At 39.2% G+C, this 72,089-nt stretch overlaps 1 protein-coding gene across 2 annotated transcripts; it reads left to right on the top strand.

The window, feature by feature from the left end:
- The first annotated feature begins 611 nt into the window (after positions 1–611).
- Positions 612–60,093, top strand: TENT4A (terminal nucleotidyltransferase 4A). 2 transcript variants are annotated; one of them, XM_071553659.1, is made up of 12 exons: positions 612–1,695; positions 15,063–15,186; positions 16,670–16,716; positions 18,342–18,462; positions 19,956–20,063; positions 20,760–20,888; positions 21,912–22,125; positions 28,036–28,162; positions 36,096–36,196; positions 36,448–36,620; positions 48,018–48,176; positions 57,846–60,093. In XM_071553659.1, the coding sequence occupies exons 1-12, from the start codon at positions 887–889 to the stop codon at positions 58,023–58,025; spliced, it is 2,292 nt and encodes a 763-aa protein (XP_071409760.1). In that variant the 5' UTR covers positions 612–886; the 3' UTR covers positions 58,026–60,093. The 2 variants fall into 2 exon arrangements, with proteins under 2 accessions (XP_071409760.1, XP_071409761.1); XM_071553660.1 differs by lacking the exon at positions 48,018–48,176.
- The last annotated feature ends 11,996 nt before the right edge of the window (positions 60,094–72,089 follow it).

Consider the following 72,089-nt stretch of genomic DNA (forward strand, 5'->3'; position numbering starts at 1 on the left):
ACGAAGGGGGACAGACAACGCAGTGTTTGTGAGATGAGGAGCACGACTGAGAGGGCACCTCAGCGATGTCTGTAAGGATCTGCAGGGAGGGTGGCAAGAGGGTGGCCAGACTCTCCTCGGTGATGCCAACCAATTGAACAAGAGGCAACGGGCAGCAACTGATGCTCACCGAGTTCCACCTCAATATGAGGAGGAACTTCTTTTACTGTGCGGGTCACCCTGCAAGGGAACACACTGCCCAGGGAGGCTGCGGAGTCTTCCCTACTGGAGATATTCAAGAACCGTCTGGACGCGATCCTGTGCCATGTGCTCTAGGACGAGTCTGCTTGAGCGGTGAGGTCGGACCAGACGACCCACTGGCCCCTTCCAACCCGGCCAGTTCTGTGAGACGCGGAGGGATGCCGAGCCCCGGAAGGATGCCGGTAGGACGCCGAGCCCCGGTGGATGCCGGAGGGATGCCTACTCCCGGGGGATGCCGAGCCGGGGCCGTGCCCAGCGCCCTCCCCAGCACCGCCCCCCCCGCCTGCCGCGCATGTGCGGTTGCCAGGGCGGCCGTCTCCGGTGAAGGTTTAAAATCTGCGGGGCATGCGCAGTGCTGTTCTGGCCCTGGCGAGGGGGACACGCCACATTGGAAGGCGCGGGGAGCGCTCCGGGCAGCGCCGGGGACAGTGCGCGCCGCCTCCGCTTCTTCCTCCGCGCCGCGCCCGCCTCGCACGGCGCTGCCTCCGGCCCCGCTTCCTCCCTCCCTCCTCCTCCCCGCGACACATGCGGGCGCTGCCGGCCCGCGCCTAGCGCCGCTGCCGGGCCGAGCGGGCGGCGGGGAGCGGGCGGGGAGCGGCGCTCTGGCCGGGCGGTGAGGGGCGGCGGCGGCAGCGGGCGGGCGTGGATGGATCCCCGCGTGGCCTGGATCCAGCCCGAGCAGAAAGGACCCGCGAATGCACTGTGGATGCAGATCTGGGAGACCTCGCAGGGCGTGGGGGGCCGGGGCGGCGCCAGCTTCCCGCACTACCTCTGCCTCAACTCCCCGGCGCTGGACTCCGCCGCCTCTCCTCCCCGCGGGCACGGCTGCGTCCGGCTCGGGGCGCCCGCCGACTGCTGCTCGTCGTCCTCGCCGCCTTCGCCTTCGCCGTCCCCGCCGGCCCTGCTGACCGGACTGGTGCCCGCCGCCCCCGCCGGGCCCGCGGCGGTGAACGGCGGCGGCGAGGGAGGGCGGCGGCTGCAGAAGTCTCCTTCCGTGTCTTCCTCGTCCTCCTGCTCGTCGGTGGAGTCCGGTACCGAGAGCCCCGGCTTCTCCTCTTCGGGATCGGGCGGCGGCGGCGGCTCCTCCTCTTCCTCCTGCGGCCCCCGGGCGGTGGCGGTGGCTCCTCCCGGGCTGCTGGGCAGCGGCGCCGGACCCGGGGAGTTTTTTAACTTCCACGAGAACAAAGTGAGCGCTGTGAACGGGCACCACCCGCCGCCGCACCCGGCGCGCAGCCCCCACCCGCCGCCGGCGTCTCCCCAGCAGCACCAGTACCACCCGGGCCGCAGGAAACGGGAGAATAAAGCCAGCACCTATGGGATGAATTACCTGCTCTCCGGCAGCCGCGGCGTGGCCGTCAACACCTCCCCCCACCAGCAGCGGCAGCCGCCTCAGCCAGCGCTGCAGAGCCCCGGCACTCCTTGGAAGACCAGGAAATACAGCCCGGGCGTGCAGGGGTGAGCAGCCGGGGCCCCTGGGGCTGCTGCAGCCCCGGAGGAAAGGGGGGCCTCGGCCGCTTCTCCTGCGGCCCCTCCGAGCCACGGGGTCGCTGGGTTGGGGTCACGCGAACTCCTCTGGAGGCGGGCGCGGCAGCCAGGCCGGTGGTAGCGAGCGGCGGGGCACAAACCAGTGCTCTTGTGTAAATAACCTTGGTCTGTGCCGGCTGGGTGGCTCCTGGGCGAAGCAGCGATTCAGGCAGGGCCAGGGGAGCCGTCGATACAGGTCGTTAGGCCTTGCCTTGTAGTAGGTTAGGAGGTGAAGTTGTCAGGCCAGTATCAGAGGTCACCTACAGGGTGACTGAAACAGGGATGGGTGGCGATTGCTTGCCAGAGTTTCCAGTGGTCAATTCAGATTGTAAAGGGAAAGTGGAAAGCTTCAGTTCAGAGGAACTGAAAGAAACCCCTTTTGCTCGTTTTTTAAATGCCTCTGCTTAGGCTATAGCAAGCTGGTTAGCTTGAGGAGTGTTAGGAACATCACTTGAACGGTGGGTTGCTGAGTTCTGTCTGAAATAAATAAACATGAGAGTCAGTGTGGTCTTAAAACATTTCTCTCAAGTGTGCTCTAGCTCTGGGATACACTGAGACAGCCAATATCTGAACTGAATTTTGTCTTTTGGAAGAGAACACTTTTATGACGCTTACCGTATCCTTTCTCATATAAATGTCATGTCTTTCTCATATAAATGGATACTCAGTAAGGCTGAGTATTCATTTTGATCTGATTGTCAAGAAGAACAGACTAAACTTGAACAAAGCACCTCTGGGATGCTCAGTGAGATTGCTGTATTTCACCTGTCAAATCTCATTCAGTCAAGGGGAAGTGTTGCTTTCTAACATTAAGGTTATTTTATTCTTGGAAGAAGTGCTAGCTGTGTTAACTGACCATAGCAGATTTCTGATGTCATTTCAAAGATAGTTTTCAAAAATAGTTTCTTGGAACTCCTAAAGTCCAGGAGACCCTTGGATGCCTGTGGAGTAAAGGCACTGCATATTTGTAGAGGGGAAATAGCTAAAGATAACGGGGTGCCCTTTCAGAGCGGTGGATTTTTAAGAAAGATTTAACTTAAGGACAGTGTCTTCCTTTTCTCTTTTGCGTGGTACTGTCAGGTGTTGAGTACACAAAAGTTATTCAGAAGAATTAAAAGATATTTCTAAAGTTGTTTTTTTTGCAAACCATAACATCTCCTGGAGGGCAGGACTTGTGATGACTGCTTTTGAATTCCAGACTGACACTTTAAAATTCAACTTGTTTACAGGAATCTAGAATTTGAACCTTTAAGAGGTGTCTTACACTGGGAGCTTTGGGCCCTGTACTAATAAGATGTATGTCTAAAATTCCAATAGTATCTCAAAAATAGCGTGGTTTTGTTTGTGTTATTTCCAGAGAGATGCAGTAGAGCACTGAGTAACTTTTTAATTTATCTATGTAAGACAAGTCAGTGTCAGTGAGACAGATCTCCAGGCAGGCAGAGGAGGGGACTGCCCGAGGTCACTGAACCCCATCTATGGGAAACCTGGAAATCAAATCCAGGCATTGCTGGTTCTGCCCTCTAGTTGTTAGGCAGCACCACCTATGACAATCACTTAAGGTTTATCTTTCATCTTTTGCTTTTTTTTTTCTTTCCTTTAATAGTGGTAATGCCACTCTTCAAGTATGTTGATAGAGAATCCGTACACAAGAAGATTGTATAGCTGAGATTCAGTTGCACTGTTCAGTTCTGTAATACAGGTAGTTCTTTTGCTGATTTGTGAATGACAAGATTTTTGCTAAATATCTTTGGAAGTGGAAGCTGTTTCCTGATCTTCTGTCAAGCGTCTGTATTACTACAGTGGGCTCTGGTTCTAGGAATGAGATACCAGTGGCTACAGCATGTGTGCTCCTGTAGTTCCAGAGCTTTCCTTAAAGTAGCGGGGAGCTAGTGCTGAAGGAGAGCATGAATGTTGAGACCATAGACCTAAATATGAGAAAGAGTTTAAGGCAGAAGCTTTGAATTTGGTTATCTGAGGTGAATCTTGGACAAATGTGAATTCTGAAACAATTTTCTGTTTGGTGCTAGTAATTTTTTATGAAGTACTTGCATGATTGAAATCAGAATACTGTCACTGATGGAGTAGATTTAGGTATGTATCTTCTGCAGTAGTTCCTCACTACTGGTGAGTTTAACTTCATTTTTCTGAAGCCTGGCTGGTGGAGGTGATGCAAATAAAAATTGTAGTGAGAAGGCTGAGGTGGGAACAGATCCATGCAGGACTTTCTTGTGGATCCTTTATGTTCCTCTTTAGTTGCATGCTGTTCCTTGGATCTGTCAGTGTCTTGGGTTGAGCTGGCAAAATGCCAACTGCCCAAAGAACAGAGTTAACCTCTGGCTGAGAAAAGGGGTAATTTGAGGCCCAGCTAAAACCACTACAGTCAGCATCACTTTGTAACTCTTTTGACAGAGCATCTCCAGTTGTTCCAGACTGGTGTTCTCAACTGTCGAAAAATGTGATCCTTTAAATCTTCAGTTGCAGTCTGGTTTGGGCATAGATTATAGGAAGAAGGACTTATCATAGATGCTTTTATGCTCCTGAATGGTGGAGTTTATTCTCCTGGAAATACTGCTCTCGAAAAAATGTTTTTCTGCAACATGCTGAAATTTCCAAGTAATACACAGTAGCTCATAGTGTTGCTGTATTGTCTTGTGGTAACAGACTAAGAAGGGTAATCTGTTTGCCCTCTCCTAGGCTGCAGCAGTACCTTTGATGAATTGCCTGCGTGCTTCGAAACAGAGCTGTGCTCTCTGCTTTCGCATTCAGAGCTGGAGATAGTCTGTAGCAGTGCAAGTCATCCTCGTTTTTTTTCAAACTGCTCATAGTCAGTGGCTTTGTGATGGTAGGTGTGGTGGTGTTTAGGAACTCTGTATGTTACAAAGACTCTGTTTTGCTCTGTTTTTATACAGCATTCCTTTTTTTCCAGTGGACTCATGCTTTCACCACTTTTTGACAGCAGCATGACAATCTCTGTAAAGGAAATTTTCTTGTAAAACATAAGTGTGAGTAGCAGTGCTTGATTAGATTTCATCCTAAGGCTATGCTTTTGGATGCCCTAGTTTGTCCTGTGCCATCTTTTTACGGAGTTTTGGAAGGTAAATAGTGAGGAAATTAAAGCACTGGAATAAGTACAGCTTCAACAGAGTGATTAATATAGCAACAGTGTGAATTCCTATATGCCTGGGTTTAGTTTAGGACTACAGATGACAAAATGATTGGTTTCAGATGCAAGGTAGAAGAGTATTCTGTAATATTATGAGTTTAGTTCATACTGTTGTGAGTGATGTTCAGAACTACGTGTTTCTCGGTACTGTGAAGTATTCTCTTGTGTGGTTTAGAACTATGCTTAGCATCTTAGGGTCTGCATTCTTTGTTCAGCAAATACCTCTGTTTCTGTAAAGTCAGTATCTTAAATATACCTAAGTGGCTTAAGCATGCAGAGAGTTTACAGATGCTCAATTGTTACTTCAAAATATGGCATCAGGCTATTCTAAACTTTACTAAGTACTCTACCGATGTTGCTCGGATAAGGAGCTAATAAAGTGCTCTCTGTTAAGGTGAATAGCTTATGAATAGTATAAAATCATACCAGATTTAATTATTTTGCTTCTTAATATGAAATTAATGAATTAAGTAAAGAATTACAGTTTTTTTGGCAGTATGAGCCCATTCTGCTTAATACTTTCCACTAAGTGTGCAGACTAATTGTAGATGTTCAGTGAGATTAGGACTGAAATACCTGGCATATCTACTTGGCACATTATAGTGCTGTGCAGAAACAACAGAACTGTCTTGTTGAGGATTAGTTTAGATACCAGAACTGTTATGGTACATTGGAATGGTGCTCTGCCTGGACTAATTAATGTTGCATAGTGTCTGATGACTTACTGTATTCATTTTTTCCCCTTACATAGCAGTTGTCTTTGGTTGTCTCTTGATAATGACACAGAAGTTCTGCTGTAGAGCACAAGAGTGCAAACACCTGCATTTCAGGCCAGCATTCACTGATGGCCACATCAGGTATCTGGGCAGATCTCATAAGCAAGGTAAACTTATGACAGTGCTTCTCCAGAAGACTTGGTTCAGTTGTTCACCAGTTTGCAGCTGAATGATGCTGTGTGCTAGAAATGATACCCAGAGGTGTGGTGGTGCTACTGTATGCTAAGTCTGTATTAGGTTATCTTTATTTCTTCACCTGTAGGGAATGTTTCTAATTTCAGTCTTACAGGGTTTTTTGCTTTTTTAAGACATTGCTGAACTTTGACCAGGATAAATTAAATCATGCATTTGTGCAATGCACTATTAAAAATGCATTGCATTCAGGACCTTACATAGCTCCAGTTCCATGTTTGTCAACCATTGCTTCTTATTAGGCCAGTGTCAGGGCTGTCAGATATAAATTAATGTGTAGGGATGCCACACTGTAAGCCTCTTTTGCAAATCTTGTTTTCTCATACTTTGAGCTGGAATAATGTAGACTTTGGAAATGGTGAAGCCTTTACTGACTGCATAGAGCATCCAGCTCTTGTAAGGACCTTAAAAGTTTCCCAAGGGTGTTGGTTCTTAACTTGTCCCTGTACTTAGCAGTGCTGTCTTGCTCCACCACCTTGTAATAAAGAAGCAACACAGCAGGCTGTGCTTCATCCATGCTGCTGTTAAATCCTTGGTGTCTGCTGTCTCCAGTGTTAGGTGGATGCTTGTTGTTGTGAAGGCCTTAATGTAGGAGGCAGGTAGTGCTGGTACACTCAATTCTTGTTTTGTTTGACTACAGGATCAGGGCAGAACTAACTAGGCAGTATATACTGTAGTATGCAAGGTGGAGCGTGGGAGTAGTTGCCTGTTAGTCACAGTAAATTTCTGGAAAGAGCACTGGGGTGTAGTTGAATGGATTGTTTTCATGCCTTAAGGCTGCTATGCAGCCAAGTTCAAGGGTAGCTGCTGGATAAATTGTCAAAAGAACAGAACATTGTTTTTTTCTGTGGTCAAGTAAGTTAACTAGAGCTCAAAGTTTCCTTGCAAAGTGGATGAAGTGTACAGTTAGAGACTGATGCTTTTGGCAGTGGAATGAAAGGAATATTTTGGCAGCAGTAGACTTTGAGAGTTGGTAGATGTACTAGAGGTCAGAAAGCCTGAGCTACAGTGGTAAAACTGAGAAGGCTTTGCATGACAAGTGCTTGCATCTGTGTGTGAAGGAGAATGGGACATGTTTGGAGTAGTTTCATCCTGGCATCAGCCTCATGATGTTTTTGCCAGTTGTTAGGCTTTGGCAGTAGAGATAATTGGCACTAAGAACATCAACAGCTGTACAGGGTGAGACCATTAGAGGCCAATGCCAAATATTGGCAGAGGAATCTATCAACATGAGCCTGTGGTGATACTTCCTGGAAGCATCTCTCAGCTGTAAATGATCTGTGGTTCTTGGACTCCTGGGGCTACAGGCAGTGCATTGTTACACTTACGGTGGATTTTGTGTATGAGTGTCTTGTCTTCAGCTTGTGTGATCTGGGATCAGCAGTGACTGTTGCAAGATGTTCCTAGATGTTCCTCAGTTAGGCTATGCATTATATAAAGATCCCTTTTTTTTTCTGAGGCTGTCACTAGGGTTGGTTGCTGCTGGTCACATCTCTGTACCACTGAGGTACTCCATGAGTGCTTTTTGCAGCTGACTTAAAAAGGGAGTGGAAAAAGTTGAATCACCTGATAGTTGTCTGTTTTCTAGTCTGCTTAATCATTCCTTCTGTTGAAACCACTTTCTGCCTCTAGATGTTTGTCTCCTCTGTATGCTTTGCACTTGTGTTGTATCTTTCAGAGTTGCATGAACCAGACCTGTGTGTGAGAGTCATAGTATTCCTGCATCTTGGGCTATCTCGTTCTATCTTGTTCTGGCTATCTCGTTCTATCTTGTTCTGGCTATCTCGTTCTATCTTGTTCTGGCTATCTCGTTCTATCTTGTTCTGGCTATCTCGTTCTATCTTGTTCTGGCTATCTCGTTCTATCTTGTTCTGGCTATCTCGTTCTATCTTGTTCTGGCTATCTCGTTCTATCTTGTTCTGGCTATCTCGTTCTATCTTGTTCTGGCTATCTCGTTCTATCTTGTTCTGGCTATCTCGTTCTATCTTGTTCTGGCTATCTCGTTCTATCTTGTACTTTGTTTCCTGATTATTAACATTGGACTTGCCTGTTTTTGTGCTTTGAGGCTTCACTAGTGATCTTTCTTTAATATGGAAACTAAGAGTTCTAGCTGCTTGTTTTCTGTTTAAAACAATTTTTATCAAGTCTTCCCCATCATCCCGTATTGGCTTAGTTTCTTCATAAACCTGCTTAATGACATGAGAGGCCATTGTCAAATGCCATTTGGAAATCCAAATAGATAAGTAATTTTCCTTTGTGGTTCACTGATTCATCCAACTAGCTCTTAATGGGTTTTTTTAAGACACTACTTCCATTTATGATAGCTGTGTTAGCATCTTGATACAGTCACAACTATTCATGTGTTGAATTGATTCTACTTTTAGCTACTTTGACTATTTTGAATGTTGAAACTAATGCTTTTAAACTAAGAAAGATTAACTACTTAACGTGGTTCTGACACAAATGCAGTAACAAGTGAGTGTGACTTCTGGTGAATAGCAAATTATCAGATTTTGTTGTAGAGTATTTTCCACTAAAAAGTTTGTTTGGTAAAAGTTGTCCCTGGGTAGCTATGGATCAGGGAAACCTCTGAGGAATGAAAAAAGTGCTAGTTTATCTACATGTAATACATTGGGGTAACTTCACTCTCTGTACGGATCACTTAATTCACTTAGCAGAAGCAGGGTTTTGGGCTCTTGAACTAGTTTAGCCTTTCTCAAGCATAGCTTGCAGCTTATTAAGTTGTTCCTCATAATCGTTTTTGATATCCTTAATCCTGCAATCCTCTTTGCCTGCTTTGTACATGACTTCAGGTTTCTGAAGACATCTTCTGATGGAATCCTGTGGCAAGGTAGTAGCAGGTCTTTTTTCCCCCCCTAAAACCTGATTAGTGTTGCACACTTTTGTTAAACAACTAGTGTGATATCTTTAATAGTCATGAAACACCTTATTTCTTTTGGTTATGATGCTTAACTTAAGGAGCTTCCTCTTTTATGTGATAAACTGCAGCAGTACTTAAGTCCAGAGAAGGCTTTTCTAGCTTTTATTGCCTTGCAGAGATGCTGACTTTGAATGTGCAGAGTTTATTGGTAGTGGAGCTTTGATGGATGCATTTTGAATTAGATTCTGCTCCTTGGGATTATTTTAAGAGTTGCTTCTTTTAAATGTTGCAGTGGCTGACCTGGTGTAACACATCCCTGATCAACATGGGCATTAGTCTCTCATCACTAACATGTTTCTGCTGTTGCAGCCTGACTTGTCTGGGATGTAAATCGCTTGCTATCTTTGGGCATTTGGAAAAGAATGGTATTAAGACAGGAATTTTGGGGTTTAGCAATTCTATTTATTGGCATAGTGAGCTTGCTGATTTAATTCCAAGGTTTAACATATGGTATTCTCCTTCAGTGGTGCAACAAAATAATTATGTGAAGTTTTCTTGGTGGTGTGGTGAAGTCCAGCAATCCAAGTCAGGAGTAATGTACTTCAGAAACTTGTGTAGTGGATCTGTTTTGCCATATACTAAATTGGAGATGTACATCTGCTTTAAATTATTCATAATACAGATTTTTCAGAGTACATTCAGCCATTAATAAGGTAATTGGTTGAGTTTCATTGGTTTGACATATTTTTGTGAAAATACATTACTTTTTCATTCTTTTTCAAAATACAGACAAATTCTGTTACTTAAGTGTGGAAACTTGCAGTGTAAATCAGTCCAACAAGCTTAGTTTGTTGAGCACATCAACTATTGAAGTGTTCCTAAGAAGTAAAATCTAATTGACAAGAAACTTGGTGTAAAATTAGGATGGGCTCTGACTTGCAGGACTGTGATGCTAAGGGAAAGCTTAGAGAGGAAATAAGTATTATCTCTTGTGGAATAGGTACAGTATAAACTACTCTCTGTGCTGTGGATGGGAACAAAAGTACTTTTTTCTTCCGTTCTCTCCTTAGTAGCTAACTTGCAAAGTGAGTTTCATTCTTACTTGAGTTTGGTATTTGGAGTACCTGTGCATAAAACATTTCACAGCTCTGATGTGTAAGTTCTATATAGTTGAGATTTTTTTTTATTCTGCGAGTCTTTGTAGTTTGCTGCCTTCCATAAAATTTCAGTGTCAAAGATAACTGCTGCCTGATTTATGTAGTGATACGAGTGATTTGGTGCAGCAGTACAGTCTGAATGTAACAGTGTTTTCATAGTTTCAGCAGATTTCCAAAATATGTGCAGTAACTGCTGTGCTTTTCACCATTTAACCTCAAGATGCTGAAGTCCTTTAACATGTCTCTAAGTTTGTGCTCCATTGAAGGAATGTATTCCATAACTTTGCAACATTTTGTTTCAACAAAGATTCTGTTGAAATACTGCCTATACCTCTCATTTCTTTATCTCCCTTTCCTACACACCTGTAGAGTTCCACTCACATGCTTTAACTGTGGCATCTGTTTTTATATGGATTCTTGGATAATGTGTTAGACTCTTTGGTTAGAAAAATATTCATTCTAGTAAGTAAAGAATATGTTTTTACAAATAATTGTTTGTTCCACGTAAAGGATGTAGTCATTCTCCTGTCTGTTCTTTTAGAATAAATGAATGTGCTTGGTAGAACACATTGAAGAGAAGCAGGCTCCTCACTTGAGGGAACAGTCTCTGTAGCTTTTCATTCACCTTCTAGATTGCTGATGCTGTTTGAGAATTTCATTTTGGTGCATGGAAATTAGCCCTTAGAGTAATAATTCAATCTTACATATAATAGTAGTTGCAGATACAGTAAATGAATGAAGTACATGAACTCTTTTTTTTTGAAACCTGCCTTTACAAAAAACTGCCATTACAAAAGTCTGAGAATGTCACCTGAGTGTTACTTTAACCTGGAGACTAGAAGTGTGTCTGCTAAAACAGTAAAAGGGATAATTTTTTGATAAATGCAAGGTGTTAACTCTGCTGCGTAGTTCAGCCTGTAAGCAGCAGGTGCTTGCTGTGCTTAGCAGTGATAGCATCAGTGAATGGCAGGTTCCTCTAGGCTGTTAAAATGAGCAAGCTGAGTAGTGCAGCAAGTAGAAGTAGCTTCTCTTCTTCTTTTCCATCCTGCATTAAGAGTACTGTTACAGCTCATCAAGTTTCTTTCCTAGTGTTTCTATCAATATAGTAAAACTGCTTTGGGAAAAAGTTGATTAAAAAGCCTGCATTTGCTAGAAAAATAACACAATAAGCATCTTTAAATGTTATAGAAGATAGGTGCTGGGATGCTGCTGGGAGCCCGGATTCTTTAAGAAGCCAGAAGAAAATTGACAAGCTATATGTTGAAGGAAGCTCTATTTAAAAAAAGTTAGGATGCTATTTATATCTGCATTTACATCACATGCTGCAAATGGAAATTGTGTACCTAATGATGAAAATATTGTCATAGTCCTGACTTGAGGTGCTTATGAAAATTGTAGAGGCTACATGGACAAAATACTTAAGTAAAAACTATCCCTGTATTGGCTGGCTGAATGTCCCTTTGTTACCTGTTTTTTCAGACACCACATTATTCCTTCAGCTGGTAGAAAAGGTACTCTGGGATTAGCCCTGAGCAGCGTACAGGATCTTGTTTTATGTATATCAGCTGGTTTTTTGTGACTTCGGAGCAAAGATGTTTAGAAAAACGTAAAATCTCAGTTTTTAGAAGCTTCTTCTGGTGGAAACTAAAAGGGTAAAATGCTAAAGTGGTTGTGTTGTCATATACTGACTGTGAGGATAGCATTGATTCTTATCCAGAAGTACATAGACAAGTAAGATGTTCTCTAAGAAGCAGAAACTGTTGAATTCAGGAAGACTGGAAAGACCAAACAAAATACAAGTCTGTTAAGTTAGAGGGTTTGAGAGCTGGTTTGCTAAGTGCATTAAAACCTGAAAACTTTGCACATCAAAAGCAAGAAACTTTGCCAAAGTCACTAGGGCTCATAGAGAGATGTGAAAGGGCACCTGGGAGAAGTCAAGTGAACTAATTGTATTGCTTTCTGTCAGAGAAGGACGTAAGAGACTTCTCATGAGAACTTGCTTTGACTCCAGGCAACTGTCATTTTACATTTCAGTAAGAGTGTTTAAATCCAATCAGCAGAATGATACCAGTTATACAGACATGTCTTGTGGTATATGCCAAAGAATTTCAGAGGAATTAGCCATGGTTATGGTTTGAACTCTAAATGATTTTTGGTTATCTGACCCTTTACTGTTGTTCTGTGCAAACTGAAGGATTAAACAAAGTACTGTCTTGCCAGTGCAAAGTCAAGAATGTGAAGCTGACTCCATATTAAAAAGTAGATCAGGGAAGGAAATGTAGACTATTGATGGGTGATCTTCTGAGTCTTTCATGATATGACTAAGAATTGTGACTGTGTTGATCTTCTGAACAGAAGCTCAGTGAGGCATCAAAGTGAAGGGGCTTGTGTTGGCTTATTTTTCTGAGCTTGCTGACACACTAATGGCTGATTCTGAAAGGCTGTGCTGTGTATGGTAGAAGTTGCAGTGCATGGGGGAACTGAGACTCCTTTTATTCTCATTCCCTAATACAGGACAGCTACTGTAAATGAGTTTTTTTCCAGGAATGTCTGGATCTCCTATAGTGGTTGGATGGGGCAGATACTGTAAGAAAACAGAATTTACTTGCATGACCAAACATAAAGCAGTACATGTTTTTATAAAGGTAGTTGTGTCTCACAGGTCTCTTTCTTGAAGGATTCATTGTTAATCCATATTTCTGTGTTCAGTCTGATAACACAGAACTGCTGGATTTTTCTTTCAGAAGAATGTTTCTGAGGTTGTTTTTTGAAATGTTTGTAAAAACTGAGCAGTTACAAGTGTCCTGGGTTTGTGGGTTAGCTGCTTAGAAATAACCAAAGGAAAGAATAAAATATTTACTTTTAAATAACGGAAGTTTACCAGTAGAATTACTCAGGATGCTTTTGCTTGATATCTTCACAAGTACTTGGAGGGAATAAATGAATGAGAAAAGGATAGAAAGGGTAATATAAAGCTAGAACTGACTGCAGACTGTCACAGTGGGAGTTCTTTGTTGATTAGATTATAAATTTGCTGGTGAAGTTGAATTCTAGTAAGTACAGAATCATCACTGAAGAAAAGTAATTCAGGCTGAATATACCCAGTGGGTGGGCTTTATGTTGGTGGTTTTGTTCAGAAAACACCTTAAAGCTCTTTCATAATAGTTTCTTCTGAAGAGCAGCTGTGTACTCAGATATCCTCAAGTAACAGCAGCAATCTTTGCAAGTGTAGGGATAATAAAATGAAAGCATGTGTGTCATGGACTGGCTGGCAAAATTTTACGTTGAGTCTGTGTGTGTGTTTTTGCCCACCTGTCAGAAAATGTGCAAACTGAAAACAAGCTGAAGAAGATTAGCAGTGCTCCAACTTTGGACTTCTCTTGTTTAAGGAATGAGAAGCCAGTGAGAATCGGTAGCTTGGAAAACTGCTGATGGTTAGAGACAAATGGACATGAATTGAGAGCTTGAGAAGTGTTATATTTTTGAGATGAACTGCCAGTAATAACTTTTTTGACTGAAGAAAAAGAGCATCAGATAAAATCATCACCAGGCAGCACTTTAAAGTAAAGCACATTATTCTAATGCACACTTAAATTCTCACAGAACGCCATGTATGACAAAAGCATAAATGGACTAAGAGACCTGGAAAAATCAATGGAAGAAAAGTCCTTTGAGCTAATAGGCATCATGGATGGGATCCACCCCGAAAGTATGCCAAATGAAGTTACTAGGGCCTTGGAAGAATGGCTGTCCCTTTACTGCCTCTCCTTGCTTTCACTCTGTGTCGACTTAGTGCAGGTTTTTATAGGCAGGAGAATAGGAAGTCTTCTGTTTGGCCCCACTGCTGTTGGGTGTATTTGAGTATTTTATTCTTTGGCTTTGTTGTCTTGCAAAGGATAAAAATAGCACACTTTCTATAAACAAAATAAAACAGGGGTCATGTTAGTTTGCATTTTCTATCTTGCTCGAAAGTTTTGGAGCCAGGTAGATTCATCAACAGTTTGAAATGTTAGTTAAGTCTGCAGTGGACTTAAATGTTCAATTATGGATCCAGGCTCAGTTTAAGATGAGAGAAAGGGTAAATGGTACTTCTAAATATGTAGGTGTTTTGGAAATACCTTTGTGCTTTGCTGCTGAAGTCTCTGTGTATTAAAAGGAATCCTGACACTTAAAAATCAGGTGTATCTGTTTGAGGGAGAATTAGCTATGAAAATGAGTTGCAGGAGTCTCAGGTGAAGAGTTCTACTAGAGATGTATTAAATTTTACTTTTGAAAGGCTAAATATATAAACTATAGTTAGATTTTTGGTTTTAGGATGGTATTTGAATTTCACTGTTGTTGACTAGATAAGTTTCTTGTGTTAGAAATCTCAGAAATATGTCAACATCAAAAGATGTCTTTGTAAAATGTCACAGCAGTAGTTATTTGCATCTTTTTGTTTGGCATAGCTTGATGCTTTTCCACTGAAAGCAACATGGCATCCACCTGAAAACTCAAATTTGGCAGCAAGTGTTCTATAGTATTGAGAGATGGGAAACTAAAGGGCTTAATAGGTGTGTAAGGTTCCAGTGTCAGAACTCTTCATGTAATACTGGTATTAAGGTACTTTACACTTGAGAATAGATGTAACACTTCTCGCTCTGAGTTCAGCTGAAAGGTCGATTCCTGTATGAATTAATGGCTAATGAAGGGCTTAAGTGTCAAAGGAATCTCCATTTGTCACATCAAGAAATACTCCAATGTCCTTTTATTGCCCTCCACAAGAACTTATCAATGCCAGTGGTCTGTTTGCAAGTCTGTGTAAGCTACCACATGGACAGAAGTAAGAACTGCTGGAATATTAAACCTACTTGAAGATTTTTGTTGTTTTAGTGTGACTTCACATTTGCATCATTATGTAGTTTTTAAGACTTTGTTTTTTTAAAGAAAATAATTATTAAGAATCGGGAATTGAATTTGATGTCCACTTTTGCACCAGTAAGAAATTTAGTAAATATCTACTGGAGTCAGCACTCTGAGTCTTTTGGTTAAAGGGTAATATTAAATAAAGCCTATGGCCTGTTTCTAGTAAAATTTATTGTATTAGTTAAATTGTCATTATAACTGATCCTACTTTCCTCCATTAGGCTACATGAAGAAATAATTGACTTCTATGACTTCATGTCCCCTCGTCCTGAAGAAGCAGCTATGAGAAGAGAAGTAGTAAAAAGAATAGAAACAGTCATCAAAGATCTTTGGCCTACAGCTGATGTGAGTGTAATTTAGGTTGTGATTTGCTTCTGTAATAAACTGTAGAGCTTGGTTCACTTAACCTTGCTGTTATCTTTCTCTGGTTTAGAAACGAACAGATAACACTTCAAACTTTAAACAATTGACTTGATATCGCAGGTTTTCCAGTATTTGCAGTTCATTTTAAAAAGTGGGGAAAATTTCAAACCTAGACTTTTGGTTGATGAATGCTACTGATTATTTTTTCATTTTGAGAACTGGGAATAGGAAGAGCTGTCCAATTTAAGTAGTGCATTTCTTAAAGTAAAAGCTTATTAAATATATTGTCTTATAACTGAATTTTGAATGTTAAAGCGATACTGACTACCTGTGTGTCCATTTCTGCAAGGAGTCTGACTCTGTGGATATTTGTAAATAAAAATATTTTACAAAAGAGCAGTTAAACACAGTTTTGGGTTTTTTTTTGTTTGTTCTTCGAGTCTGACATTCAGGGGGATTACTTCAGCCCTGCTTTAGTGGGAAAATTGCACTGCCTGAGATACCTTGCAACCAAAGTTGGTGTAATTTCAAATACTTTGTTACCCAGTGAGTAGGTTTGCTCATTCAAAAAGAATGTGTTGCAGACTGTATCTCTAGCATCCCCTTTTTGATTACCAGATGGTAGCTTTGTCATTTATAAGCAGAAAAATGTATCACAGCACTGTGATTTTCTAGCCTTCCATGTCCGAGAGTGAGGCCTCTGAGCTGCCAGCACTGAGCTAAAGATACTGTAAAGCTCATCTACTTCATCCTCGTCTGTGTTTTCCTGTATAGTCCTCGCCCGAGTTTTTCCTTCATAGTAAGATTTGTCTGCCTAGTGGAAATGGATATAAACACTGAAATGGCCCAGTGTTACCCAGCCTTTTCATAGGAAGAAAGAAGTGAACTTGTAAATTGTGATCTGCTCTATCAGAGGGTGAAGAAGGTCTCAATTCTTTAGACTGGAAGCACACTAAAAGTATTGGATGTGGACTGTGGATCTATGTATCTTCAGCATCCCTTCTTTTCCACACACAGACACCTGCTGTTACTTCATAGACATCCTTAACAGTAAAATCTGGAGTAATTATCTGAATTATTTGTTTAGATATATTTGATGTTTTTTAAACTTAAAAATTTGGAAAAATTATTCCCTTAAACTCTTTCAATTTCAGTAGAGCTGTCCTGTGAGGAAAGGGAGCAGGAAGGAAGGAAATTGATAAAAGTTTGTATGTCTGTCAAACTGGAAATAAACAATGAAAAGGACATGTTTAAATTTGTGCTCTGCTAGCAGGATTGGTATTCATTTCATGTTAGAAAAAGCGCATCTGTAAGAAAGTGTATTTATACAAGCTTAACAGAGTATATAGGACTTTTTGATTGGGCTATTTCCTTAACAAGTTCCGAAAAATATTAAGTCGTCTTAAGTAAAATTAAGTGATCATTCATAATTACAAAATATTTCCGTGGCATGTTTTTTTTTTAGGTCCAGATATTTGGCAGCTTTAGTACAGGGCTTTATCTTCCAACTAGGTAAGTAATAGTTTACTTCTATGTAAAAGTTTTTCTTCTTTTAGAGAAATGGTAAATTTCAAAGAGGAGTAACCTGCCAAACTATCAGTAAAACGTTTGCCTACAATTTCATGTGACAAAGGGAAGAGATAAGGCCAAGTGCCAGGTCCTGCACTTTGGCCCCAATAACCCCCTGCAGCGCTACAGGCTGGGCACAGAGTGGCTGGAGAGCAGCCAGGCAGAAAGGGACCTGGGGGTACTAATTGACAGGAAGCTCGACATGAGCCAACAGTGTGCCCAGGTGGCCAAGAAGGCCAATGGGATCCTGTCTTGTATCAAAAATAGCGTGGCCAGCAGGACCAGGGAAGTGACCCTTCCCCTGTACTCTGGATTGGTGAGGCCACACCTTGGGTATTGTGTTCAGTTCCGGGCCCCTCATTTCAGGAAAGATACTGAGGTGCTGGAGCGGGTCCAGAGAAGAGCAACAAGGCTGGTGAAGGGACTGGAGCACAAGCCCTATGGGGAGAGGCTGAGAGAGCTGGGGTTGTTTAGTCTGGAGAAGAGGAGGCTCAGAGGTGACCTCATCACTGTCTAGAACTACCTGAAAGGAAGTTCTAGCCAGGTGGAGGTTGGTCTCTTCTCCCAGGCACTCAGCAATAGGACAAGGGGACAAGCTCTGCTAGGGAAAATTTAAGTTGGAGATCAGGAAAAAATTCTTTGCAGAGAGAGTAATCAGGCATTGGAATGGCCTGCCCAGAGAGGTGGTGGATTCACCATCGCTGGAAGTTTTTAAACTGAGATTGGACGTGGGACTGAGTGCCATGATCTAGTAAATGGACTGGAGTTGGACCAAGGGTTGGACTTGATGATCTCGAGGGTCTTTTCCAACCCAATTGATTCTATGATTTTGAACTTCAAGATTTGCCATAAATATTTGATTTATCATCATGTTGCTCTATTAACTTATTGACCCTTTTAAACATACAATGAAATCGAATGTTCAGTATTTCCTGTGTAAAGATTGTGTTTTGTTAAATAAGATTAATTACTAAGAGTGTATGACTTACCACAGAGTTACTGTGTAAAGTCGAGCCATCACCATGGTGTATTCCTGTTGTTTTGGAGAGCAAAATGTCTTATTTCATTTGGTGTTTATATTGTGTAGTGGTTCAATTTCTGGATGTGGAAAACCTGTGTAGCTCTGTCTTAAAGACTATGTTGTCTTGACGCTGATTAAATTTTCAGTAGTAAAGCACTGGGAATGTCATTTCTATGAATAGCAATCAGTGATAAAAATTGTTGGGGACTATTGGCGTGCTTGTCAATGTAGGTATATAGATGAGAGATAAAATTGGACTGTGGAAGTCATAGGAGAGGGAAGAAGAAAGGTAAAAGGGAGAGGAGCTCAAAGAACTCAACAGGGAACTGGAAGCAAGAAACTAGGATGCTGCTTTTGGGTCCTAAAGCACAAGTAGAGTCTCTTGCTTAATGTTCCTAAAAGAAGCTTATCGAGAATCTAGATTGCAAGTTGCAAAATGATCACCCTGTAGGACTTGTAATATGTAGAACACCAATTTTACTGTATTTTTTGTTGGTGTATTATGCATTAGACTTAATGGATTTCATTCTATGTTCTTTTTGTCTAGTGATATTGATCTGGTTGTTTTTGGGAAATGGGAAAGGCCTCCTTTACAGCTGCTGGAGCAGGCACTAAGGAAACACAATGTGGCTGAACCGTATTCCATTAAAGTACTTGATAAAGCTACAGTAAGTAATAGTCTTTGGAATGCTGAACTAAAAACTTGCAGACCCCTTAAGATATTGGTGATGGTGTACTTAATTCATGAAGCAAATTATATTGTCTTAAGCTCTCTGTGCAAGATTTCAGTAGAATGTGTATGTGCTTAGCAACAGTGTGTAGTCTTTTACATGGACAGTTGTATTCTGTGTGCTGTGTTTGCTGGAAGGCTGTAACTTACACTTGTGTTGTCAATAATCATCTGAAAGTCAGTATTTACAAAATATCCAGTAAAATAAATTGACTGTTAGCATAACATTTTTCCACTGGCCTTTGATGGGAATTTGTTTAACCAGGGGCCACTGAATAGAGCAGTCTATCCTGCAACATGATTTTCAGCTTGTCTTGTTTCAGGTGGCTTAGTGAAGTTTGCTAAGGTTTGGTTTTCCCTTCCAAAATATGTTGCTTGAGAACTTTATTTATGAAACTGATGCATATTATCTCTTGCATCTATCTTGTAAGCCTAACAAATTGCATTGAATATGTTAAAAACCCAATGTATGAAAATTTTGTGAATATTCTGAATATCCCAAACTTCTGTTAGCAAGCTGCTATGTTTTGTGGTCTCCAAAACTGGGTAACTCTTAGGTCCAGAATATTCTTGTGGCTTCCCTTGGAGTAGTAGTTCATAACAGTAGCTCTGGTAGTCTGTGGTTTACTTGAGAACAAATGGGATTTTTGGAGTCTTGTTACCAGTTAGTGATGGAAAATGGCACTAGGCTAGGTTTGCAATTCTTACTTTATTCCTTCTGCTTTTGGGATAAAATGATTCTATACTTCTGCTCTTTATAATTTTCCATTTCATATTAAAAATACAAGAAGTTGAATTTAAAATAACCCAAACTGCAGCTGATAATGTTTATGATTTAAGGTGGTTTTGTAAGGTACTGCCTTCCAGGTGGTGATATGAGGCTGAACTACATATTCAGTCATTCTATAATAATTTATTGCTGCCATATTGCTACTCCTACTTCGCTTTATCTCTTCTGGCTTTCATTTGATTCTACAGTGAACCAATCCAGGTTGATAAACCATCAGACATTGCTTTCTGCTAGGTTAGTCTTCTGTCAGTTTAGCAAATGAACTGTGCAGTGCTGGTTCAGAGGAGTTCATTTCCCACAGGTTGAGTTTGGGACATCTATTAACAGGGGCAAGTTGTTAAATTAAGTAAATTTAGTTGTCTTACCAAACACTTGACACTGCAGCTATGAAGGCTGCAGTAATAGATGGGAGAGTGTAACAGTGATTCTAAGTTAATGTGATTGTAGTTGCACGTGTTTTCAATCATCAAACTAAAAGGTGCTCGCTTGTCACTCGAATTAAAGTATTGTTGCTTCTTCTCAGAAAGACAGACTTGATCGTTGGGTTGATTTGGACTGGTAATATCTGTGTGTCTTGAGTAAGCTAAAGAGCACCAGCGTTGTATTTCTCTGGATTCATAATGTTGTTTTAATCTTTTCAGGTGCCAATAATAAAACTTACTGACCAGGAGACAGAAGTGAAAGTTGACATCAGTTTTAATGTTGAAACTGGTGTGAAGGCAGCTCGATTTATCAAGGAATACATGAAGGTATCAGCCATATAGTGCATGTTATACTACTTACCAGGGATGTACTAGATGCGTAGCTTATGGGTTTTGATATGGCTTGAGAATATATTGCTGAGGACTATTTTCATTAATATTAATTAAACGTGGATATTTTAATTTAATTTCTGTTGGTATCTATTCACTGTTCCCTTCACGTGCTATGTGTTTGCATGAATAAACCTGTACACTGAAAGGACTTCTACAGTCATGTTTAGATCTGCTGATGGGTACTTAACTTTGCTGCTAAAGCAAATCTGATTTCAAGGTTTGCTTACCTGGAATTTGTGATCCTTGATTGTGAATACTGACTTGCTAAACTTTCAAAAAACAAGCTACATACTTAAATTTCCTTTTATGCTTTGTAGTTAAAGTATGAGTCAGATTGAAAGCTTTGCCTATAATAAGTGACACTGGCATTCAAAGAAGGATATAAAAATCTTATATTTGGGTAGGAAATAAATTTGATACCTAAGCTCTTCGATCAAATAAGAGTTGAAGTCTATTCATCAGCTTCTCGAATAAACCCCCCCATGTTTCAGTTCTTCCTGTGGAAACACTTTAGAGCACACCACTGAAAATAGTTTTTTATTAGATGACTCTGTGTGTTGAGATTGTGTAGTTATTTATTTGTGTGGGAATGTTGACATTGTCATTGCTAAGACTTATTTTGCTTTGCAGAAATACTCTTTGCTGCCTTACCTGATTTTAGTGTTAAAACAGTTCCTCCTTCAGAGGGATTTGAATGAAGTTTTTACTGGAGGAATTAGCTCTTACAGCCTAATTTTAATGGCAATTAGTTTCCTGCAGGTAAGTCTGTTAGTTATTTTCTCCTATGTTTTTTAAAATATTTTGGTTTTTTTATCTATGCTCTTTTAATTGTACTGTTTCTTCTGACCTCCTCCCCCCTGCATTATTGTTACGACTCTAAGTGTTTGACTGCTGACATCTCCTATAGACTGCCTCTCAGATATGTGAGAACTTCTATTCCCTGTGTGAAGTGAAACAGCAGCAGGAGCCTTATGAAAATCTTGGGGACTGTACATTGCTTTCTATATGGGGTCTGTACCTGAATCATCCTGATGGTGTTACGTGAATCTGCCAGGGTGTAGTTTGTTGCTTCATGGACTCCTGGTTCTGAATGTGCAGAGTAGTTACTTTCAGTGTTTATTAAAATGATGAAATCCAACAGTCAGGTTGTTTTTTAATTATATATTGTTTAGGTTTTGACATGCTTAAGACTGGCCGGTGCTGTACATAACTGATGAAATAACTGAGTTACAATGTTAGAAATGAGTTCCAATGTCTTCTAATACATTTTTGTGATAGTAAACTTTCTACAGGTGTGAAAAATACAGAGTTAGTGTCTTTCAGCAGCTGTGATAATGGAAAAAACCTATATATTTTCTGCAGATGATGATGATTGAAATATTACCATGGATTTTATGTACCAAATATATAGAAATAGAGACAAGAACTGTATTTCAGTCCGGGCAGATAGATTTCCTGCTCTTTCTGAAAACTGAAGAATAGATTTTCAGTGGAAAATCAGATATTACTTTGTTACGAACTAAGCTGTAATTTAGTTACAGTAACTTCTTTATTACTTTTGACTTAGGGAAAATAATTCCCTAATCCTCAAAAAACTGCAAGAGTAAGGTTGAGAGAATTCTTTGGCTTCTAGATACTGCTGAAGTGCTGCCCCCTCTCGGTTATGTGAGAGTAGTTTAAGTACATGAAGAATGAATGTTCAGACTTAGAGCTTTTTTGTTGCCCTGTGTTATGGTCTGAAAAACTGTATTTTTAATAATAAAAAACTGTTTTTTGTCACAGCTACATCCAAGAATTGATGCCAGAAGAGCTGATGAAAACCTTGGAATGCTTCTAATAGAATTTTTTGAACTCTATGGGAGGAATTTTAACTACTTGAAAACTGGTATTAGAATAAAAAATGGAGGTGCCTATATTGCCAAAGAAGAAATCATGAAAGTCATGACTAATGGATACAGACCATCTATGCTATGTATTGAAGATCCTCTCCTGCCTGGTAAGATTGTACACTTCTTGCAGTATTCAAGGACTCTGGCTCAACTTGTGCTCTCACAGCTTGTTAGTCTGTCATAATTTAAGAAGCTGCACTGAGAAGGAACTGTTGCTGGTGTAGAGGTGCAGTTATGGAGAAGGGCTAAGCAATATGGACCTGAAGTCTCCCAAGATTCATAGCATGAGTAAATTGGATTGCACACAAACAGTGCAGTTGCATAATGCATTGGAAATTCAGAACTCTGTTGAGTATATGATAAACTTCTTTGACAGCACTGAGAGGCAGTGAAAGGAAGAAGTCTAGGAAATCCTGGGAGCAGGAGTTGTTAGTAGGAACAGTTCTCCATTGTTCATTATGAAAACTAGAATGGAAGGTGTAGCTTTTCCTGCCACAGTTTGTGGTGCCATACTTCAGATTAATTATACCTTGTGGGAAAGAAATGCCCCAGATGAGATATTTGTCCTGCAGGGTGGTGGCACAGAGACTGCATAGGAATATGGGTGTCTGTCTGTATGTGTACAGCAGAGGATGAGCTGACTACAGTGCAGACGTGGAGAGTGGTTTGCATAAATGGCTTCTGTGCTGCACAGGGACCTGTAGAGAATGGCAGTTACAGTTGCATGCACTTTTGAAAGTAACATAAAATTATTTTTTTTAAAGTTTTGGTTTTGGTTGAGTAACCGCTGAAATAATCAAGATTGATTTTGGCTGAGAGCCTCAAAAACATTTCCAGCTTTAAAATACTCAGCTTGTGTTCTATTTAGGTGTCTCAAGTAGTTAAAATTCCGAAACAGCTTTTTACCAAAGTCAATTTTCAGTTCATTTGGACTTCAGCATTAGTATTTCTAAAATGTAGTTGACACTCAGACTCCATACTGTCACATCTTGTGCATAGGCTGCTTTTATGGACAGCACTTTTAAAGCAAATACCATGGATCAGGGGCTGAAGTCTGACATATTTCTAAATACTCAATATGCTGAATGTTCATAGTTCTTTAGAACAGGTTGCAGTCTATGATACTTGTCTAACATGTTTGTAGCTCTGAGTTTGTGTCCACTGTGATTCTTATGCTTGGCCAGGCATAGGTGGGATTTTGTAGAACTGCCATTATGTCATTGAGATTCCCTTCAGGAGCCCTGTACTTACTCGCCTAAGGACCCATCTGAATAGCAGCAATTGTTTAGAGTCAAAAACATCTACTTCCCTTCAGTTCTGTTTTTTCCTATCTGCTGGGGACTGAAGGAAAATGAATTATGTATGCTACACAATGTTTAATCACTGCTAATGGTGCTTTGGAGAAAAAAAATTCAAGTCCAATATGGGTTCTGAACTGTTCCTCCTACCATAAATCTTGCAGCAGCAAAGAACTGTAGTTTAGAAGAAAGATAACTAGTTGAATGCTATCGAAGAGTTGATAAGAATTAAATTCTAGATGAGTTTATATGGGATGAGATAATGTAATTCTTACAGAAGATAGTGTTTTGACAATGGAAATGAATCTGACAATAGCTTGACGTTATCTGACCACTGTGTCCCATAGGGTATTTTCTGGCAACTACCATAGACATGCCTGATGGAGCTAGGAGGAAAATTACATAGAACGTACAGGATGGCTCTTTGAATCTGATCTCATGAGTACAGCATCTTTAGATAAAGACTTAATCACATGTTCCTGCAGTATCTAAAATTACCTGTCAAGTGTATGTAGATAGTGTCTAGAATTCTGTTGATCAGTTTAGTTCTGTTCCTACTTCTGTCTTAGTACTAAAAGCTTTTCCAAGGGTCCAGGACCTTGCCCAGTTGACAAGTCATTGTCTCTGATTAGTTTGTGTTTAGATCCACTCAGTGTCTAACTCCTTGAGGGTTGGTGGCAGTGCTGTGAAGGAGATGGGAACAAGTATTTTGGCAGAGTGGACATTGATATCCCTTGACTTAACTCTGTAGCAACTTATGTGAATCTTTGCCATGGCAAACCTGTGCTTGCCCTGTATGCACAAGTCTTAAATATTTTTTTTCAATCCTTTTTTTAAGCCTGATCACAACTATCTCTAAATTTCAGGTAAGCCTTGGAAGGAGACATCAAAACTTAATCCAAAAATGAGACAAAAAATATAGGGATAAATAAAAAGCCTTGTAATTTCTCAGATTATCAAAGTAGTGTAAAAGTCCCTCTTGTGAGTTTATGCACTAGTCCAGCAGTGTTATACTGAAGAGTATAACTCATAAGAATAGCTTTGAGCAGTCTTGTAGAGGACAGGAATACATTTAGTGGGATTAGTTCCTTTAAGTTGGAGGAACTGTGGTTTTTTTCAGTGTGAAATAGTGATATCTGGCTAACAGATGGAAGGTGTCATCAGAAGGGTATGATACTTTAGTTCTACCTGCTCAGTACCTTCTGTCAGTTCCTGAATTTAGTAGGAACAGGCATCAAAATATTATGTTGTTGTTTTGGTTGTAATGGGTTTTGTTTAGATTCTCCTGGGTGCCAAGGGTTTCCTCTGAGATTCTCAAAGACTGATTATTGTGTGCTGGAGAATTATAACCTCTGTTATTTGAGAACCAAGATTCCAACAAAAATGTCAAGAATCCACACTTAAAATGGGAAGTGTGTTGAAATATAGACTTGAGTTGTCAGACTAATCTGCTGGTGATGCATTTTGAAGTAGCTGTTTATACTTGATCTTTGTATATAGTCCGATGTTTCATCTTGAGTTAGTGTGCTAGGACAGAGTAGTGAGAGGAAAATTATTCCCTTAGCATCATCCAAAGGAAGGAATTTCTGTAAACATCTTGTAGCTGCACCATTGCAGTTTCTCAAAGCAGTTGTCCTTTTTTTGATGTGTAAAAACTGGAAGCACTTATTTCGGGGAACTGCAAAGCCAGGCACTCAGAATTCTATTCACAGGAATATGTTGGAACAGAGCGAATGATACCATCTTAGAAAAAGTTTGTGTGGAGTTGTTCTAGCAGTATCCTGACTTGGAGGACATAACTTTGGTTGCAGGTGACAAATTTTTAATCTGTGGTTGTAAAACAAGCTTGGCACTTGAGCAGCAGACTGTTAGGGAGACTTCCTATGTTATGCCTTTGGGAATCGGGTGATTATCAGGGTCCTCCAGTCATTTCTGATGCTCAGAACAGGAATGATTTTGATCTTGTTTCATAATGACAGTGGTGAGAGTAGTTAAAATTGTCACTCTAACACAGTTTAAAACTTGGAGTTCCACCTTTACTGCTCCCTTTCCTCCCATTCCATGTTCTGTATTCTGAATTGCTGTGGGCACTAATGAAAGTTCTAAACCTTAAATTCAATGCGTTTTCTTCAAAGAGTGACTCTAACTTGGAGGACTTAAGTTTCATGTTGCTTACTTCTGCATCTTGATAGATCACAAGTACAGGAAGTAATTAGCTTGGCGACAACTGTTGGAATTGTCTCTTGTGTTAATGGCTGCCCAAAATTATTGATTGCAGCTTGTCAATATCTGCTGTTTGTCATTAGAACCTGCAAATAAATATATGTGTGTATAAAACATATGTTTCTAAACAATAATATTGAAGCTAGCATCTGAAAGAACCTCTTTAATGCTGAATCTTGCAAAAAGGTTAATAGCTTAACATAAATGGATCTGCTTCAGCGCTAGATCATGGTCTTACCTTTACCTGTGTTCTTAAAACTGCTTTAGATAAAGGAAGGCTACCTGGTAGAGTTGTAATACTGATAGTGAATAATGAAAACTTTGGGCACGTGCCTTTAGGGATGAAGGTGTTGTTAGAAAGAATAAGGATTGAATTATACATGAAATCACACACCATTATCTGCTAATGTACATCTGAGGAGTAAAGTATGTCTTTTTTTTTTTAAGGAGCACATATGGGTTACATGCTTTAGGTGATTAGTTTAGATTGTGACAAAAGAAGGATGCTCAGTTGTGTAAGACATAACTCTAGGGAGAGTGACCTTGCAGAAGAAAATGTAAATATACAATCTTTTGACTTCAATAATATGATGCTTTCTTGATTGGGTACAGCCATCTCTGCACTGACTTGGCTGGTGCAATTCACGGCACCTCCAGCTGCAGTGCAAGTCAGAAGCTCTCTAGACTATATAATTGATTAAGACTTGTTTATTTGGACACTTCTATGAATAAAATACAGGTGCAGAGTGAGGCAGTCCAGGAAACTACCCATGAGCTCTTCTGCCTTTGTTCTCAAATCTGCTTCAATAGAGAGAATGGCAACTGCTGCTGAACACAAATGTTCTGCCTCTGAAAAACCTATACTGAATTAATCATTACTTTTCTAGTAGAATTAACATTTTTTTGTTCTGATTTGACCACTGAAATACCTTTGTCGCTTTTCACCTGCCTTTGGACTAAGTCCTTTGTGAAGTCTTCTGTGAAGAATACTCCTCTAGTTTCACTGTCCTAAGCCCACACTGATCTCTGCTTCTACTTCAGAAGGGAGTCCAATAGTAAATAAACCATTCGGAGAGGTTGCTGTAATTCTGAGCCTGGTAGCTGCTGGATACTCCAGCGGTGCATTCAGAGCAAGATACTCAGTTACTTCAGTAAACAGGAAGTGTTTCTTGATCAGTTTTATTTGACTGTGTAAATTACTGGAAAAGTTCTGTTTTCCCAAAATGCTTTTATGTTCTCAATTCGTTGTCATTGATTGTGCTTTTCTGTTACAGTGGCATAATGTTGGAGGATCTTGAAGGGTTAAAATGTGTTGTCAAATAGTAAAGTCAAGACTGTTTTTTTTTCTCCCTGGATGATAGATCTCAACATGTTTGTCTGTAATGGCTTGCTGGACGAAAGAGTTAGGAGAGTGAAGAGTTTCTCCAAAGTCAAATTCAGCCTCATTTTATTCAGTCCTCCTCTGTCCTTTATCCATGAATTTTCAAAGCAGATTTTTCATTAATTTCTTTTAATCATGGGCCTTAATCTGATTTTCAAGCTTAAAAGATTCATGTTCAGTGGTTCATCCCTCTCCAGTGTTCTCACAGCATTTCACACATCTTTCTGAAGGAGGGAACCTTTCACTGTAAGCAGTTTTCTACCCACTCAAGATCTAGTCTGTATTTTATTCAATTTGAAGGAAGTTTTATTTGTATTTCTTAAATTGAATGCTGACAGTGAACTTTTGGTGTCTGCTGCCAAATATTTCAACAAAATACCCCAAGTGTTTCATGCTAGTAAAAGCAAAATCTTTCTAGGTATTTAATTGGAGACCAATTCTTGTACGTTTTCACTGATACAGAGACTATACCGTGTCCTTAACTTCTCCAGTTCCTCACATGGCACTGGATTTGGAAGGAATTCTGGTTTAAATGTCACTCATGTCTAAAGAAGAGCAGCTGAGTGCACCACTAACTTGATCAAAAAACAGTGCTGTACAAACTTCTGGAATCGCCTGTGGTAGATTTTGTCAAACTGGTTTAGCCTGTGGAGATAAATAGTCTGTATGAGCTGGTTTATTAATCTCTAATTTTGATAAGTTTAAGTGGTGGTTGATGTGCATATATCTGACCCAATGAAGATAATGTGGTTGTACAAGTGTCATTTTAAGCCTGCAGAAACTCTGCTGGTGAGATGTGATGCTTTAAGCTTGGTAGGTTCACTCTTGAAAGGCAGCTATAAGAGCTTTAAGCTGATCTCTGTGCTCTGTTTCTTTCAGGTGCTGGTACATGACTGTTTTCAAAGTGGTAAATTGAATGCATAATGTTAAGTGTCATTCCTAAGGTTAAATTTTTGAGATAGGTACACTTAGTTGTTCCTGATGTGAGTAGGATGCAATAACCAGCCTGAACAGAGTTAAAGCTGTATTGTTAAAGCTTCTGAGTCCTCAGTGTGAATAATTTTATGTTTACTGATATTAAAAAAGATGATCTGATGACTGTCCCATTATTTCAGGAAACGATGTTGGCAGAAGTTCTTACGGTGCCATGCAAGTGAAACAAGTTTTTGATTACGCCTACATTGTTCTTAGCCATGCAGTATCACCACTTGCAAGATCATATCCAAACAGAGATTCTGAGAGGTAATTAGTCCACTTTTTAAATATCCATTTGTCTGTGTAATCAGTTAAGAATGTTTGGGTCTAGATCAATATAAGGGAATATTTTCTTTGTGCTTTAAATGTAGTTGTGCTGAAGTCTGTACAGAAACTTAAGCTGCCCAGGGATATGAGAGTGCAATGCCTCCATGTGCAGCACTGAAATTAAGAGAGTATGATAAAACCCAAGATGAATCCAATGTGAGATTCTCTTATTGTGAAAGGGAACCAGTAGATAATTGATCTTTCCTCAAACATTTCTGCTTAAAGTATTTCAAAGGAAGACTTTGCTGGTTTCATGTTTGGTACGATGTATGTCTGTAATATGGTGGAAAGAAATGTGTGTAATCAAATTCCTTGTTTAGACAGAAAACTAGACAATAAGGCTAAGAATTTCTCTAGTTCTTTAAGACATGACCCCAAAAGCTGTTTTAAAAGACCTGATATTTATTTAAAAATTAAAAGAGGAGTTAAAAGTATTATATATAAAAAAATATTAAAAGAATCAGTTTGGTTTCATTGTAATGTCAGGACTGCCATTAGAAGGAGCATATTTGTAGACATGCTATTTTTAGTGTAGTGCTCAGTGTTTTTCATAGAAACACTGTACAACTGGTACTTTCTCAGCTCTCACCTTTGCAACTTCTCTGTTTTTTGTAAGGGGAAGAAGGGAAAACATGAAAATGATCTTGATACAACTAAAAACTAGTAATGATGTAAACTTCCAGCATTAATGTCATGGGAAGGTGAAATAGTTTTCCTGTAGTAAGTTTACATCAAAGTAGATGGTGGATTTAAAACTGTCAGTACTTTATTAGTGCCCATGAATCCTCTAGGTTTTCAGTGGTTAAATTTATGAAAGTTGAGACTGCCCTGTGGTGGAGCTATGGGGGAAGTGGTGCAAAGCATTACTGACATTTGAGATAGATTAAGGGTCTGTCTGTTAAATGTGTATTGACTGGCAATTGTTGGTGCTGAATGATACTTTGTTCTTACCTAAGTATACAATAATTTAGGGATTCCTGAGGTTTTGCTTGTATGTTGGATCCTGGCCTCCATTAACTTCTCTGTTTCTCTGAAGGATATAGTAATGTTCTTATGAAATATCTGTATTTATTAAAGACATTAAAAGTATATTTGTAATGCATTTAATGGAAGCCTCAGGTGTTACCAATATATGCACTTCACATGTACTTGCACTTCTTACTAAATCTGGGCAAATGTTTGAATTTTGTCACAACTTCAAACCTGTGGAGCAGTCCCAAGCAGCATGTTCAGGTGTCCTGGTATGACCTGTCTGCAAGTTCTGCACTGTCTCTGCCAGTGATGTCTAAATTTCAGAACCTGTCCTGGCAGTGGCTTGCCATTCTGTCAGGAATGTCACAACAGGAACAAAGCCCTGTATGCAAATAGTTGCTTCAGCACCAGTTTTTTCAGTGCCAAAGGACCTGTAGGTGGAGGATGAGCTGTTTAGTAACAAGTTTGTGGCAGGACCTCAACAGTCCATGTTTGGAACTGAGGTTCTTGGTTAAACCTGATGTGCTTGAGTAATCTATGTGTGTTTGATCCCTCTTCCACCTGTAAGGCAGAATGGTCTATGCTCTGTATAAAGACTTTTCTGGTGGCCTGACCTAAAGCCTAACCTTCTAGGAGCCCTTGGTCCTGATCCATTTTTTTCCCTTTTCTAAACTTGATAGTGGTAAGTTGAATTGTAGCATAACTGTAAACAATGGGCTGCCTTTAAAACCAATAACATGATATTCTGCTACAGGATTGAGACTAAATGAGGAGTACTTGAAAGGATAAAAGTTGGACAAGGCTGAACTCCCCAGACTCACTTGAGTTTATTCACTTTTGTCCTAATTGGGGGTAACTTTTCTCTAGTTGGAATGGTTTGTTCTTGAACTGTCTGATGGGTTTGAATTCATATCATCTCTTCCCAGGGAAGGTTTCTGTGTACAGAGTTCAATTGTATAGATGTCAATGTCAGTAGATTTAAAATCTTTCTTGATGATTGTTACTGCTCTTTTCCTGGGTCTGTCCAACTCAAATTACCAACTATCTGAATTAATTTAAGGCTTTGTAGCCAGCTGCTCCTTCTGGTTTTCTCTGTGGGAGAAAAACATCAGCTTTTAGTCCTTTGGCACAGGCCTTTTCCCTCTCAGTGTTCTGTAGTAACAAGTCCCACAGAATGATAGAGGGTCCACTGAAATCACTCTTACCACAATCTTCATTCAAACTTCCAAATACAGCATATTAGGTGTAGTGGAGGTTGAAAGCTACCTTCTGACATGGAAAAGTTTTCTTCTGAGTGGGAACTGTTCAACTGAGTCCTGAAGATAATCCTTATAGCTACAGAAATTACCTTAACACTTACTTGTCCCCAGTCAGTCTCACCCATCCCATTTCAAGAACAGCTCAGGGGAGTTTGATAGACAGTTTGGTTGATTGTGTGAGAGCAAACAGCTTCCTGTCATCTTGGAAGAAGGAGTTTCCTGAGGAAAATGAGGAGACATTTTGAATCGGTACAACTTGTACTCAAGGTAAAGTTTGGTGTTCTGGTATCAGCCGAGATGATTGAAAATCATGATTGATTTCCTAATATTTAGGGCCACAGAGGCACGAGTCTAGCTTTAAAATACAGTTATGGACAGGATAGCTCCTTTTTAAAGATTAGTGTTGCTAAAGCTGTTCCAAGCACATACTATGGTCTTTGCCCAGGCTGTCTCTAGGCAAGAATAGCATGTCATCTTAAGCGTGCTAACTTCTTTTGTCTGCGGAGTGATATTGTCATAGAATCATTTAGATTGGAGAAGACCTCTGAGATCATTGGGTTCAGCCATTAACTCAACCACCACTGTGTTCATCACTAAACCATATCCTTCAGTGCCACATTTACGTGGCTAAGTCTCCCCTGGTGCAGCTTGAGACCATTTCCTCTTGTCCTTTCATTTGTTACCTGGGAGAAGGGACTGCCCCTCACCTGGTTTCAACCCCTTTCCAGGTAGTTATAGAAAGTAGTAAGATCTACCCTGAGCTGCCCTTTCTCCAGGCTAAACAGTCCCAGTTCTCTCAGCCACTCCTTGTAAGACTTTTGCTCCAGCCCCTTCATCAGCTTTGTTTCTCTTCTTTGAACAGACAGTTTCGAGTCTGACCATTTTTCCAGTTTTATTCTGTTTCTTGATAAACCACAGGAAACCTTAGCAGATATTTGGCACCGAGCTTTTGCTTATTAATTTGTTTTCTTTGAAACAGTGGTCTATCTGCTACCATCACATCCATGGCCTCTGTATTAAGGTGTAATCTCACATTATACCTTGTCTAGCCTAACTACCTGTGGACTGTCTCCTGTCAGCTGTGCTTTTCCTTCCTTCAGTCTGAATCTTACCTTGGATCAGATCTAGCAATCCTGTAGTCAGAGGGTCAGTCAGATGGACTCTGGTCTGACTGAAAACAATCTCAACACTTCTGTCATGTCAAGAGGTTGATCCAGTGTGTGACTGATGGGCAGATCAGAAGCAAGAGAAGCAGGAGTAGTTCATATTTGGGTCAAGAGTGAGAGAGTGGTATTGTACCATTACACAGCTGTAAGTTATGGTAATCTATGTGTGACAAAGGTGCATCCTTAGGTTAATATGTATGTTCTGCAGATCAGGATGTTGTCTGACATGCTGGTCTGTTGCATAGTTCAGAGATGAATGTATGCTCAGACTGACTCCCTAAAGAGCTGTGTAGTCATGTTTGGAAAGCAGAGGAGGTCATATGAAATGAGAATGAAAGGCTTGGTTCTGCTGTCATGTGCCCTTATATAAGTAGGACTTTGGAAGCTTTCTGTATTAATGCCAGACATGTGCAGGTGGATGAAGGAAAGGGACTGTTATGCCAGCAGGTCAGAGTTTGAGAAAGCCTTGGCAGGGTGTGCTACTGCATGTTTATAGTTATCATTTACAGATGATAGTCTTCAAAACAACTATAGTCTGAGCCATATATAAAGTTATCTTTCCATCTCTCCGCTTGGAAAGTTGTTTGGTCACTTCTTAGCCTACAGTTCAACTGATCTAACTGCTGACAAGGCTGTGTTAGGTTTAAGTTGCCACTGGTTGGCCAAAATAGTCCAGGGAACTCGGGGAGCTGTCAAAAGGAATGTTAAATTTGCCTGCTGGATCTGCTGACACAGAGAGGAGAAATGTGCTATCTGAAACAGGCCTTCTTTTGCTTCACATCTTGAATGGTGGTGGCTGTCACTAGAATGCAAACTTTCTCTTAAAAGATATCAGCCATGCTGGCTTTTCTTATGCAGGATGTTTGTCAGGGTAAAGGTTTAAGGGTGTACTTTTTAATCCTCATGCTCAAACAGATCCTTCTCAGGTGCTCCTTATTGTGCTTTTAGATTATATTACACTTTTAATACCTGGGGATATTTCAGTTACTTTGACTGTTCTTTCACAGACTTGGTGTTTTTTCGTGCACTGCTACTCACTTGTTCACGTGGAGCTTGACTGGAGCTTTACTATTTGATTTTACCGAATCTGATGTTATCAATCTGAACCTTTTAAGAGTGATCTTAAGGTTGATTTGCACAGTATTTTTGCTATAATGACAGCTAAAAAGTGTCCCTGTGAACCAAGGTCTTGCAGTGTGTAAAAAGAAGTTCTGAGTTCTTATAAAATAAACCAGTTATGTAACTAGCTTATTCCTGGTTTTCCTATATGGTAATATGGTGTTACAGTTTGAGTTGGCAAGATGCCAACTGCCTAGTACCCAGTCAAAAAGTCCACTCCCAGAGAAGAAGAGTGAGGGAAAACAGCAGAAACGAGGCTTTGAACACGGTGAGGTTTTTATATTTATACAGAAAAGAGGAAAACTTAACACAGAATATGAAATAACACATAGTGAAAGGAAACAACAGACTCACCAAGGTTGCCCCAGCTAACAAGCGAAATTTCAAACGAACCAAACCTCTTCCCCAAAGGGAACCTCCCAGCAAGAGGGAAAGAGGAATTAACAGGAATATGGTCACTTCCCTGGGTAAACAGCCACGCGGACCGGCAGCAGGGCCTAATCTCAGCAGTCAGGGAGTAGGAACCCTCCTGGTCAGAAGCATGGACCGAAAGAGACCAAAACTCCTCCCTCCTTGCTTGTTATACTCCCCGACACTTCCGGATGATGTCAGATGACATGAAATACCTCTTTGGCTGCTTAAGTCAGATGATATCTGTCCCCTCTAATCTACATCACATCCTTTGGGGCCTGCTAAAAACTGAGGCCTAAATGGGGGCCCCTGTGCTGACTAAAGCCAAAACTAGCACATATGGGTAAAAAAATCTTAGAGGCATCTTTCACAAGAGAGCAGCCTAATTTTATTAACCAGTTTTCCCATGTCTTCCAGACAAGAATCTTTGAAGAGTTGTGTCTTACACATCTGAAGAAATTCTGGCCTCAGTCAAATAAAAAGTGCTAAAAGTGATGTTTCCTCAGAATAAAGGCAGGGTAGATTAACAGGGTTTTTGTTCCTGAGCATTTTCAGTGTTGAAAACAGATCTGAGGATAAGTTTTAAATGCTTACTTTAAGAAATAATTATTTGAACCCATGGATATGGTTGAGTCCCATACATAGGAAATAGTATTCTTTGAGATCGGTATGTCATTTGATCACACTTGCTTCCTCGTTCTTTGCTTCTGCCTTAAGTATATGGCAATATAGCCACAGTCGCTTCAGTTTCTGATGTCTCATAATGAATGTTTTTAATTTTGCTGTACAAGCAAATTTGACCTTATAACTTAGTGAATTTCCTTTTTTTCTACCAAAAATGAGAGTTTAGGTACTCGATCTCTGCTTTTTGAAAGGAGCCTGGTGAGAGGACATATTCCTTGGTTCTGTATGTGCTATTCTGCCACAATTGTTGGTGTGGCAGTAGTTTCTCCCATTATAGCTATTTGATAGCAGGCATTTTTGGTGTTTCAGTCACTGGGTCTGATGAAAATTCCAGCCTGTACACCTGAAAACATCATTTTCCCTCCTGCTATATGGAATCACGACTCTTGATTTTTCCTTCTGGGAAAATACTCCAAGATGCTTCAGGCTTTGATTTGTTTCTGGGAAAGTACTCCAAGAAGCTTCAGACTTGATAAACTCCTTACCATAAGAGCTTGTGTTATTCAGTCTGTGTTCATTTTCTGGCTCAACTCTTTCTGAAGGCATTCACAGATGCAACTTTTTAACTGCAGATTTCCTTCCCTATCCTGGTGCTGAAGAGATGCAGCAGGTGCATGTTGAGTCCCATACTGACATTGGTTTCTTGGGAACTGCAGCTTTAGGACCAAAGCTGATTCTGTATAGTTTGGGTCATCCCTTGTCTTCATTCTGTTTGCTCTTGCTCAGCTTCTTTTTTGAGACTGAGGAACCAGAACTGCATTGAGTATTTCAAATGCTGTTACGGTATGGGAATATACATTAACAAAATGTAATCCTCTGGTTTATTTGTTCTTTTCTTAGTGTGCTCTACTTAGATATTGAACTGTGATTCCCAAAGAATTACCTGTTATAACGTAGATCTTTAATTGTAATCACACCTTTAATTCCTCATGTGAAATTCAAGATTTTATTTACATCATGCATCATTTTATCTACATTACATAAGTAGAAGGTGGATGACATGCATTCTGTCCTGGTGGCTCATCTGCAGCTGTCGGACTTGTAACTTAAATGATACTATTAGGTTCAATGTTTGCTTAAAATGCTGGACTGGCTTTTTTAGTAAACAGTGATCTGTCTTTAAAATTGGAAGACCAACATGGAGTGTGTGGTTTTTAGTCTTGCATGAAGTAATAATACTTATGACAGTAGGAGAATTAGTGACACTTTTCTAAGTGTTACTGTGAATAGTTAATAAAGGTAGTCTAAGGATTTGGATGTTCTACCTTTCCCATTATATTCTCAAATCAAAAGAAAATTCCAGTACAGGTGCAATGTATCTTTATGGTGTAAAATACAAAATAAACTTTAGTGTAACTATTGAAGAATCTCAAAACTAAAATAACATTACCTGCTCCAAGGTGGTAACTTTTCACAGTATGTTTTTGTACAACAGTAATTTCTTTATGCATCTTGAGCGTGGAGTTTATAGTCAGTGTTTCAGCCATTAGACTCTAATGAAAGGAAAGCTTGAAAATTCAGCTTTTAAACAAGAAGACAATTCCTACTCAAGAAGTACAATTCAAATAAGTGAATGTTCAGAAGCCATGTTGGAAAAACACTACTTTGATAACTGGTCACTCTTCACCAGGACCACATAAGCATTTTCTCTGAGCCTTTTACTGTTACAAATTGTTTAAAATTCTAACTTGCTCCAGTTTTGGAGCCAATCTGTTTCTTGTTTCCACTATCTCATGTTCCATGGTACTTCTGTTATAATTGTCAGGGTCTTAACACCTTTCGAGTAGTCTTGTAAGTCTGTAAGCAAGGATTATTGAAGGTATCTGTCTCCAGACAGTCTGTTGCAGTGTTGGGATATTTGTGTCTTCTGTGCATCCCATACCTGTTGTAGTCCAGATTCTGTGGAATAACTTTTTGTATGGAGAAATGCAAGAACTATAAGTTGTGTTTATTGAGTACACTGGTATCAGCATGTACATTTTTGATAATTAAGATGCATTCCATTTAGAAATACAGAGTACAAGTCTTACCTATGTGTCAGTGCTTGCATGTTGGAATGGTAGAAGAAAAATAATATACTAATATAAAAACTGTGGTGCTTCTGTGGATTAAATGGTGCACTAAAAACATGAAAGTTCAAAAGGATTCTTTGGTTAGGGGTGTCTTAAACTGACTTTTAGCATAATTTGGTTGCTTGTTAAAATGCTTGCAAATATGTAACCAACAGTCTTTGTTTAATACTTAATTGAAAAATTTTTTTAGCACATTAGGTAGAATCATCAAAGTGACCCAAGAAGTGATTGACTACAGGGCCTGGATTAAAAAGAAGTGGGGGAGCAAAATTAATTTATCACCTGAACTTGGTAGGTATAGCAGGAAACCGACTTAAATTTTTTTTTCTTGAATTTGATGTAATCAAAATACTCTTGCCTTGAAATTAATCATTCAGATATATAGGAAAAAATAAAAGGAACTCGTAACTTTCTAACCCAAGACTAGTTTTCTCTGAGCCTGTTTTTCAATTAGCTTGTTAAACTGCAGCTCCTCTTAGACCTCAAGGCCCATATGTTTGTATTCTGTGCTCTTAAATGATACTTATGTTTTCTCTTAACAGATAATAGGTTGAAAATAAGAGACCAGATAGCTCTCTGCAATGGAGAACAGCAACAGAACAGGGACTCTGAACCATCTTACAATCAACACCTGGCTTTGTCATTGGGCAGCACACAACAATTATCCTCTGGCTCATCTGCATCTTCTGTATCATCACTCTCCGGCAGTGACATTGTAAGCTTTTTCTTTTAATAGGTTAAAGTAATAAGAAGCAGAGTTTATCAGATGCTTCAAAGCCTCAACTGATACAACAGCACTTCGTGTGATACTATCCATAGGCTGCAGCAGCAAGTCAATAATGTCCCCTACTCAGAAAAATTATTGAAATCAAAATTTTTTTTCATTAAATTAAATAGGTCTTATTCCGTCCTAAATCTTTGCTACCCTTTGTGGTAGTAGTTAGATGTAATGAAATGTAACAACCCAATTTAACAGTAGCTCATTAAGTAGAAGAGTAGAAGTATGTTTTCATAAATCCTCCTATTAACCAAAATCTTCCACTGTCAAATTCTGATCCTTGTTTTCCACACCCAAAATTGAACATGAACGTCATATTGAGCTGTGAAGATGAATAACATTCCTTACTATTTTCAGCCAAGCAGTCAGTTCCTGTTTTAATGGTAACAGAGCACTCATGTAAAGTCTTGTTGTCAGCTTCCTTATTTGAAAGTAATTGCTGGGCTTTATTGTAACTTCCTAGAAGAGAAGGCTCCAGTCTCTTGAGGTATGTTCCCAGACTCTTAAGATTGTGTAAGGTGAGTTTTTTTCTGTCTGAAGTTAAATCATTGCAGAATTAGGTAGTGCAGATTCTAAAGCACAGCATGGCAAGGTGTGAGGTGCTCATTGTAAATCAACAGAAACATTCTGTCATAGTTAGAGACATTGATGGAACTAAATGTAGTATGCAGTCAGCTACAATAGTGAATAACTGGATGATGCTAAGAGAGGTCCAAATACCTATTTCTTGACTGCTTTAAAAAACTAGTCAAATGCAAAATTAAAAGTTGGAAATTGTATTCAATAACATTTTAATAACTTTTGAGGGACAGGCACCGCCTTTATATGTTCCAGTTACTTTCTGTAATTATTTTATACTACTGACTTCCTTTGTGTTGAACTGTCTCTTCACACCACCTTCAGTAAATATGGCAGATACTTTAGTTGCACATCTGGCTAATGGAAAAAGAACAGTGTAATGTTTGCCAGTGATACTATTAGCCATGCTTCTGGTTTAAGTGTATCAGGAGGCAAGATTTTGCTGTAATGAATTCTATGAAAAAATGCAAATATTGGCTTAATATCGTGCACTCCCAACATAATGGATGGTGAGTGGTTATGAACTCCCCTTAGTCCTATTTTGCTTAAGTGAAGATGAAACTTCATTGTCTGATGCCACATAAATTAACAAAAAGGGAAAAGGAAGTGCTCAGTAAGACAGACCTGAACTCTGCTTGAGGACTGACAAAATAAAACAAAATGCTACCTTTTTTAGCAAAATAAAAAACATGTCCATGACCTTGTGGCAGTCTCTAGTTTAAGGCCTGGTCATATGTCCTTAATAGAACATTATCTTAATTTGGAATGGAATGGTAGATTTCTGGCAAATAACTGATGAGTTCTTCTTACTTGGGCATTTGAGAAGGAGCAAGTTCTGGTTGAGCTGTCCTGGGCTGCACATGACTGAGGAAAAGAAGCCTGTTCTGCTCTAGTCAGGTGATTCATGCCATGATCTGGCATAATTCTGTGCCCAGGTTGCAGGAGAGGAACCTCTGCCATGTGTGACAACTTGTTATTCCTGCCAAAACTTCTGACGCAGTACAAATAGGTATGATGTGGTGAGCTTTGCTATCAGCTTCAGAAGGAGGGCATATAAATATGGTCCATCTTATCACTTCAGAGTTGTATGTAGTGTTTCCTCTGATCTTGTAGGAGGGTTGTTCTTCAGGAAGGATTCTATATTTATTTAAAGTTAATTCACCTGAACTTCTCTGACACTGCAAGACTGAAAGCAAGGTACAGATTATAAAGGAAATGCAGGAGACAAGGAGACTCCACAGTGACAATTTGCTCATCGCTTCCCCATAATTAAGATTTTATTTTAATAGTAAGATACCCATCTCTCTGCTATTGTTATCCTTAAGCACAAAGTCTACATTAAGACACTGTTTCTGGAGGTGTATTCTCCATGACTGCAGAGTATCTTTTGGTATTTATCAGCTGCAAGATCCTAGCTGTTAAATTAGAGGGACTAAATAGTGTATTTGCTTTTCCATTTACTGCTAAAGTCCCACTGGTAATAGAGATCAACTGCATCTGGACCTTTCTGAGGAAATAGGCTTGGTTACTTGTGACATTAGTTGGTCATGTTGCCCATCTCTAAGCCATCCGTTGTGGCCCAGAAGGAGGTGTATTCTGAACTCATTGCATCACTGTACAGCAGCAATGAGTCTGGAGGCCTTGCATGTATTTGTCAACATGTCCAGGAAACAGTATTGCCAGTATATATTGAGTGTGCAGTATTGTGCATAGGGATCCTGGAGTTATTATGAAGCCCTCTAGTTCAGTAGTTGCTTGTAATACAGCATGCTGTGTGGTTTTAAAGAGATTTGCTTCCTGAAGTTCTGGCACTATTACTGGTTTTACCTTATAATCCATAAATATTACTTACCAGCTGAATAGACAAGGCTTCTGGTGTCTTGGACCTAAGAGCCTTTAAGCTATAACAGTGGTTATAGATATATTCCAGCAGCAGGAGAACAGGTCTCAGAATGGAACAATAACAAGGAGCAGGTTTTTCTGGGGACTGGATTGGCATAAACCAGAGCTAGCATTTAGTAGTCAGCCTTTCCATCTGTGTGTGTGTATGCAGAAAAATGGAAGTGTAGGGATACAAGAGCTTACAAGTTATTACTCCGAGTTCTTTTCATTTCCACTATTGCTTTCATTTCTTCGGGAACCACACTGATGGCAACCTCTTGAAAATGACAGCTGGTGTACCACTGGGAAACAAGAGAAATGCCTTCTTCAAGGACAGCCTTCTCTTTCCCTGTATATTTTAGATTTCTGTACTTTTTCTCAGCACACCACCTGAAATTCAGGAAGAATTTTCATATGTAGTACTAGCTTGCAAGAGAACACACTTCTGGGACACTGTCTAAACAGCCCAAAACTAAGAACTGGATCTAATGAGACCAAATCATAATCTGAACAAGAAGTATCCTTTTATGGATTTCTCAAGGGAGCAAAGCTATTTACAAAATGCTTTAGACTAGAACTATCTGGCCAGTGAAATTCTAGTTGTGCTGTCTTTCCTAAGTGTCCTAGTCAACTGCAAAGTCTTGGTCACAAAAGAGACAGCTATTCAATGGACCAGTAAATTTGGGATCAAAAACCTTGTGCAAGATAAACTTGTCTTCTGGTACTGCTGTTGCTACTAGTGAGAGAGCTGTTCAGTTTATGGGGCTGTCTCATTGTGCATGTCAATACAGAGCCCTGACTCGCTCACCAGTACTTCTAATGTGTTTTTTACAAGGTACTGACTATTAAAATTTCTGCCTTGTTACCTCAGCCCTATGAAGAATGTAAATATTAGTGATAAGGAGCAAACTGAGGAACACATGAGAAAAAACCTTATAGATAACAAGGAATCTGATCACCAGAACATATTAGACTGTTCATACATTTTTCTGGATTCTGTTTATTGTCAAACTGACCTACATTGGAAGTCTTCTCTCAGTGAAGCCTTCTGCTCTGCAGGTATTTAAAATACCCTATGCTGCCCTGACAAAAAGGCAGTGTCTGTTCTTTACTTCCTCTTGCAAACAGGTAAGTTGTAAAATACTATCCATTCCTACAAGATCCAGCAAATGTTGAATTAAATAATGGAAGATGCTTTGTAAATGTCTTTGCCATCAAGGACAGCGCAAAGTGTGTGTGTGTTTACTCTGTGGGAATGAGAGTTAAACTGTTGCACAACAGAAAACAAGCGTCTGGCCTTAGAAAATCTCACCTTCATACTCAGTTAGGTGAGTGTTACGAGCATCTGAAACCAGGTGAAATGAGAGGTGTTCGCCCCCAGCTCTCTACTTGTTCTAGCCACAGATGTCAGTCTCACAGCCTAAGCAGTGACCAAATTCCTCTTGAAAATGTGGGGGTGGTTTTTGTTGTGGACCTGCATTCTGTGATTGGTGACCTGGATTCCTTGTTGCTTAAGCATTGTGGAAAAATGCTTTCTATTAGCTTAGGAAGCCCTAGAGTAGTACTGGAGAGTAGCTACTGCCTGATCAACAGTCTGTGCCAAGTGAAAAGTAATCCTAGGTATGTTTTTGCTCTCTCATTTTGGTTTGTTTTGGTTCCTGGTGCCAAGTATGTTCTGAAGTTTTTATGCTATTGTGCCAAATAAAGCTTAACATTTTATGTGAAAATGATACCTGCGTATCAGTAATAGATGTGATGGCTTGTAGCAAATGTTTAAAGCTCTTTTCTGTTACCTGATGAATATATAATCTCATATCCAGTCCAGCACAGAATCACCAAGCTGTCTGTTAGAAGTTTGGATCTAACAACTTTCATACACCTTATCTCAGTGTTTCTGGTGATGTTTTGTGGGCTTCTGTGATAAGATGATTTTGTGAAGAGTTCTGAGTTCTCAAGACAGTGCAGTCATGCCAAGGTAGTTGAAATTTCAGTGAACAAGGTAATCTAGCTTTGGGGATGACACAATCCTTGCCTCTTTTTAACTTTTTATCATTTACAATATCATCTTTCAGACTGTTCTTGAAATTTTAGCTGTAAACTTTGCAGCTCTTGCTTTATAAAAACCTTTCGTCAGAATGTCAGTGTTTGCTCTCCCCACTGTTGTGTCCCATCAGCTGACAAGTATGCTGAGTAGTACCTTCAGTGTTCTTTTGTGTCTTTTCACTGTATTCAAGGACTGTGTCTTCTGAGAGTAATATGTAAATATGACTGATAAGACTAAGACTAATTATTCTTACAGTTCTTCTGAATACATGCAAGAGCCACACTGACTGTGGAACTTTTACTTTCTTTGCAGTAATTGTGGCTTAGTACTTAAACTCAACATGCTTAATGAAGTTACCACCACCTTAACCTCCTTATTAGCCAAAGACGTTGAATTTCTGCTGATTAGCTGGAGCTGTTGTACTTCCATATTTCCAAAGAGAGGTGATAGAGTATATGACTTATCTTGTCCAGATAAATGTTGCACTGTTTTTCAAGTGATGAAGTTTGCAGGTGTAAGGTATGTGCTTATCTGCAGTAAAGGTACAGACTCTTCAGAATATGTAGTCCTGTTAAATTTGTCTTAATGACTGATTAACTTGTAGAGTTGCAGTTGAAATTGCATGTATAAGGAGAGGGGCCAGAAGGAGGTGACCTAGTAAAATTCTTCCTCCTTCTGAGAGCAAAAGTTGCACATATTTTCTCCTTTCCTCCTATGTGCCTGAATAGTCTCTAACCCAAGTAACAATTCCAATGTGTATGGATAGTTGATCATCTTCATTATTACACAGATTTTCTTACTCTTTTTCGCTTCCTCAACAAATAGAGGCAAGTTCTTTAAAAAGCTGATCCCTTGGTGTTAAACTTCAAAGAAAGACGCAAGTGCTGACTTGCAGCCAGCTGGTCCCCCTCCACATGAAGCAGTGGGCAACCCTGAGTGTACAGGCACAGAAAACCTGATGTTACTGGGGAAAAGCATTTGATTGACATTTCATTTGAGGAATTTAAGAGTTTAAGCCCCACAACATTTAAAACTCTACTCTTAGTAATCTGCACAGCAACAGTAGACAATCAGTTTCTATGGACTAAAAGGGAACAAATTTTTCCCAGTACTTCTTTTGCCTCTTTTCCTTTTTTGCCATACAGTCCCACATGCGTTTTGTGTTTAACCTACATCTCTGACCATGTGCTGTTTTATACTGTCATGCTCTCCATTAGTTCTTCTGTGTCAGTTCCTTGAGCAGTCTTTTATCTATATCCACTTGAAGTAAATTTCTGCAAAGCTGCATGAGGGACAATTGTGAATACAAAATTTTGAAGTAATTTTAATTAATAACAAATTATTCTAAGCAGCAGGAGGTGCAGGGGGAATTTGTAAGTCAGCAAGTAAAATGGGATTTTACTGCTCTGGTGTCACTGAAATAAGGAGAGAAGCACATGATTTGTAAAAGTCAAGCTCAGATTAGTTTCTGATGCCAAAGGCTGGTTGCAATCTTGCCATATGTTAACGTTTCCTCCCATGAACAAACCCCACAGAGGCACCTACACCATTTTAGGATGGAACAAAATCTGAATTCAGTATTTAGGATCTAGTATGGTGTAAGTTCAGCTTGTATAATGAGTCCTGTACTTTAGTGCATAACTTGAAAATCAAACTTGAAATCTGCTGTATTGCTAACAATAAAAAGCAGTTGAAAGCCTGTGAAATCAAAGTATTTGGGTAACAAAGGAAATCTTAAATGCCACACTTCTGGGACCTTTTTTATTTAAAATGACTTATCTGAAATACAGAGAGTATTGATAAAACATGGAATAAGCTTACAGTCAGGCCTGGCAGGATATAATGTGTTGAGGCTGAAGGGTACTGTGCTTGTATTTAATCTTGGTAAATGCTAATTAAATTGTTTTCAGTTGTCATTATGTAAAACGAACATTAATGCTTTTGGAGGATACATATTTTTCAGTTTACTTGTGTATCCTTTATCTCTTCTTTCACTTTTCCCCTTCTGTAATCACAGTGACCAAGATATTTTTCTTTTGCGATGAGAGGCAGAAAAATCAACCAGTTTCATCTTAACTCGAAACATTTGTATTTATAGGCTGGCCAGTGGAAATGGTGCAACTGTAAAGATTCAAATTGTCTACCTTGTGACCTCTCATAGAAGTAGAAATGTTGTTTATATCAATTCTATGTTATTTATACCGTAGTTGAAGCGGTGGTTCCTTCTACCAGGATGGGAAATGACACAAGATGTGGAAGAAACAAGATGAGAGTAGGGGGATAATCATAAAAATCACCTTGGGAGCATGGTGGCTTATCAAGCAGAGTTAAGTACTCTGGGACTAAACCCATTCAACTAAGAGCATACTTTGAAGTTCTGCTTCCTCCCACAGCCCCAAACTTGGAAATTTCTGAAGTCTTCTGGTGTGGCTTTATGTTCAAAGGAGTGTGGTTTTACACTTCTGCTAAGGTAGTCTAGTAGTTAAATGTACTTGTTAGCAATGCTTCCTTTCATTAGCTCCTCCTGCTTTTCTGCACTGGTGTTCACCTGTGGTGAGCTGACTCAGAAGGTGAAGCTAATAAGAGGGGGATTGTTTCCATGACTTACCTCTGTGAATTGGCTCATAATCATGTCAGATGATAATGCAGGTATGATGGAGAAGGCCAGAATGAGAAAAGTGGCAAAAGGAGTAAGATGGAGCAGTTACCTGTTAAATCACTGTAATTGCAAGAAAGGAGAGAAGCCTATGAAAAAAACTGTGTAGTGCAGAGTGTTAACTATAAACACCAATTTTCTCACAGTTTTCAGTTCTTTGCTTTCAAAGATGGAACACAATTTTTATTGAAGTGGTCATTGTTCTTTCACAGCTTCCAGATTGTGGATGTTATGAGAAAAAGTACTGCTTAATTAGTGGAAGAAGTTTTGAGAATGGAAACAATAAGGATCTTTTTGCCAAGACCTCTGGAGTTCATTCTTGGAAAGAGGAGTGTAAAAAATCAAATCTATCACATAAACAATAGAATGCAAGTTTCTTGTTAAAATTTTTATTTCTGAATACTGTCTTCTAGGATGGTTAGACTCTGTTTTACCACTGGGCCAAAACTTAAACAGACTGGGATCATAAGATGGTCTTAGGCCACTCCAGCTTTTAAAAAAGCATACTGCTTTGAAAATTGAAAGCTCTAAAATGGTAGCTATTCTAAGTTGAGTTAAAACTGAGTACATCATGAAACAAAGCAGAAGGGATAACTTTTTCATCATGCATTTAGGCTCATGGGAAGGAAGCTTATGAATATAATTGGCACATGAAATTCCTGAAAACTGAACTGTTGTCTTGTTGGATGAATGTACTAATGTAGTTTACCTTGTGTCTTAAGCCTTGAGTTAAGGGAATTGAAATAAGCTTTTATGGCCAGACCTAGTTAGTAAGTAGCTTTTGGCAAATAAATAGTCTCTTGCTGATGAGGTCTTGGGGTGTTTTACAATGGGAGATGCAGAACAGAACAGAAAAGGATTTTTTGGTTCTCTTCTGTGTCAGGAAGAGAAGTCTGGATTCTAAGACTGTTTTTCATCTTTCATTTGACTGCAGTGTTTCACTGTTTCTGTCTATGCAGATGCATTACTATGATTAGTAACACTTGAGCTTCTGGGTCTCTTCCATACCTTTTTTCCCCAACATTAAAGTAAATTAGAGTCCTCAGTAATCAGGGCTATGAATAGTAGAAATCTTCCTTCCAGGTACTAAGTTCTTACTCAGAAAGTTGAAACTGGTCTAAAGAATATGTTTTAAAATGGAAATTTTCCAGTAGGATAAACCTGTATTTGCATCTCTTTAGGAGATGTGTTCCTTGCAACATGAGATACTTTGAATGATAGGCAGAGTAGTGCTGTTCAAGAGATCAGGAACTTATCTAGGCTCTTAGTGCAATCATTGTAGCTTTATTTCTAGATTATTTGCTAAAATCAATTCAGGGGTCTTATCCCCTTATCTTTTTATAATGTGACCTCTGTAGCCCTTACCTTAGTAATGGTCAGAACTTTTCCCTTCTAAATGTGTACGTAGTGTGAAGAATATTAACTCTATATATTTATTTGTACATCTTCTGAACTTCTGTAATACTTCAAGTTTGCACATTATGCTTTAGCAGCTGGTCCAGAAGACCAAGAAAGACTTAATCCCTCAGTGTAGGCAGTGCTTATGGAAAATCAGATTTGTTCACATTGAGCTCCATTTTCTGATCACTGAGGTTAACCTTTCAGTTTAATTAACAAGGATAAAATGCTGCTCTTCACAAAAGGATTTAAATACTGTTGCGAACTTGGGATATCAACTCCATACATTTGTTCTCTTAACAATCCAAGATCGCCTCAGGAGAGCGATACAGTCTGCTTGTATGAGATGTGTATCAGTAAATAACATTGAGGCAGAAGAACATAGCTCTTACAAAATTAAAACAAAGCAACACAAGCTTCCTTGTGGTGAAATTTATCTAGTCTCAATTAAATGATATGACTCCCTTCTCTCTTCCATCTGCTCCTTGTTCCCTACTGGAGATAACTTTTTGTTGCACAGAAGCCTCCTAGAAATCTCATAAATGAGAATTGTCCCATCTGGGTTTGGTATGTGAACGCTAAGGGGTCAATTATATCTAAGCAGAAGAGAGAATTCTTTGAGTGGAGACACTAAAGTTGTTCTTTGGTCAGGTTTGTGAAGGTTGCATTAGGAAGATAATGCATTGGTTTGGTTAGATAGTAAGATTGCTTTTTCATGGCATCTGTTAGCATCTGGTTGCTTGTGAGCATGCTTAGAACTCATCTGTTCAGACATGACTACCCTTTTGTTATTTATTCCTCTCTTTATAAGGTTTTTAATAATTCCATGACCAACAGTGTCCAAAGAAACTTCATTGCTGTGGAGACCTTAGTCTGTTCCTGTGGCTTACATAGTGTAAGATTGGGCAAAGGAGAAAAATGCCATCTAATATAGGCGTGTGCTTATAACCAAGATTACATTTTTGGTCAGTGCTACAGCATGTAGTTTCCCACTATGATAAACATATTTATTGAACAGTGAAAATCCGATCTCATAAATAAGACTTAATTCTCTGCAAAGGTTCTTGTTACCAGTATGATCTGTCAATAGTAAATTCCTAATGCAGTAACCTGAAAATGGTTCACAAAGGCATACGGTAACTTTCACCACTGGTTGAACTAGCAGAAGAGCAGCTCCTTTCTTTCTAGAACTTATTTTTTAGGAAGCACACTTTTGTATGGACCAATAAAAGACTGATTGTTCTAACAGTTGACTTTTATTGAGGACTGTTTGTACTGTGAGTATTTCAGCTGGGATGCAGATTTTGCTTTTTAGTAGTTCATTGCTTCGGCTACTCAGTATTCACAACTGTCTGTCTCTCTTAAATGACCTTCTCCTTCCCCAAGAAAAGCTTTAAAATACTTTCGTGTTTCTGTTCTTGAACAGCTTATTATTGTCTAACTGAAGAATCTAATTTAGAAAACAAGGCCATGTGAGGGCAAGTAGTAGTGCCAGAGATCTGTTGAAATAAATGGAGTCTTTGCTTCCATGCCATTAATCTTTAGAGAAAGAGCAATAGACTATTTCAGTAATTAGTGTAATAGTAAAGATCTGTGATGACCCGAGACAATAATGTCTTTTAGTGTGGTAACTCCTAAAATACTAGTTGGCCAAGCCCTGTCTCTTCCTATACTTTAAACCAGATGACTGGGAATGGAAAAAACACTAGTGATTTGGGATAAAGAGTAGTTTTTCCTATTGTTTTTGAGTTCAGAATGCTTTGGAGTTAAGAATGTGGTAAAAATCAGCAGTAAAATGTAGGGAAAGCTACTTTTGCCATTATGTTATAGCTGAAAAATAAGTTTTGAAAGATCTGTCTTCAGAGTTGTTTCAAAAGGCTGTAGCTTGCTTTCCAACCTCCTCAACTTAGAAAATAATTGGTCATTTAAGACCTGAGGCAATGGGGTGTTTTCAGACTTCAGTAATTCCTCTAAACCCCTAAATCCATGCTTGTCTCCTTGCTTGTTATCTGTTAAGGGCTCCAGGCACACAGTATTTTAACCCCAGTATGTCTGAGTATGGTGTGTCTGAAATTGCTGGTGATCAGGCTGTAAGGAGGAGGAATAGTAATAAGTGATACCAGTTACATTACAGTATCTTTTCTGTAATCCTCCATCCATCTTGCTTCCCCTGAAGATTTATCAGTCGGATTTCAGCTGGAAAATGAGGGGAGTTACTCCTCATGAACAGTGGAGTGCATGGCTGGTGCACATATACGTGTCTTGACTGGCAGACCATCTCCTTGTTTCTTGGTGGGTGGAGCCCTAACTTGGCTATTGCTGGGTAGAATGGAAGTAGTAACTTCATCGTATAGATAAGTACAATCCAGAACACTGTTCACAGGATTGAATTGTCATGACACCTAAAATTCTAGCCCTTTTGTCGCTTACAGTATTGCTGTTCTTGTTCTGTTGGGGTTTTTTCTAGCCTTAGTTCCCATCTTTTAATTTGCCTTGGTAGAGATAACTTTGACTTTAGATGGTGCTGACTGGAACGGACCTCTGATTGCTGCAGACCTGTTGACATTGTCTCCTTAATGTAGGTTCAATTAAATTTTGCTACATGTGTAAAATAAACATAGTGCTGGCTAGTATTTTATTTTTTTGCTATTGAAAAAAATCATATGTTACAGTATTCACATAAGTTGATATTTGGGTACATTTTCACGTGCGTAGTCTGTATATACTGTACTTTCTGTAAAGTTGCTTTTCTTTTCCCCTTTTTCTCTGCCAAAAGGAATCAGATACACCACCTTGCACAGCTCCTAATGTTTACCAGTTCAGTCTTCAAGCACCGACTCAGCTTATGGCCAGTTTACCACCCACATTGCCTATGCCAAGTGGTAAACCCCAATCTGCGCCTACAGGAACCTTGATAATGGCCGCCAGTAATCAGGTATGAGCCAACTAAATGGAGCAACTCTTTCCTGAGAAAGTGATCTAATCAGAAGTGTAGATCATTTGCGCTGTGCTGTCAGGCTAAAAAAAACCCTCTGGAGACAACGTTCATATAGCCTGTGCTAAGCTTCATGTAACCATAAAAGTACTTACCTGCTGTGTCAGAAGTGTGGGGAGAAGAGTGGGTGGGAAAAGGTTTGGTCTTTGAGATGCATCTCTGAATGTGAGAGCCCTTCCACAACACAGCCAGGAGTAAGTTACAGTGCGGGTCAGATGTGTGACTCCTTAAGTTGTATTTGAGAGTCCTGGTGTCCAGCTAGTGGAATATTTGCAGATCTTTAGGCTCTTTAAGTTCCTGTTCTTGTATTAGAAACCTCATGTAGATGGTATAGCTGCAAGATAATTTTTGATTCTGAAGTAGTAGTACTGACCTTTCTAGGCTTGTTTAATTATCTTGATTTGGAATTATTAGAACAGATCTGATTACACTTGCAACTTTCTGTAATTCATTTTAAAGATAGAGAACAGGTAATTAATTATGGGCATTTGTACAAGATTTTTTACAAAAAACCTAAATGTGTGCATAAATGTGGTGGGAAGTGAATGTATTTGGCTAATGTATCCATTACAGTACAAGGAAAATAAAATCATCAGGGTTTTTTTGTTGTTATTTTAACAATCTCAGTGTTTCTGTCTGCAAAAAAACATTCCCTCAGTCTTGATTATTAAAACTATTAGTCAAATATGCCTCACATGAAGTTTAATGCAATGTTTACAATGTTTTTCTTCTTCTCTGAGTCTTTCTGTTAGAGTTCTTGGGAATCTAGGGCCAGGATATTTTCGAGTTAGTGACCTTGCCTTTTTTATTTGATTCAACTCATAATTATCTTCATGGACCTTCTTTGGGATACTCTCTCATGTGTCCATCTCTCTGCGTTTCTGGGGAGCCCAGACCTGGGCCCAGCACTCTGTGTGGCCTCACCTGTGCTGAATAGAGGGGAAATTATCACCTCCCTTAATCTGCCTTTGGTTTTAATCTTCTAAGTGATTATGGATTCCTCCTCTCCTTCCTCCTGTCCCTGCCTTCCCCTGCGGCTCAGTCTCACTCAGGAAAAACCAGCTTATCTGCACAGGAGATGTTTGGTAGTGAGAACCTAATAGAACAATATATCGTTACTATAGTGTCTGCAATGGAATATTCACTTGCTAGTGTACAGTCTGAAGCTTTTGACTTTTTTTTAATAAAACTGGAGAACTATTTTGAATTAAACTTTAAAATACAAACTTAGTCTAGATTATTCTTTTTTTAACAGCTCTGCTTTTTTGAAGAGATACCCTGGAGTTTAGCTTCAAAATTGCACAAAAATAAAATCCGGTTTGTAGGCATGCAGTTGGTAGTACAAAACAAGTTGGCATTCAGAGCGTTTGCCACAGTTGTGAAGAGGCAAAGTGTTGTATGAATTTTGGATGTCTGTTGGAGTTTTGAATCTTGGAAAACAACTGCTTTGTAGCACTTTTTCTGGCTTTCTGTTACTTGGCTGTCCTTTCCAATGATTAACTGTTCCTTTAGTAGTTTGTATCGTACTTACATGTTTAAAAGCGGGAATTTTTCTGTGGCTTTTCCTTGACAAAGATGTGCCTTTGGGAATCACATTAAATCAGAAGAATTTCTTGCTATCTACGGTTCAGAAATGGGATCATGATTTTTTGCATTGAATTTACAAAAAGCTTGTATTTTGTGGAGTAGAATTGTGCTTTTTTGGTAAGACTATGACTGAGTCAGAAGTGGGAATTTAAACCATTCTACCCAGAACACTGTAAATGTCTCATTTTCCCTTGTACCTTCTGGACCATGACTATTCTAGATTAGGTTGATGGCTTTCATTTTGCAGTTGATATAACCTAAGACCATGCTAGTTTATAATTTTAAATTCTGCTTGCTAGGGGGACTCCTGATAGATTTGAACATGTGCAAACCTTTTTTCTTAACAGCAAGTATTCTTTCATATTTAAGAAGTTTTGAAAGGGATTAATTTGTCTACATGGTCTCTTCAGCTTTTTCTAGGGCACTTCTTCCACCTCAGTTCAGCTTGGAAAGCTGTTTCTGGGTGTTGAGTGCAACCCTCAAAAGCAGGAGGTGCCAATGTCAAGAGCACTGAAGGTAGTTTGAACAAATTGCCTTCTAGGCAAATCTGTTGCTGTTAAAACGTCCTAATATTTTCCTTTTTTGGAACAAGCTGGTGTGATTACCAATTCTGTTTACAAACTGCATAATTAATTGGAGAAGTTCCAGGTAGTTCAGGGACTGAATAAGCTCCTGTCACAGGTCTGTGTGCTTTTTGGGATCATCATAATCCATCATTTTTCCAAGGTTATCATTCTTCTACTCTCCTGGCAAGCAGTTTGAAATTTTACTTGGGAGAGCAGAACAGTTGATGGAGTGCTGTCCAGTAGAAATAAGTAGAAAAACAGATATTGACATGCATGACCAGATAAAATGGAGGGGGAGAAATTGCTTGGTAATTTCCCATGCAGAGGAAAGAACTACTTTGCCTGTTCTTACTTTGAAATCAAATAAGTTCAGTTCATGCTGGGTTGCTGGTTATTAGGTCACCAATGAAAGCAGAAGAAACTTCCTGTTTCTTAGGTGTGAAGAACTCCTTCATTTCATTTTTGAGATGCAGGCTGTTGATTCCAAAGTATCTGAGGCCAGTATAAGCACCAGCCCCTCTGCAACATTGGCTGGCATCTACTGTGTCTTAAGTCAACTTGCACTGAAGACCCTTTGGATAAGTGGTGTCTGAGTGGGAATGTGTTCATTGCAAATTTCATAGGAGCATGCACTGGCTCAGTTGGGAATCAAGGGAGACAACTGAGAAATGAAACTTTAATGCCAGTGCTGAAATATGACAGTCAAATCTTATAAAAAGACTTGCAGGACTAGTTTGTTTTCCAGATTCTTTTGTGTTTGGTCAAATAAGGCCAGACACTTAAACTTACAAACTTCCTGTTTATACTGCTTCACAGGCACTTCTCTGGCTACAGTACTTTTGCTTCAGAGTTTTCCTTTCTCCAGAACAATCAGCAATGTTGTTGCTTTGTCTCAGTAGTAATGCTGATACTGCTAATATCTCTGAAATGATTACTGAAAAGTTAGCAGCATTGAAAACAAAACTGGTCAGGGACTTGAGTCAAAAATGTAATTCTTTTAGATGAGTGCAGGCAGTTAAGTGTAGTTCATGTGGATGAGATAGGTTTGTAAAGACACACTTTAATGCATGTCAGTGCTGAACTCTACCAAATGCTTCTGAGAAGGCAGGTGTCACCAACTAGCCAGATGTACAAATATGGTGATTCCCTTAGTATAGTGATACTTAACAGTTTTTAGTATGTTAGCTTCAATTTAGAAATAACCTAATTTGTTCAATAGCTTTTTTAAGCTGTTTACGTACTGAAGGTTTCTTCAGACAATCAAATGACATTTTTCTTATTTTTCATCCCGAGTGCGTTGTTTTAGGGTGCAATAATTTTTCAGTGTCTGTGCATTTTCATAGGAAGGAGTATACTACTGTCTACTTTGGAAACAGTTTTGTTTCTAAATGTTGTACTCCTATCTTGTATGTATGACAGAAGCATAATTTGGTGTTTGATCTAATACATGCAAAACTAGAAGAGGATGTTTTTTTCCTTTCCCAAAGAAAGGAGAGAAGGCAAAACTGTATCTGAGTTTGAGGTTGTTCAGCTGAAAAAAATACTCAAGATATTTTTCAGCTTAGGTTGTCCTATATTTATATGGACAATCTTTATGCAGTGTTATCCCTCCATGTATGGGAACTGCATTAGCCTGACCAGCCCCTGGATAACCTAATCTGACTCTGTTTACAACAGAATATTGGACTGAATGATCTCCAGAGGTCTCCATATAAATATTCGGTCTAGATGTTTATAGGACTGTATGAAAGTCTCTGGCCACCTTAGTGGTTGCTTCTTGAGTGCTCTGTGAGTTTCAGAAAAGACAAAGTCTAAATAGTAGTTTCCTAGAAACATAAACTCAACATAAATAAAAGACTTACAGAAATGCAGACGTCATGCCTTCTTTTTGTTTATGTAGTGCTCCATTATCTTCCAATGTCATTGCAATCAGATTTTTGCTGCTGAACTGAGATTTATTTGAATAATCACATATGCATTTCCTCTGCACACTTTTTCACATGTAGTGTATTGATATCAACTCATCACTTGAAAAGTGGTTTGCTCACTGTGATAACTTCCTTTGTTCCAAATAAAGTGAGAAATCTCAGTGAGATAAGTTTTGTCTTTAAGGTCTGACATTGTCAGCTTTGTGCTAAAAAAGCTATTATCTCATTCTCCTTAATGACAGGTATGCAGATAACACTTCATGGCCATTGTCACAACAGCAGCAAAGTTGCAGGTTGAGTTCTGTCGTTTGATAGGGTTGTTTTCACTCTCGCCTCTCAGGTATGAAACTTGACTGGTGACAAGATCAAAGAGGGTATTTATTCTGTGTGTTATTCTTCTTCCTTTGCCATTTCATGGTTCAGTATTTGCTGAGATGGTGATGGCAGTCTTTAGTGTCAGCCAGTCATTTTGGGACGAGGCCATCTGATCTCTTAAATATTATTTTATCTTGACCTGCTCATAGTAATATTGCCTAACCTGTTGTGAAAGGTAAAGAGAACCAAATGCTTCTCTTTGTGCAGTAGCTCTGCCAGTAGCCTGTAACAAAGTGGAATAAGAAATGAAGGATTGATACTTCCTTGCAGCTTTAATTTTTCCAGTTCTCTTGTGTTGGAAGAGAAGAAACATCAAAAACTTCTCTTGCTTTTGAGCTCTTTCGAATCTCCGTGGTGATTTTTCCTTTTTGCTTCTCTCATGGCTGGCTCCATAAATGCTGTTTTCCCTTTTTAATGGGAACAGAAAGGGGTTTGGGCTCACTTTATAAAATCTATTCAGGACTCAAGGTCTTGTCAGTTGTAGCTGAAAGTAGCCAGTAGGTTCCAAAAAGAGGGAAAGTGTCTTTGATGTTTGCAGTGCTTTGGGCCTTATTTCCCCCATTTACCAGCACTGATCAACTTCTGGAAGAACTTTTGTTTTTTCTATACTTCAGCCTGGGTATCTGAACGATTCATAAATCGTGTCAGTTAAGAGTATGCCCAGGTAGCTGGTGCAAATGTCTTGTAAAATCCTGTTAACTAATCTCAAGTCATGAGGCTTGGTGGAACCACTGCCTGATAACTGCATGAGCAATAAGCCAAGTATGACTAAAATGTTGGTTAGGTTATTGTTCATTGTCTCTCTGCTAAACAATTTGTTTCGTAAAGAACAAGAAGTTAAATATTGTAGTGTATTTCTAGAGGCTGTTTTGCTCAGAAAGTAAAAATAAAATCTTAAAAAAAGGGTTCTTTATCCTGTGGAGAAACTTTTTGGTTTTTTTTGTTTGTTTGTTTTTTCCTACAGGCCTAAAATATTTAGAAATAATGAAAATAACTTTGTGAAATATTTTGAGGATGTATGTTAAGTTATTTAAGGGGATACTAAAGATGTTAATGATACATTAAAGTAGTTCTGAATACAGCCCTGGAATTTCACATGAAATGATTCTGAGGTGTATGAGTTGAATTACAGTTCTGATCAACTGCAGACTAGATTTAATCATGGTCATTAAGTCTGTAGTCTTAACAACAAATAGTAAATAAGTGATATTTCTTAACTGTCTTGTCTTTTCTAAGCTTTTCCTATAGCTTCGTCAGCAGTTACCAATTATTTTTGAGCACTATGTGTAATGTCTTTTAAAGTTAAGAGCATAAATACTTTATTACCAACATTTCTCTGCTTTTTTATCTCCTTGCTTTAGAGATGCTGTCAGACCTCAAAGACCAAAACTATTCAGAAGCCCTGTTTATGTTTAATGTTCAGCTCTGTTATGTTACGTACCTTATTTCAAAGTCTAGGTGATTTATTTTTGGCCTTTTTTTAATATTGACACTCTTTGAATGTCAACAATTTTGTTTAGTAAATTTGCCCCTAATTACACCTAGTTTGGTTTCTTTAGCAAATATTACTTGGTATTTCCATTTCAACCAGATTTCTGTTGGTTGGAGTAAAGGCTAGCAATGTCCTTTTCTTAGGATTTTTCTGAGGCTTTTTTTAGGTGGGAGAATGTTTGGGGTTTTTTCTGTTTTTCTGTTAAGTTCTGAGCTATTTTGTTTCTGTTTTTTTGGTTTTGTTCTCCTTTTTGTTTTTGTTTGTTTCTTGTTTTTCTGGAAGCTTTTTTAACCTCATATGTGATACAGAATTTCACTCCCACCCTCAGGCTTGGCTTAAATGCGGATTTGTTAGTTTTCCTTCTAGATCCAGCAGTTCACTCAACTCAGCTGAAAACTAAATGAGTTCTGTTGTTGAATTGATAGTCCTGTGATGGGAGAGGAGATTATTCCATCAAGAGAAGTAGATCCAAACGAGTCAAAACCTTTACATTGAAGATTTGTCTGTTGTATCCCAGATGAAGGGCTTTGTTTTTGGATTATCTGATCTCTCCCTGGCTGTCATGTGCTTACAAACATGCCGTCTCACAGTGACTGTGTGAGCACATGAGTTCTAGAAGTGTGTGCACAAGAGAAGGATGTTTTATTCAGCTTCTTGGGATTTCCAAAAGACATGAAATTAATTTCTTTTACCAAAGATGCTGAAAGCAGCTCAGTGAATGATGTGTCCCCTAGCAAACAATGAACTAATTGGGAGATGAGGAACAAGGGTTTGTTTTTTATAGTACATGGAGTTCATTGCAAAAGCCCTGCAGGAGTTTGTGCTGCCCAATGTCTGAAAGGCACTGGGAAAGTTTGCTGGCTACTTAAGGGCTGGCTGAGAAGGGGTGCAGAAGGACCTTTCAAGGTGATGCATCAGGAGGGAGAAAAATACTTTAAACTTTGTAGAGAGGGGAACACCCTGGCCTGACAGTTTCTTGCAAAAATTAGATCTTCACGTTTTTGTGGAACGCTTCTTTGGTAATGTTTTCTCTATTTCCTACTGAGAATTGAGAGTCAAGTCAAACATCAGACATGTTTCAGAACCAAGAGCAGAAATTAAAAAAAAATTGTGTAAAAATCTACGTACATCCCTCATCATGAGTATAATTTTTGCCTCTTCCATCAGAGGAAATTTAAAACAAAAAAGGGAAGCAAAATAGGGAAGGATGTTAATAGAGGTCAATCACGTGGAATTGCTTCAGTGTGAAGAAAAAATGGTTCTTTAAACTGGAGAAGAAAAAGAGAAGGAATATGATTGAGGTCTTTGTAGTCATCAGTAGTATATGAAAAAGGTAGAGAGCAGAATGACATGAAATCCATTACTCCAGGAGCTGAAAAATCATCCAATCGTAGGTTCAAATTAAATGAGATGCTCATTTAAGCTGTGAAACACCATAGCACAGGGTGCAGGTGCTAAAATCTTAAGGTTTCAAAAATCAGAGCAAACTAGAAAACAGTATCTAGTTGATAACTAGTAAACATAAAGGCATTATCTCTGACTAAAGAGGTCCCTCAGGTAACTTCCTTAAGCACCTGCTTTCAGCTGATACATCATAAGATAGATGGGTTCAGATTCTGCTCTGATAGTTTGTCAGTCTTTATCTTGATAGCCTAAAACCAATGCAAAACGCTTCATCACAAGCTAAAGTTCATGTTCTGGTGAGGTTATTAATGATTCTTTGGAAGTTTGCTTATCTTTCTGAGCAAACAAGGGGTATGACTTGTTTTAGGATATGGGTAGATAAGCTTAATGGATATACTTGCTGTTGCACATGTCTGATCTTGTGATCACCTGCCTTCCTGCCTCCATTTTTTTATTGAATACTCAAATTGAGGATGATGTTACCAGATTTTTCACACTTTGAGATGAAGAGGATGGATAGGTTTGCTGAAAATTTGTATTCTCCTTTTTCAGAGTTTGCTCTGGTTGTACAGTAGCAAAACTAAAGTTTTCCTCTATTTTTCAGCATATAGTTGATGGTAACTGTAATGACTGTGTGCTTTTAGAGTGTTAACTGTTGAAGGATCATTTTTACTGTATTTTAACTTCATTTTGGTAAATTCTTATATATGATTGAGTCAGATGTACACTCAGCACAAGAATGGGACAAGATGGTGTGTTTTCTTGAAGGACCACTTGCCAAAAATATAAAACGTTCTAAACTATTTTAATTTCATGTTGTTGACTTTTATAAGTAGCTTCTAGTAGATATTTTAGCAACATATGTCAATAAATAAGGTTTGGGAAGTTGTGTCTTATTAGAATGAGAAATTCTCAGTTTGCATTTCCTTTTTCTGTTTGTCTTTGAATTATTTTACCATTAGTAGTCTGAGGACAGCACTTGTATGTCTGTCTTGGGAGTCTAAAACTTGCACATTGAAGGTTGATTAAGTTGATATAAGACACACTGCACAAATTAAAGAACAGTTTAAAGGGGTTTTGCCAGCCTGCAGTTGACTGTGGTTATTCCTAAACACTGATCTTCCCCAGTTTGTTTTTCTGGATGCTCAGTTTCTCTTATAAGTAGAATTTGACAGTAAAATGTTGCTTATGAAATTATACTTTCAATAACTGTTTTTGTTTTGTGCACATAATTGTATGGTGGTATGGTGTTCTTCCTACTCTAAACTTACTCGGAAATATAGGTTATAAAATATTTGCAGCCACTTTAGTATTCTAAGCAGTTACCTCAAATGGTTACTTCGTATTCTTGTTGAAGCACTTACGGTCAGTCACCTTTTGTTTCAAGTAGTCAGTTGTCTGTCTTAAGTTGTTTCTGTCAGATGTCAAAAAAGGAGCTTGCTTTGACGTTATCAGTATTTAGGAAGTCTGTTTGATCTTTTGAAACTCTTGTATTTATTTTAAGTACATACACATTAAGGAATTTTCCATAAAGCAATAGAGATGTCTGTACTACCTTAAAGTGTGGTAGATCTACTTAGCTGCTACTCGACCCTTTGTGCAGTTTCTGTTCCAGGTTGTTGGAGATCCCACAAAGAAGGTGTCATACTATTGTTTCTGATAATTTAATAGTTTTGCCTTGGTCTGCATGTGAGGTACAATCTGGTGTCTGTGAAGCCCTGTGATCAGACTAGTGGGATTTACAAGCTCCCTACAAGCTGTACCCGGTTCATGTGTCACTGAGTGAGATTATGGGTAGAGCAGACTTGGGCTTTGCATGCATCAACTCATGTGATAAGACCCTTACATTTATCCATGATGTTTCTGAAAGTCTTAATGAGTGTCTCACTTAGTCGTGCTCATGCTAAGATCCTCTAAAATAGACACCTCTGCCACAATTAGTATTTTAATGTGGAAGTTTTCTGATTTTATAAGGGTGATGCACAATGAGTGTATTTCATACTGTGATCCAAGGGTTTTAAGGATGCTTTGAAGTCTGCACCATTTCATTTGCAGAACATTTACTTCAGAAAGCACTTATTAAGTTGCTCGTGCCCTTCGACTTGCACAGCTGAAATTAGACAAGCATGAAGAGACCAGTTACTTCAAGTAGTGTTCTGTGGAAGTGACTTGTGTGTTGAGGAAATACAACTGGTAATATGTGCTTTGTTTGTTGTTTGTATGACTGAACTGAGTGCCTTTTTTTTTTCTTTTGTAGCAGCACAGTGGAATGAAATTTTCCATGAAAGGAACTCATAACCAGGGCAACAGCTACAGCCCCGTCAGCAATGGAGGCATGAGGCAACCGGTTGGGAACAGAGGACACCACCAGTACAATCGCAATATATGGAGAAGAAAAAAACACAGAGACAGTTTGCCTATTAGTCTGAGCAGATAATGGCAGATGCCAAAATGACCTTCCCTGTTCAGACAAACTGAGTGCCACTCGACTTGAGGGATGGAGACCAGCGTCCAGCACATCGTTTTATTGGTGTTGCCAAATATCTGCAGCTGACTTCTTTGCATGTTTCTTTGTGTGGTGGTTCAGTCCATCTTCAAGAAGTAGTTGTGCTTATCTGTGAAGCCTTATAAATGTGGAAGTTTGTTTTCTGCCTTCCCACAATAGTTCATTCAGTGCCGAAGCAGCTCTGACAATAGAACTGCAAGGACATTTACAAATGCTGTAGCTTTTTTGCTGTGGCTACATCTGTTCCTTTGTGGGTTCTGTTTTCTTTTATTTTAGAAGCAAAGGAAACTTCAGACCCTTGGAATTTTTTTTTTTATTGCAGCAAGTCAAGTTGGGAATTCATAACAGTAAATTTGCTGCTCTCCTGTTTTTCTTTCAAAGTTCAGAATTTTTTGCTCTGTAAATATTGGAAATATGATTTGTGCAATAACTTGGAATTTTTAATTTAATTTCATATTGTCACATAAGTTATATTTAAGGGGAAGAGGTTTTTTTAAGTTACAGATCCTTTCCCAGGTTGCATTATCTAAGTTGGGTTCATAGTTTTGGCAGGTTGTCTGAGCAGTGTTACAAACATGACATTTGGTAATATTTGAGGCTTCTTGATTCACAATGAAAGTGTGATTTGGCTTACAGTTTTAAGAAGGTATTAAGCTCCAAAGCATTTTGACCCTGTGTTTTTTAACTCATTGTCTGGCCTCTATCAGTCATCTTGCTCTGACCAATGAGTTTTAATTTTATTCCTTTAACTAGACAACAAATCCAGCATTTGTAGTACCAGAAGTAAAACTTGTGAGAGGGATGGGAAAAAGGTGGGACGTTCAAGTCCTGATACGAAACTAAAACGCTGTGAACTACTGGCTTTCATGCATTTTTGTAATGTAACCTGTTAATGTTTGGGTTGAAACAACATTATTAAACAGAGGTACCCGGCTTAAGGAATGTGGAGAAAGGAAATATGTTGATTCCATTAAGGAATCTGTATGCAGATGCATTAGTTCTGTTAAGAGCAAATATATAAAAAGTACTTCAGCTGCTCTAAGCATTATGAGAAGTATCTTTTAATGTGTTGCAGGAGAGCACAGCCCAGTGTTGTACACAGAATGAGTGGCTGGCACTTAACTTACAGATGCATACAGGTATACTATGCAAGTGTGTATTGCCATGACGAACACTGTCTTTAACTTTTTGAAAAATGTACATCCTGCCTAACCCTGAGTTTTTAAAGCACCACAGTTGTCCTGGGAGTAGGTCACATCTCATGCCCTCGGACTTCCCTTGTTTTTTTAGTGAGAGTTCTTAAGCTAAACAGAAAACTACAGGTAAGTTATGTAAGTCCACTAGCAGAGGAAGCTGAAGAATCCTGTTAACAGGACATCTATATCTGTACACAGTATAGAAGGTTTTAAAACTGACATCTGAATATTGAATGAAATGAGGTGTCAAGCATGAAGCTTTTTAATATGCTGTATGCCTTTGAAGCAGAAGTAGTTCATGTTATTACTGAATCTGTTGAACACAAACAGGTCCTTGAGGGGAGAGAGGGCAACATTCCAAAGTAGAGTAGTGCATATCTGTTAGCAAAAAGTTTGTCTTAATGCTCCAGACTCATCACAATTAAAAAAAACCACAGAAGTTCTAAAACTTGTGAGCTGATTCATAAATAATATCTAAGGGCTGTTACATGAGCCTGTACTGCTTAGTCTTCACACACTAGCAATATTGAGCATAACTACATTAAAGAGCCTTCAGAGGCTTTAGTTGGTGTCTTATACTAGCGTCCATTTTAAAGCAAAACTCATTTGAAAAGTGGTATCATGTAACACTTCAGTCATGGTGAACCAAATAAATTGGCCTGGCTATCACTGTGGTTATGTGCTACAGATTTAAAAAATAATGTTTAAATTTTTTGTGTGGACAACTATGTGGAAGCTAAAATTGACATATTTTTATGTAAAGTTTTCTATTCTTTGATTTTTAATAAACTTTGGAGACCAGTCACTCTTCTGTATGCTTTTTTTTGAAATTTTGAAGTAATACTTGACCGTATTTCGTTCTTTGATGTACACTTTGATCTTCTATTTTAAATAGTTCATGTTCAGCACCTTCAGAATGAGCTTGGAAGGTGGATGGACGCGGTCAGATATTGGTGATATGTTTCTAAAGGGAGAAATGAGCATGGCTGTTGCTTCTGTAGTTGTGGATTTGATCCGTTGATGATGAGAAAGCAAAGGAGCTGGAGGCAGTTCCCAACAGTATTGTTAAGAGATCTACTGACTGATCCTTTGGGATACCTTAACTTTCCATATAATTTGTAGTCCTTTCCTGGAGTTTCTAAATTATTTCCAAAATATTTGGTTTTCAGCCTCATCAAAGATTGGATGGAGCTTGTCTCTTTTTTTTTTTTGGGGGGGGGGGTTCTATTAACCTTCTGAGAGTACTCTGGAATGTCAATAACTGGCTCTAATTGAAAATGTTAAAAAATAAGTCTTTGAAAGGAACTTGTGTAAATCTGTGAACTCTGAGAAAGGGAATTGAAATGTTTTTAGTAGACAGTAATGCAGGGTTAGGAATTCAGAGTCAGAGAGGTCTAGTACGTAGTCAGCCTTAATGAGTTATCTACTGGAGAAAAGTAGAGAAGTGGTGGGAAGGGAAAATAATAAGGACTCAGCAGGAGCTGGGATAATATAAATTATTTTTTCTCTCAATGTCAGACTCTCCTTTGAACCCTTGTGCTCTGACAATAATCTGAGATACTTGATCTGTTTCCCAGCCCCACTGACTGTTTTGTACACTGTTGATAGGCAAAATTAGCCATGGATTTTAAATGTGGAAGGAAGAGACTGCAAATTGAATGGAGCAACAGAATCCAGAGCCTCTCTCGTAGGAGGTCAGTTGTGATCTATCCCTGTTTACAAGAGATGTCAGTGCTGGTGTTGCACTGGACTTTTTGTGTAATTCCATCCCTGTGCACTGAGGCAGGGTAAGAACACAGAAAGGTGACTACTGGTACAGTAGTGCTCATTGAGCAATGTTTATTTCCATGGGAGTAGCCTCTGGAGAATGGACATAGCAACTGTGTCAAAGAGTGGTGTTGAAATACGGTATACCTTCAAGCAATGTGACCTCTTTATCATTGGTGGGTAAAAAGAAATTCTTAGATTGTAAGCTAAGAGGCAATAGATAACTCAGTGTGGGGAAGTAAAAGTATCACCCTCTGAGCTCTCAAGGACAAGAAGCCTCCTACTTGCTGGCCACTGCCTGTATAGTCTGGTTATAAATCTCGTAATGCCTGGCTAAACCAAAGTTATAACCTGAATTCTCCAGCTGAAAGACATGACAGAGCCATTGATGAAGCAGCTGGTCTTGTGCACTTAGACTGTTTTGACTGGGGTTTGAAGCATTTTGGAGGCAGATGAGGTGCCAAAAAGAAGGATTTGGGAAGCAACCTTAGAAGAGAAGCTTGGAAAGAAACATCTTGTAGATCAGGAGGAGGTGTAAAGAAAAATACCAGAGGATGCCCCAGAACCTTGACTGATAGTGCCTTGGACTAGTAGCTATGGATGCCTGTATGGTGTAGGGGGACTTGGTTTTCTGCCTGACCTTTGCACACCAGCAGCAAACCTCCCTGCTGGGAGGGGAGGTGAGACTGCAGCAAATATAGTGCTTTGGAGGAGTGAGTGGATGAGTGTGTGAAATAATCAGCTGGGATAAAAGCTCTAATCTTGTTGATTTGTACATAAACCCCAGTATTCATAGTACCAGTATTAAACAACCACCCACTACAGGCGGTTGTTGTCTGGGGTTAATGAGACAAAATACCTGCTAAGGAGGCCAGGAGCCTTCCTGGGATAGAAAGAAGGAAAGCTCCTTCCTCCAAGTTATTATTATTTCAAAAGAGGCTTCAGGCACAAAATGCAGAAAAGGGAAATGACAGTTCTTTACTGATATAAATGCTTACAACAAAACCAGAAGAAACACCACCACCATAACCCCAGCTCAGCCCAAAAGCATGTGGGTACTGGCAGGGGAACCTCTCTCACCACCTCCTGAACTATGGAGAAAAAAAGTGAAGTAAAAACGTCCCCCACCAAGTTTTTTGACCTCCCTTGCCAATCCTCTCCTCAGCCATCACGTTGGAATGCAAAGCTATTAGCTACTCCTTTTGTTTAAGCTTTAGACAGGTAGTGAGAAAACTGAGCTCCAACAAGCCACCTCGTTCTGGCTGCCAACTCCAAACCCACTGTGTTGGCAAGGGACAAAAAATTCCCTGAAAAATTTTGAAATTATAACTGTTGTTTAATTCACTTATAACAAAAAATGGTGTTGGAATGACTGAGCCTCAGGCTCACACCTAGAAGGCTCTTAAGAGTTGACATTTACCAATATCATCTTCAGGTGGCATTAAGCTTTTTTCTCAACCAGGATATTAATTTGTATTAAATTTGGTTTGATTTTTTTTTTCCAGTTCTTTTCAACATACCACGTAGGTTTCAGTCCTGGAATGCATTTTGGATGACTGAAGTCCTCCATTTGTTCTTGGCAGTAGGAGATCAGTTAAGGAAACCTATGGACAACTTCTATGTGCAAAAGATTCTATTGGACAAAATATTTTTAACAAAAGATTCTTACTAGATCAGCCATGTATTTCTGTTATAGCTGGTTAAAGTCATTGTCACAGACTGCAGTTGTGTTTCAGTGAAAGGATGATAGGGATGCCTCTTGTTGGACATCTTTGTTCCCAAAGCATGCAGAATTGCTACCTAAAGCTCTGGTCACAGTTCTTCTCAGTGTTACGCTACTGGAAAAGTCTTGGCACAGATCTGCCTATGGCACAGCAGCCTTTCAGTTTCAAATCTATTAGGGATTCTACAGCCATTGGCTGTTTTCATGAACCTTTTCTATTGGGGCATTGCTGTCTGAACATAAAAAAAATCTTATAAATGGAGGGAATAGCCCATATGCAGCAGGTACTGTTGATATACATGTCTGTATTTGTGATCAGGAAGATTTTGTGCTCTGTTACTGCTAATGGCCTTTGTGCCACCGCCTCTTGTGGTAGGACTGTGGGTACAAAGGACACCTCATCCAACCTCAGCTATTTTCCCTTTATGCACCAAAATGTGGTGTGTTTTTCTGCGGTGAATTCTTAGCTGTGCAGCTGTTTCCTGCATCAGGCACTCCAGAGAGTTGAACAGTAGGTTGGCTTAGTCTCACTAAAACATGGCTTCCAAATAAATGCTTTGGTGACTCATTTTTAAACCTAAACCAAACAGGATTTAGGAGTTCCTATCACAGGAATTTGTGTGAGGATGAAAGTGGTGGTTAAACTGTGAAAGTGGAAAACCATAACCTCTGTGCAAAAATTGCCACTTTTTGTTAGTGAAAACTTTGGCACTAACCCCCTTGGGGATGTTCTGTTGGGAAAATCTTTGAAAGAAGTTTCCTTGCTCTTTGCTCCTCCTTTCCAGAGAGGAAAAGATGAAATCTGCTGATAGGCTACATCCACCACTTCAGGATTGCTATTGAATTTCTCTGGTTAATTTGAGGAGCCAAAACAAGTAGGTGAAATCTCACCCTTGTCAAGGGTTGCGTGTCCAGGTGATTCACTTGATAGGGGTTCACTTGTATACCACTTACTGTCTAATTGTGGATGAGATCCTCAAGTCATCTCTATTTTCTCAGGGAAATTTCTTACAAGACTGAGGAACAGAAAATAAGTTTAATCTATTAGTCATTCATACATGTGTGTGCAGCACTCTGTGGATGAGCAGAGCTGCAGTTCCCAACTGCAAGTGTAGGACTTGTTCTGCTTTCCTTACAAGGGCCTTAAGGGGAGCCAAGTCAGCTCAGAAGGTCTGTTTGCCCCTTGGATTAAGAAACACTGCCACTTGTGCTCAAGAGCAGGTCTGTGCAAAGGTTTTCTGACCAGTTCCTGATATTGCAGGAATGTTATTGGATTTGCATGCAATGTGTGGTTGTTAGGGTTAGAAATCATAACTGGTTAAGCCCTGCATCTCACTGGTAGTGAGATTTCCATTCTTGGAAACTGTAAAACAAGGCCCCAGGTAACCCACTCAAAAGTCAGTCCTGCTGGCCCACCTGACCTCTGTAGAGCTTATCCTCATTGAATTTTTCTAGGATATCACAAAATATTGTAACTATTTTTTTATTCTACTTTGTTGGTTTTATGAAGTGTTTTAATGGGGGCATAAGTCAGGCAGGAATTCTTCATTCTTTTGTTTTGTCCTGCACTTGATAAAATATATCTGCAAATTCTAGGACCAACAGGTTGAAATAGGTAAGAACCTAGTGACTTCTCAAGTTACTAATCCTTGGAAATGACTAGTCCATCCTCAAGCATAGATTACTGATCAAGAAATAATGTTTTGTATATTCTCTGTATTATGATTATTCTTGATAGCAAAATGTTCTCTGAGTTTAGTCAACTTGCATTTGCAATGGTAACACAAAAAAGATGTGTGGGAGTAGCGGTTTCTGTATGACATTGGCAAAATACTCCAAACTGCCAAGTCCTTCACCTTTTCCTCCCAGTAAAAATTGCATAGATTCATTATGGAAACTTTTGATAATTAAAATTTGCTTGTTTGTCTTTATTATGCAATAGAGAAGTGGGTAGATTACTTACACCAATACTGCCTGAAGAGTAGTAAAACAGTACTCATGGAGCTGAAAGCATCACGAAAAGGCTTTTCTAAAGGTAAGATTTGGAAGCTGCTCTTACCCTGAGTTTTACCTAAATAAGTCTAGATACTGTCTGACTAGATCAGAGTTATGTTGCAATGTATAAATCAGAGAGTGAAGAATGTTCATCAAGAGTGAATATGTAGAAAAGGAAATTTCCACAAAGAAAAAGGAAGGAAAACCCAAGATCTTAATGATCTTCACTTGAAATGTAAAATATCCGTTCCAGCAGAATGGGAATTTTGACAAGTCAAGCTGCAAGTCTACTAATGAGGACTTCAATCAGAAAATCACCCCCTACTACTATTATGATGTATGGAGCAGAGATCCAGGATCTCAAAGACACTAATATCACTAAGAAATGCCAAAAGTCATTATCTGGAACGCTCACACCAGTATTTCATCTTTATCTCTGGAAAAGCAGAATAGGGCTAATGAGAAACAGAGGCAAAATTTAACACTAATTTATCAAATGTTTTTAATGCCTAATCCAGTATTGCTGGTATTAAATATATACTTAAATTGTTCGGTAAAGCATATGGTATCGTTAAGTGCCAGATGGTGGCTGAGCCAGGGCGTTCTGAACTGGAATGGCATCAGTAGATGGCGCTGAGTGCAAATCTTTGGATAAAAGTGATGCAGTTAGTTGAAGATTAACTTTGGAAACATTATTTTAGCTGTGTTTGCTAATGATCATGACACAAGAACTCCCATGCACAGGCTGAATGTCCTGATGAGACAAATATGGGAAATGTGGCCTGTACACAGAGTTTTGTTGTAATGAGTATATAGTGATGGGATGACATACAAAGCACAAAGCTGGAAATTGGGAATTAATAGCTACTTCCAAACAGTGAAAGCTGAAGCATTATGATAAATGAGCTTATGAGAAATGATAAAGAGGAGAGAGACCTGGGTGTGTTTGTTAACACTATGACTGAATTCATCAGCTTCTCTCACAAAGATGATATGTGAACCACACACATATCAGATGAAGTATTTTCAGTAGTGCCAGTGATTTTCTTTTATTACAAGTTCAGAGTTTTGCTGTTTAAATTAGCTGTAGCTTTCCTCATTTCAGAACCGTCCAATAACCCTGCACACTTTAGTTGCTGAAGTGAGAATGTGAATTTCATTACACCATTTGACCTACCCTGGCATCCTAGCTTGGTCCCTGATGGCTCTTGCTTTCCATTCCTGTTCACTAACATACTGATACAGATAGGTCCAAACTCATACATATGGGGAAGGAGGGGTGGGAGACATCTGGGATTGTGAGAAATGCAACCCTATAGGCATGGAAGCTGTTCAAATTCTCGTTGTGTGGGTCCTGACTGTCTGTGATGGCTAGAAAAATGGCTAATTCTTCATCAATGAGAAGAGTCCTCCACAGGAAAGAAGAGATCTACCACAGGACTGTTGTGTCTAAATGAAATAAATGTCTCTGTTTCCTTCCCAAGTCCTTCCCCTATCTACTTGTACAATCTGGTCTTAGTGACTTGAGAGAATTTTCTTCTGCACAATTTTAGGGTATTTGCTTTAACTTGGAATATATATCTCCAATATAGTCTATACTGTCCCAGTGGGGAGAAATAACTCCATTAGGCTGATTTTTACCTTGTACTTGCTCTGCAATATTCTTAATACCAGTGCTCTCAGATATATGCAGGATATAGTTAAGGGTTTTTTTTCCTCTGTACGTTTCCCTGCAAATCTAAATTTGATGCTTAAAAAAAAAGTCTGTCATGAATGTCCCCTTAGATTATAGCATGGTCTTATAGATTTATACAACAGAATTTTTGGTGGTTCTTACCCATCTCCTGGAAAGACTCAAGGTACAGGACTTAATGACAGGTCTGATCTTTCTGAGTATTTATTCTTGCTAGTTTCCTATTTCCAGTCTTTTCAAGTGTCTGAGGCAGCCCACATTAAAGTACATTTTGGATTAGGAAGTTAATTTATTGGTTTATTTTCTCAGATTGGAGGCTTCCAGACCAGAGGAATTTTTGAAGTTTTCCTGACATCTAGGAGCTTGTCATGGCACTAAGCCTTAATCCCAGTGCTGCACCTACAGCAGACAGGATGTTGGGACCAGCCCTGACTATGCAGTTGCCATTCAAGATGGTGGGGCACATTAGTTCATGTTAAGAGTCTGCTACATGACCACACAGTAATCACGAGATGCACCTGGGTGATCAGAGGGGGAGGTTTGCTCAGAGCTGTCTCCACCTCTGATGTGCTCAGAACAGCTAGATGGGTCATCCATGTATATCTTTGTCAAACATTATGGAACTGCTGGGACATCCACATGTACAACAGTATCTTGTGGGACAGTGCTAAGATAGTTATTTGATTGGAAGACTTGGAAATGCCTGGGCAGACTCTAAGGTTTAGGATGCTTCCTGGAGTATTTGAGGGTATAAACAGTCATGCCAACCGAAATTCAAAGCCAGAAAAGGCTTATAAACACTTCTTAAAATAATCCACTTGTTCATTCATCTCACAGCTTCCTTCTCCTTTTCCCTATAGCCCTTTATGTTCTGTAGGAAGTAAAACTCTATGCTTTTGAGCTCTGGTGAACTCCTGAAAGGGAAGAGGACTGTGGGGGGAGGAGGGGCAGGGAGTCACCTGATTGTGAGGACTGTAATCCTCTAGGCATGAATCCTATTTAAATTACCAAGGCAAAACACACTATTCATTACGCATTTAAATTTCAGAGACCCTTTTGATGCAGGAGGTAGAAAGAGGCTCAGCAGGATCTTTCTAAAGATGTTTTATGGAAAGAATTTCACTGAACATGAATTAATTTTCCAGCATTGTTTAACCAGATTGCTGTTGGTAGTTATTTCACAATTAGCTTGTCCTTGTGTCTTTCTAGGTAAGCATTGAATCTGGAGGAAAAAAGCTTTCTATCTTATACATTTTCCAGAGGTTTGGGTTTTTTAAATTATTATTTTATGTTAAATGAAAGTCCCTGTGGAGTCCTGCAACTGAATGTTGCTCATCTAGGAATAAGAATTTAAATTGACTCAAGTATAAGATTTTTTTTTTAAATTAATCTCCTTACAGAGTGTTACTACATTTTTCTTCTGTTAATAAGGAAAATACAGTTTGCTCTGTCTGCAGAAAGGGTGTGCTCTTGCATCACTCTTATGTCCTAATGCAAAATCAACAGCTCATCTGCCTCTAGTTTGGAGGTGGTGCTACCCTGATTGAAAAACCTTTCCTGAGGCACAGGGTAGCTTTAGAGGTAATTTAAATTTGTTTCATATGGATAAGACTCAGGCACTTTATTTGTAATAAGTAATGGATCACTGACTGAGGCAGTTGTTTTTCTATCAAAATTGTACCTGGGAAGCCCTACATTTGATTTGTGCTGTGCAGCTATACCAAGAGCAAAATGTTTAATGCTTCCAGATGTTAAATTGTTGTTTGCCTCTTAGGGATCTCCCAGTCCCTTAACTACGCACATCCAGCTCAGGTGCATGAACTCCTAATTCTTTTAGCATGCAGAAGCGATTTTTTATTCCTAAATGCTCTTGGAAATGGAAGTGAGACACTGACAGGTTTCCTCTAGCTAGCCTGAAATGGCTGTTTTTTTTGGCTTTTCCCCCTTCTTACTTCAAGTTCAAGATGTCAGCTGAAAACAGAATATACCCAGCATGGATATAAAAGGCACTCTTGAAAATAGCTCCAGGCGTCATCCGGATTGGGGATTCTTTGATTTGTGCAAACAGGTACTTGTGTTCAGATACCACAGTCTCCTGTTATCCAACTTTAGTTCAGCAGTCAATTTACCATTAACACTATTTTCTGAAGGTTAGATTTGGTGAAGCCAAATCTTTATTCAGTAACATAATATCAGCAATCACCATGGCAAATGAGTTTGTGCATGGGGAATAATAAATAGGAATAAGACTTCTAAAACACAGCAAAGATATGTGCAAACCAGAACTTTATTCAGTTCTTCTGTGCAGTTCAGGCTGAATGCAGGTAATATGTGTTACCATCAATTTAAGAGTGAAACTTGTGCTTTTAAAAACAGTTGGAATTGCAAGTGAAACAGACTGCATCAGTAGACCTTGTATTTAAATAGGCTTTTATGTTTAATTAGAGACCTTCTAAACATAATTGTAGTTTTTCACAATGTAGCCTTTCTTGCAGACTAGGATTAGAGTTATTTCAATTAAGGTTTGGGTGTTGGTTTTATGTTTGGGGTTCACCACTCCAGAAGATCCCCTGCCACTTCTCCCTGGAAGTTACCAGAGATAAGGGTACTCATACCTGTTTCTCATCTTGTACCTTTTGGTGTGGCATCACCTTCGTTTAGACTAACATTAAGTATGAACCTCTAATACTTTCACTGGCTTGTGTTTATATCAACACTGTGAGAAATGGGGGTTTTGCAAAGCTTGGCTTTCACTGTCAGAAAGTGACAGAAGTGTCAGCAGTAAGTGTTTGGTCTACTATAGCAGAAGGACTTAATCTTTCATAGAGCATTTTTGTCTCCCCAGCTACTTTGTAGGCTGTATAATGAGTAGTCCTTCAGAAAAATAATGTTTTGTTAATCAAAATTTCTGTATTTTGCAAACCTTTGTATGCTGAAGGTTCATAAAATATTTTATATTTCTGATTTGGTTTCTGTATTTCTTACTTTGAAGTAAACATGCATTTTAAAAAAGTTTTCAGCAGTGCAGATTTTTCTTTTTTCTTTTCCCCCTCAGAAGTTAATTCTGTGTAGTTCTCAGTCATTACATGCATCCTTCAATTCAGATTAATTTGAAAATTTGAGCCATCTATTCAAAGTATGGCCAGATTTGGAGAGGCCAAGAGTAACACTATGTTCAGTTTCTCTGTAAACTTTATAATTTCCATGTAAGACTCCATGGAATACACAAATGGGGACTTTTCACCTTTGACAAACGGTAAGTGAAGATGGATTTGAAAAAAATCTAAACTATTAGGCAAGGGAATAGTTGTCAGTCTCTTCTGAAAACACTTGAACATCATCAAACAAATCATGTAGGTGCATGTTGAAAGGGACCAAAAAAATCTTTCAGGAAGAAATTCTGAGGCTAAACCTAGAGTTACAAAAAGATTTTTGTATGTGAAATCTTGAGTTTGAAGAGCAGTTGGACATATCCCAAGAAAAGAAACCCATTCAGGGCTATTAAATGTGAGATAACACCTCTGGATGCAACAGCCAGAGCTGCAAAGAAGTTGGTTTGGAAAAGGAGCTGTGTGGTGCAGATGGAGGCATGATTTTTCATCCCACTTCAGAGGCAGGCAGCAGTTTCCAGAGCTTTGGCTGGCTTCAGGCTGAGGTAAGTTTATGTTGAGAAGGAAAGGTGCAGAAGAGAAAAGGAGTTTCTACAATGAAAAGGATCTGGGAGGAGGCATAATAAGATGAAATTAAAGAAAATTGTATTAAAAGAGTCTGGTTATAGCATCTTCTCCAACTGTGTTGGAGAGTGGAGAGCTGTAAAAGGGCTTTAGAGTGAGGAGAAAATGAAGAATAAGATAATTGCACAGAGGTGCTGGAGAGGGGAAGTGAAGGGAGAGATCAGTGGATCCTGTGGCAGGTGAGGAAAAAGTGGAAGAATAAAACGAGAGAAAATTGGCAGCTGTTTATGGGTCTTAAGTGCTTTGTTTGTCCCTTGTGCCCCACTTGCCCACCTACAGCATAATGCCATGTGGTACTACAGCATCCAGTTATTCTGTTTTCTGCCTTCCACCACTGCCCTGGTTTGTCTCAACCACACAATGGCACTGCTCTCCTGCGTGGTTAATGCTTTTTCTAGTACAGCTCTGCTCCCAGCCACAGGGGGGATTCAGGCCAACAGCCTGTGGTGAACATTAGTAAGTCTAATGCACTTTTATATATGAAAACAAGTTCTTTCTAGTGTGTAGAAGCCTCTTTTGTATGAGTCTGTACCTTATTATTTCAATGTTCCACTGATTATTTTAGTTGTACCAATTTTCTGAATGTTGTCTTTTGGGCCTGCCCTCTGGTTTAGACTGTTGTCTTTCTGGTTGGGTACAGGTTAGGGCAGCCTAAGAGCTGCTGTAAAGTGTGTGGTAATCGCCTTGGTTAAGCTTTTGAAGAAATTTTTATTTTGAAACTAAGTATGTTCCTTCTTTGTATGTATTTAATTAATACTACACAATGTTTACTACAGGTATGCAGGAATACTCTTAATTCCTGTACATAACAATGTCTAACACTAAACCACTTTCCTTTCTGTAAATCCAGTGATTTCACATGCAGGAAATGACTCCATTTTTGTTCTGTAAGTACTCCATTTTTATATGGACTTTAGGAGGTGAAATCTGGATGACTTATTACATAATTATAAAAATATTTACTATGCCCCATATGGAAAGAAGAATTAGATCAGGCAGACCATACAGTGCAGCAAGGTAATTCTTTTCTCCTTAGCTGCAAGCCAGTATTTATTTTTTGTGGAGATGCTTCCTCTGTTGGTACATGTCAGAATATCACTGTTGAATTAACTAATTTAGAGCAGCTAAAAAAGGGGTCTCAAAAGTTTTAATGTGATGCAGGATATAATCTTTGTAAAATGTCTTGACAAGTGTAAAATACTGAAATAATTAGTAAGTCCCTATAAAAATCTGAGAAGGTGATGATAAGATTCAAATGTCAGCATCTTCGGTGGAGTGTGTGTATAAGCTGAATTCTGCAACTTTCCTTCCTCAAGTACACTTCTGTGATTTGGTGTCCTCTACCAAGCTGCTCATTCCTGTGAATTAGAATAACTCAGTTGTCTTCCTGATATTCACCCTTTCAAGTGTGATTGAAGTTGACCATCAGAATTGAATCTTCTAATAGAAGACAGGTAGATAAGACAGGTAGAAAATGGAGTTGCATATATGCTTCATTTTCTCAGGAAACCCACCCAAAAATAGAGTTTTCTAGACTTGCATCCCACTGAACTGCAGTTTTTCTTGTGTGACAGATACCAAGATTTGGAAGCAAAGAACATTTTGATTAGATTTGTCTCTCTTGTTGCCACAGGGAGCTGCTTGGCTCATTCCCTGGCAGGCTTTGTTTGCTGCTCCTTCAGCTATCAGCAGGTGATTCAGAGGGGAGTTGGAGGCGTGGCTTGCTCGTTAGCAGGAGAGTGAGAGGCTTTAAAAACATCTCAAGGGAGCGCAAGTGACCTGGAGCGCGGCAAACAGGGGCGTGGCACATCAGTGAGGGCGTGGCACGTCAGTTCACACAGGCAGGGCATAAGCCTGGGTATTTCTGCGGCCCCCTTTTTTTTTCTG

Source organism: Pithys albifrons, chromosome 4, assembly GCF_047495875.1.
Source record: "Pithys albifrons albifrons isolate INPA30051 chromosome 4, PitAlb_v1, whole genome shotgun sequence".
Lineage (NCBI taxonomy): Eukaryota > Metazoa > Chordata > Aves > Passeriformes > Thamnophilidae > Pithys > Pithys albifrons.

What these genes read in the sequence shown, in the direction of transcription:
- TENT4A (XM_071553659.1), top strand. Translation starts at nt 887, where the DNA reads ATGGATCCCCGCGTGGCCTGGATCCAGCCCGAGCAGAAAGGACCCGCG. An exon ending in CACTCTCCGGCAGTGACATT is followed by an intron (nt 36,621 to 48,017) that starts GTAAGCTTTTTC and finishes CTCTGCCAAAAG; the next exon opens with GAATCAGATACACCACCTTG. An exon ending in TAATGGCCGCCAGTAATCAG is followed by an intron (nt 48,177 to 57,845) that starts GTATGAGCCAAC and finishes TTTCTTTTGTAG; the next exon opens with CAGCACAGTGGAATGAAATT.